The sequence below is a fragment of the Tachysurus vachellii genome, chromosome 13 (assembly GCF_030014155.1).
Source record: "Tachysurus vachellii isolate PV-2020 chromosome 13, HZAU_Pvac_v1, whole genome shotgun sequence".
NCBI classification, from domain to species: Eukaryota; Metazoa; Chordata; class Actinopteri; order Siluriformes; family Bagridae; genus Tachysurus; species Tachysurus vachellii.
The window spans coordinates 16,855,229-16,927,317 of record NC_083472.1 but is presented as its reverse complement, the minus strand read 5'-3'; the positions used below and the strand labels follow the sequence as shown (position 1 = coordinate 16,927,317).

Sequence of the window (72,089 nt, the reverse complement as noted above, 5' to 3'; positions counted from 1 at the left end):
GAAACAAACTGGAAATAAAACACAAGCTACTTCTGGGTTCTCCCTGCAATATTTCCCTGCAATACTTCCCACTCATAACAATCTCACAACAGACCCAGTGTAAGAGTATACACTGCCCTTGGCATAGTAGATATAAACTAATGTATCAAAATAAATCTCTCTCTCTCTTTCACACACACACACACCACACACAGTTTCAGATTATTGAGTTTATTCAGAGAGAGAAAGAGAGAGAGAGAGAGAGAGAGGGAGAAAATAAGCTGGACACATCTCAGGTATGTTGTATTAGTCACTATGACTCTACTTTCCAGTTCATAGTGTCAGTAAACCACACTTCATCTCCTCCTCACCCCTTCTGGCCATTCTCTTGACACAACTGAAACAGGTGTATTGGCTGTCCTCCAGACAGTTGTTGAACCATTCTACTTCCTTTTATTTCAGACTCCCAGAGCAGTTTCGGTCAGAACTAACTGAGACCGTGTATCAAAGTCATCACAAAGCTTAGCAACATCTTCTGATGGCACTGACGACCTCACCAGTCTCTCCCCCGACAGACTCCCCATAAACTGGGCCAAGACTATATTTTACTGAGACTGAGCTGTAACTCATCACACAAACTGCTCTTGGCATCGCCTACCTGCACTCACAGTAAAGAGTAACTTGTAATTTAAAGCTGATGTGATGGAAGAGGTTAAAAATAGAGCTATCAATAACTGCAGTGTTCAGCTCTGAAGATAATGTGTTAATAAAATCCCATCCATTCTCTACACCATTTATCCTCAGTCACAGAGGACCTGGATCATATCCCAGAAGGCTCAGGGCACAAGTCAAGGTGCACCATGAACAGGATATCAGTCTATCACAGGGCACAATTGCACACACACTAAGGACAATTTAGAGACGCCAATCAGTCTACAACACGTCTTTTGACTTGGGGGAGGAAAGTGGAGGACCCAAAAGAAACCCCTGAGACAAGGGCAGAACACACAAACTCCACACACGGTGGAGGTGGCAATCAAATCCTCCAGGGTTGGGGAGGATTTGATTACTGACGCTTTTTTCAAGTACAAAGTCAGATTTAATCAAACTACATACACCTAGGCCTCAGAATTCCACATCACCTACAGACATTTGTATATATTAGATTATATTTTAGATGTATCCTTAGAAATGATGAAAAGTTCTTCTTAAATACAGTGCAAATTAATCCCTATGGGTATTTAAAAAAATCCCTGCTATCAAATTCTTTGATTTTGCACAACTACAGAAATCAGACTGAAAAGATTTAATTTGTCATTATACACACACACACACACACACACACACACACACACACACACACACACACACACACATATATATATATATATATATATATATATATATATATATATATATATATATATATATATATATATATATATATATGAGATCTATATAAACACACAGTGAAATCCTTTTCTTTGCATAGGAGTTAGGAGTTTTTAGGTTAAGGTCCTTGCTGTTTAGCTGTCACTGCCTAGTGCCTAACACCTAATTCCTCCATCAACTATAATACACAAACAATACCTTTTACAACAATACCTTGAGTTTCTGCCATACAAGTCCCTGTGTATTAGATGTTACTGTAAAAACAATTTGTGTTTAAACTTGTTGTGTTTAATGAGTTATATTTTAAAAGACATTTAATGGAAGGAAAAAGCTCTTTATCTAAAATCTATTTTGAAATGATACGTTTGCAGAATTGCATCTGAATATATAAAGCACCATGTATATTTGCATTAAAATATGGCACAAGGTACTGCCATGTGTTACTGCCATAATTGTTACCATAATTACTATTACTTAATTTCCTTAATCACTAGTTTTATCCAAAGCATCAACTTCATAATTTGTGCAGTTAGTATTAAAACATGCATGCATAATGGTTTAATGCTTTTTATGAACTACATGCATTTGAAATATAAGTTTAAATTTTTTTTTTTTTACATGTTTAACAACCTCCTAGTTTAGAAAGTTTTAGACACACAGCTAGTTGCTAAAAAAGAACTATAATGAAAGTCATTAATTTTGGAATGATTGTACTATGGAGATATAAAGGGCTAACGCACAATTTTTTGGCAACAATTTCTGTTTCAGAAGGCCATAAATTGGCAAATGTGCAACTGTGGACCTTCTTTTTTAGAATTTAAAGGCATCTTATACAAGACAGTATATATAATTACTTATAATGTGTCAGCTATGAGCTACAATCAGAAAAGTCTAACGAAGTTGTCTGTACGTTGAAAGTACATTACTGTTTTGTAATCAAGTGTAATCAATCTTATTATGGTTAGTGTAGCCTGTGTTCCCTGTGCATTCATCCAGTATCCTCATCACCTCTGCTACAGACTGTGGATAGTTAATTTTCCCAACCTGGGTACCCAGTGCATAAGTAATTAAAATGATGTTGTTCTTCGGCTGCATCTTCTTTGGAGTTGTACTGTGGATCTTAATAGCATAGTTTTATTTCCCACAGGATTTACGCCAGATGCCCTCCCAGGTGCAACCCTCCCATTTACAATGAATACAATAATAACACAGACTAATCTGGTATTTAGATTTAAAAATGGGCCATTTTATCGCTAGTATTTAAAAGTATAATTCAAAAGCCCATATTCATGTGCCTGATTTTCATCAGATAGGAAATAAAATCTTTAGAAACATGGATTCCTAATCATATAGAGGATTAGGAATATAATATATTAGTGCAGTGCTCTAAGACCATGCATTTAAACATCAAGCCAAACTGCACAGTAACCTTTTCCTTGCTGTAAGAGCTCACAACTTACTGAAAAGGAAGGATACTGTTAATTTGCTTAGCACTGACTGCAGTCAGTTGACAGCGAAGTAACAAAATAACACAGAGGTAGGTACACTCTGTCTGTTTAGGATCTCAGAAGCCCTTCATTTTCCGTTTGACAGCTCATACTGGAAAATGTGACAACATGAGGAGTAGTTCCTAATTGGGCTAAGAAGCTGAGAAAGATGAAGAAAACGTTCAGACCTGTCATGAAGAAGCCTCGCTTAACAAACAGTGGATGCCAGGCCTAGATAAGTTTTATTGCTGGGTCACTGTATTGCATTACAGAGATGAACAGAGATGGATACACAATGTTAGTAGTCTGTTGAGGTGTATAGATAAATCTACTTACTCATCCATTTTTTATACAGAATAATATTAAATCTGTAAACACAAAATTAGTGCAGGACCCTCTTTACACAGATGACAGCTCTCAGCACACCAGCTCAATTAACAGCTAAGTGATTGTAGAGCAAAAGGCTGCAAAGATCCACCTGCTCATGACAGTGAATGGCTCTGGGGGATATAACTGGTTCCCTTCACTGATTGATATATAAATTTAAAAATAATTTGATCATAGACTGTGTTGGTGAATATTGGGTGCAATAATACTACAGTTTCAACAGCAACACTTCAAAATAATAGAAATAAGTATGGGGTAATCTCATATATACACTCTGAAAACACTGATTGAAATATGTGAGCCTCTATAAAACCAAACCTTGTGCTGTCATACATTACTGACTCTAATATCATGGTTTGGACCCAGTTAATGTTTTGTCCAGCAAAATATTGCCTTAAACAGATATCATAGAAAGTCAAACTCAGAAATTGCTGTTAAAGTTCACAACTGGATCCATTGAATGTACAGTGTTACTTGAAAGTTTGTCAACCTTTTTGAAATTTCTACATTTCTGCATAAATATGACCCAAAACATCATCAGATTTTCATACAGGTCATAAAAGTAAACAATGTGAACCCAATCAAACAAATCAGCCAAATATATTATACATGGAGGTTTTTTATTTTGGAAAATATTATATTTGAGCACAACTATTCATTTATTTCTATAAATCAATACAACTAATTAACTAAAACATTGTTGCACAGTAGGTACCATTGCTGCCTTAAAGCTCTAGGGTCCCCAGTTTGAATGAAATTCCTTTTGGGCTGAAAATAAATGTACAAATAAACATTTCATTTAAGGTTTTGATGGCTGCTGTCTGATCCAAATAGCAATGTAGGGCACAAACTGTAAAAGGTATAAAATTTCTCTTTGAATGCAGCATGGTTAACAGACTAAATTCCAAAATCCAGAGCATACAACTATCCAACTTCTTTAACTGAACAGACTGCTAGGAAAAAAGGCTAGTTTTCAGAGACACATCAAATCATCTTCATGCACAGACTTATAAGGACAACCATTAAGGAACTCTAGCACAAGGGGGAGGTCACACACCAGGCACCTAGCAAAACATGTGCATGAAAGAATCTTGCCACCTTTATAAATGTAGCAATAACTCAATGGGATCCTAGATCATTGGAATCCATGGTGCTGTGGTGCAATTAGACTAGAATGGGAAGTGCTGCTTTCAGCCTTCTCAGAGGGCATCTCAAAATCCTAGGAAAAATACAAGGGGTCCAGTCAATATGGTGAACACCATTCACAGAAGAACCTCCTTAATGGAGTACAAGACACATATGCTAGTGACTATTGCATTTAAATGTGTGTCATGGGCATGTAGTCTGCAGTCCCCAGTTGGCGATTCAATCCAAATGATCTGAGCTTAAAGATTTAGCAAGCCTAATGGGATCACTGATGTTGATGCTATAATTAGTCCTTACATCCTCTACAGATGCCTATACTGCATTTGGCAGCCTAAGTGGCAAGCAAGATTTACATGATCACTCAGGGTTATTTGTGTGAAAGTATGTCTTTATATTTGTGTTACCTTTTGGCTCTCTTTTCTAGTTCTATAGTTCATCGCTAGATCTGGCAGAATCTCTAATTACAATCAAAATGTGCAACCATTTCAGCAACATTTTGTTCCTTATGATCCATTCCTGTTTGATTCCTCCTGCATCTTCATGTGGGGTTTTCTGCATGTGTGAGTCACCTCATGTAGTCAAAGGTAATCTCATGATGACAACCTAAAGACTGAAACTTCACAAAAACTGTGTATGCCAATGACTCACTTGCTTTGGCTATTGTACCCTTGAACCGGTAGACCTACTGTAGACATGCTGTGATCAATGTGGTTGTATCAAGAAAGTTGTTACATGCTTGTTTCTGGATTCTCATTTCCAATATGTTTATTCAAAAACTGTATAATATCAATACTTATAGGGATCTAGATCTGTATTTTTTATAGCTGCTTGTTAACACTACTATAAAATAATCTTGGACCGAATAGTCCATGGGGGGGAGGCCACATTTAAGCTATGGTAGATGGAACGATAAGGTCAATCTAAATGTGATATGATGGTGAAGTCCTGAAACCTGCTTTCTCCTGTCCAGGGCTTCTTTGGACACAAAGGTCCTGTACATCATTCAGAGCTGCTTCATTACTTCTTAACCAGAAGTAATGTGCCAGTCAGCGCCCAAGTGCATATTGGAGGCAGAAGACTGCAGGTGAATAGTGCATATATTGAGTGAATTATCAGTGTGTCTGTACTCAGCCCTTGGGCAATGCAGTTCTGGATGTAGTGCTCTGTCTGGTGTGAAAAAGGATAGGAAAAAAATCACTGCTAATGATTCATCATATTAACCAGATCATGCAGGTGTGGGTGAGCTGGGACATGCTTGAATCTTCATTAAATCTGTCATTGAAGTCCTGGCACTGTGGTATCTTGTTGTCATTGGTGTCATGCAGCGGACTATGTTCAATGGACTGCAACCTGCAATCCTAATTGAGCCACAAATATCTTTTGGGATGACTGTCACAGCTAGCTTACAGCCTGCCACAGTGCTGGCAGAATTGGAACCAGACCCTTCCCTATACATTTCCTGCAGTGAAAGTAAAAGTTGCAAGTCGACTGGTAGGTCTTTTCAACCTGAAATTCACTGCTGTAGACAAAGCATCTGTGCATTCACCTGGAGAAGGATGATTGACCTTTAAACTATATACAGTATAGGAAGGGACTTTCTTTTTATATGCAGCCCAATGGCTAAATGGCACCAGAAGCTCTGCAATCCTCAACATTCCCCAAAATAGCATATCCTGGTGGCTCACCATTACACAATACCAATAGGATGTGAGCTAAGATATAGATGGACACAACTGATACAACCAACGGACTTGTGGACCTTGCAGACATATTTAAAATGCACAGGCAGCAGACCATATTTCTTGTGCTTCTTGCTATACTTGCTTGTCCTGGCCAGATTTAATTCTGTCAAGACACTGCCAGCTGAAAATGCTATTTCAGCATTTCACCACAATCGGCACAGGGGCTGTCTGAGTTAGACACAGCTTTCTTCAGATGATCAATTACATACACTGACCTTTACATACACTGAAAAATATTGATTCCCCAATGTATTAGCAATAAGTAAAATAATCATAATCAAAAATTCATATAATTCACCACAAACACAACAAAATATGCATAGGAATTAATATTCAAATACACAGCAAATAAGACAACAGTAATTATCATTTCTTAGGACAAGAAGCAATTTAGGGCTCTATTTGGCTCTTCTCTGTGTTAAATATTAATTAGACCAAGTACAAGAGAACAAGAACAATGGAGAATTAAGAGTAAATACTCTCAGCCTGAATGTGTATTATATATTATATTCTATATTATTCTAGATTAATGATTTATCGCAGTCCAGAAGTTGCTTGGAACTGCTTTGGTATTATGCTGTAAATGCAGAGGTCTAAATCCTTAACAAAAACAAAAGAATGCATAATTAATACAAGCAATATTATCTCTATTCCTAACATCAAGATTTTTGCAGTATAAAATAAACCTTAAGTGTGTTATTACCTTTCAACGCCTGGCATAATTACAGCATCATTATATAAACGGTTTACAAAGTACAATTCTGTGTGTCAGTATTAAGTTTTCTTCTGGGATGATTCAAAACCTTTTGTTTCTTGCATTCATGTTTATATTATTATTGTGATTTGCTATGCAAATTATTCCTTTCTCACTTACGATGGTATCATTTCTAGTTTATCTGCTCTGTCTCCAGTATTTGTATCAACTATATGAATTCAGAATCCAACCCTCTTTTTAGTTTTTTAGTCTCAGATCTCTGTGCATTATAAAATTTGTCTTACACTACTTTTTTAATGGCTGCTCCTTTAAAAGACCTTTGCAGAGCATGCAGTCTGCAAGTCATTTGAAATAAAGCAGAACAACTTCTTAATTTAAAGTCCTTCCTTTGCTCTTTAGGCACGACTCTTGTTTCTTTACCTTGTTTGGTCTCCAGTAGTGATCACATCCTCTTAGCCCAAAGGCAATCTTTCATTATGCTTACATAAAATCTCAGTAATCAAAGCAATAATTAAAGTGCGCCTTTTGAACTGGTCTGAAGTAGAGCCTGGACAATTGCAATACTTTGTCTCACATAAATTTCATGAATATATGAATATTTTAGGCCTTTTCATGCTGCATGCATAAAAATCACTTGCTCATAATACTCAAGAGCAGTGCTCTTTAGGATGACACATTTTCCAATATTTGTAATGACTTCGGGATTGATAGCATGTCTGTCTTTCTTTCTGATTGATGACAAGAGGAGAAAACATTGTTGTTAGAAAAGGTATACTGGCTACATATACTGTACAGTGGTATGAAATAGTGTTGGCCTAATTCCTGATTTTTTCTTTTTTTTTTTGCACGTTTGATTACAGTTCTTGCTGCTAACGGTGGCCCAACCAGTTATTAGGTTTAGGGGGCAAACACTTTTTCACAGCGGGCCATGTGGGTTTGGATTTTGTTTTCCCTTAATAATAAAAACCTTCATTTAAAAACTGCACGATGTGTTTCCTTGTGTTATCTTTTACTAATATTTAAGTTTGTTTGATGATCGGAAACATTAAAGTGTGACAACCATGCAAAATAAATAAAAAATCAGGAAGGGGGCCAACACTTTTTTAACACCACTTTACATTTGCCATGCAGTGCATATGTTTCCAAGCAGCTTTCTAAGCAGAGACCAAAAAATCAAATAAATCAATCTGAGGTTTCTGATGTTCAGTGTCAGGTTTTGGGTTAACTGTATGGTCATGATGGTTCTGACTTCATGTGGGTTTGCAGGAGATTTTGGACTCAACTGTGTGTTTTTCTCATTACGATAAAGTGCTTTATTGCCATCTAGTGGACTTGGTTCTGTGAGCTACCTTCAAATATGATACACAAATGCTCCAGAATATGTTATATACTGTATGTTTGTAAACATGTGTTGGTGGTAAATAAATGATTCGTTATTTTTGTTTTCACCTTTCCGGTCGCTTAAAGTGATAAACACTCTCAATTTCAAAGTCTTTTGCATTGTGTCATGGTTTTTTAATTATGCACTCTATAGCCAAATGTACATGGACAGCCGAGCAATCATGATCACGTTTTTTTTAACACCTCCCACTTCCTGTGCTGTTATAATAACCTCCACCTTTCTGGGAAGGCTACCTAATAGGTTTGGCATGTGGGCTCAAGGAGGCATTTGAATTCATCTCTAAGGTGTTGAGGTCAGGTGTTGAGTCTGTCCTCCTTTGCCTGGCAAGGTTTTTCCCAGATCTGAGTGCAAAGGTTAGTCCACTGGGAATGTGCACCGCCTCTAGCATGTGCTCGAGGCCCAGATATGGCCCAGATATCACCAGTCTCTCAAACCACCAAGCATTGGTGACTGTGAGGGAAACGGAGTGAATTACACACATGATCCTATCCTTTGATCCTTTAATGATAATTAAAAAAGAAATAAATAAAGAATAAAGAAACTACACTAGAAAGGCAGCAGTAGTTCCAGTACCAATAGCAAGAATCTGGTCATATTTCTGTGCACATAGTAAGTAGAGAAAATGAGAAGCAGTGATGGGGTGTGAAGGTATTTACTTGACTTTATTTGCTCAAGGTCTTGGCATGCATGTGCACACCCACAAGAGGTTAGAAGGGGTGAAATACATTCTTCCTTTCTCTCTCTCTCTCTCTCTCTCTCTCTCTCTCTCTCTCTCTCTCTCTCCCCTCTACCATTCTACTCCTGATATACCAGTGTTCTTGACCCATCCATCCTGATGCTCTACTTCTGGTTGGTGTTCTTATCTGCTGAAAATGACTCCACATGTACAGCCTGGAGATACATGAGATTACTGTGGAATAGTATCACTTGGAGACCATTGAGATGGCTTTGGACTGCACATGCCGCAAACAGTTTTGTCTCCTTCACTGAACAGTTGAAACTTCAACAAAATAGAATTCATATTAAAACTAGAATGAGACTCCTTGTTACGTGATTGCACTTTTTGTTCATAAAGACAGTTTTAGAAGGGAAATTATTTATAATCACATCCAGATGAGGATGAGTTCCCTTTTGAGCCTGGTTCCTCTCAACGTTTCTTCCTCGTATTGTCTTTTTTTTTTTTTTTTTTAAATTGATATCCCAAATGTATATGTTTATTTATATAATTACTTTACGTCAATGTCCACTGTTAAACATACTATACAAATAAAAAAAATGTAATACAGCTTGTCTATTCTCAGTTCCAGAAAGAAAAATGAACAGATAACTAAAAGCTTTCTACATCTGAAAAAAATGTTTTCATTGCTTAAAATCAGACATTTAACTAGAAATTCAGGAGCTTAGATGAACTTGCCGCTCTTATGCAGGGCAGGAAGAAGATGCTACTGAGCATGTGCAGAGTACGTGTGAGCACTGTAGCTTGTTGCTGACTGAAACAGCTGTCAGTGCTACAACTGACACTGATACAACTGCCCATACTTTCCTCTTGAGAGAATATGAACCACAGTTCTGCATCTCTGTGCTGCCATTTTGGCAACGGTTTGAAACACTACAGTGGTCTTTGCACCTTGGAAGGACTTGGTTAATATTATAATATATAACTATTAGCAATGTGTCCATAGTTAAATATTAATGATAAAATGCTCCACTACTAACAGCACTTGTAGAGGGTTCATTTAAAATATTACCAGCAGATTTGAGGTGGTTACATCTATATGTCTACTATATTTCTTCTATATTTGCACATTGGTAGAAAACAAATTATTTATTTATAATACAAATTTTGGCTCATGATACCAAAACCACTGTAGCTTTTGTTGCTGAATAGAACAATTGTCAGTCAATGCCACAAGTGCCCCTTATTATAACTAACCATATTTTCCTCTTGAGAGAATAAGAACCGCAGTTCTCAGTGCTGACATTTTTACAGATACCCTGATACAGCTTTTCTCAAACACAGTGCCTCATTTTCTGAAAGTCTTAGCATTCTCTAAACTTTTACAACTTCTAACTGTTTTATAGGATATCACAACTCATGACACTTTGAGCTACTGTTGCGTCAGTCAGCTTTGTGGTCGGGTCTTCATCATCCTTCAGCAGGAAGGAATCTGACTAGCACAATTGTGCTCAGGAGCTCTTGGTTGCTTAATTCCACTCAATTATAAGCCATTGTAAAAAAAAGACATTATTTACATTTACATTATCTACTGTCCAATGTTGCCTAAATGAGGATGGGTTCCCTTCTGAGCCTGGTTCCTCTCAAGAAAAGTTTTCTTGCCACCTTTGTTGATGCTGAGAAGCTAGTTCATGCATTTGTGACTTCTAGACTGAACTATTGTAATGCATTACTAGGTTGTTGTCCTGCATCTTTAATAAATAGGCTACAGTTAGTCCAAAATGCAGCTGTGTTCCCACTAGGACAAGAAAATATGATCATATAATCCCAATTTTATAATATTAAGTTTATAATTGATTTCAAACTGATGCTACTTATGTACAAGGCTCAAGATGATTTAGCTCCCATGTATCTAACCAGTCTTCTAACACGTTACAATCCTCAAGGCTCTCTGAGATCACAAAACTAAGGATTTCTGGCAGTTCCTAGAACAACAAAATCTACTAAAGGCGGTAGAGCATTTTCATATATAGCTCCTAAACTCTGTAAAAGTCTTCCTGATAGTGTTCAGGGCTCAGACACACTTTCCCAGTTTAAATGTAGATTAAAGACATATCTCTTTAGTCATGCATACACATAACGCTTCCCATAATCTTGTGCTCTAATACTGTACATCTGATCAAATGCATATTATCATCTAGTCTTGTTAATATTATGAACAGCAGCTACGCTAATTCCTCTCCACTGCTTCTCTTTTTCTACCCATCCTGAGGCATCCAGAGCTTGTACCAGCTCCAGTTGTGTTCTGTGTCATTAAGATTTTGAACCTTCACTGATAATAGGCCAACCCTGTGAGAATCCTGAGGCATCTAGAGATGTACCAGCTCCAGTTGGATTCTGCTTCATGAAGTATTCTACACATTCTAAGAGGAGATTCCAACTACATGTGGTCTCTGAGAACAACAACCTCTTCATCGATACACAATTGTCAGACTGTATATTTATAATCACACCCTCTAGTGTCACCCAAATGATGTTGGGTTCCCTTTTGAGTTTGGTTCCTCTCAAGGTTTCTTCCTCTTCTATCTAAGGGAGTTTTTCCTTGTTACAGTCGCCTCAGTCACCTCAGGCTTGATCACTAGGGATAAATACAAACACATTTAAATATAAGTCTAATATTAATCTTAAATTTTTATAATATATCGATTTTTGTATATTAAATTTTTTGTATTGTTTCTTATGTTCTGTAAAGCTGCTTTGAGACAACATCCATTGTCAAAAGAGCAATACAAATAAATTGAAATTGAAATGATTTATATTATACTATACAAGAACGTCAGTTTTGTGTAGCTGAATGCTATTGTGTGAGGGCAATACTGTTAACAATAGTTAAAAGTATAAAAATATACACATTTGTATATGAAACATGTCTATATTCACACATCTCTTACATGTAATGTCATATATACTGAAAAGAAACAGCCACAAGCTCATCGGGGGTTTAGAAGACATCATAATCATTCCATATCATAAATATTTATGAAATATTCATGTACGTCTGACAGATCAGTTTGCCTCTGATTGCTCACACAATGAAAGAATGTTTCAAAGTTTGAAGAGTGAGAACTTTTCTCTAAGAATCAACTAATCCGTTTTGATCAGCAAGCCATGTGAGAAAACTTCAAGACGGTGTACTGTAATAAGCTTTTACGAGGAATCTGATCATGGCTACATTGCAAATTAGTGTGGTAAAAGAGGAATAAAACTCTTGTCAGCATGCTGCTTCAGAAAATAGACCAATAACAGGGTTGGCTGAGGAGACCCTATGTGAATTAGAGCTATTGTTATTTTTCTTATATCATCACATCCTGAAGTGTTTTATTCCTTGTATAATCAGTAGCGAGGCTAGAACATGGTGGCTAAGAGTTTGAAAAGAAATCTGAGTCATTCAAAAGAACTTAAATGATTGTAGAAAATGGAAAGTGAGTCAAAGGCTATCACTTTATTTTATTAATAACCATAATGACTTACTGCCTCATCAGATTTTTATGACAGCATTTCATACACACAACCACAGCAAAAGCCTCAGATTTTGACTCCAACAACAGAAACCAGACCTCCTCAAATTCCTTACTAAAAATAATGTGTAAAGTGCAACATCAACATTTTGTTAAACAGTTAAAAACGACTGTGTTTTAGTGTTGCTATGTATTCCTCATAAACTGCGGCTCTGTCTGACGGCTCTCGGATTCTGCTCTCCACTCTGAAGAAGAAGCATTTATTCGTCTCGTATACATTACAGTAGGGGGAAATTCTTTTCTTTGCATATCCCAAGCTGGAGTTAGAGCACAGGTCACTGCACCCTGGAGCAGATATCATTAACGGCCCTTGCTCAATGGTTCAACATTGGCAGCACTCAGCATGTCCTAGAGTTACAAAAACCCCAAATCCACATGTTCACATAAATATTTATTATATCATGTGATTACAGCATAGGAGAGGCAGATGGAAAAGGCATGATGTGGCATGTATTTCTCTTTATTGCACTGAGTCGCTACACGACTTTCACATCACACCTATACATTTTACACTGGCTGCTAAATGCGTCACGGTGCGTAGCTTCTTCAAGCAGCAGCACCTAGGAAAGGAAAACTGTTAAGTTTTTCTTTGTTGGGTGATCCAGGTCAATCTGTAGTATCACCACTGCTTATAATGCAATGGCCTTTTTTCATTTATTAAAGAAGACATGTCATACGATTTGATCCATTTATAGACACATTTAATATTGTTTTTATCATCTGCAAAACAATTGTTTAGAACAAGTTTTTTTCACTCACTTGCCCCATTTTTGCTCTGCAATCAAGACAGTAAAAAAAACTCAGAGCTGCTGTTATTGAAAATTACTTCATGAATAAAAGAACGCTTTGGTAGTACAGAGAAAATCAAAACATCTACAGAGAAAGTTTTTTTTACAAACGTGTGAAAAATGCGGCAACACCTTTTCCGTCATAACCTAGTTAAACTATTTCATTCTTTAGGTTTCACATTCATCACTAGAACATTATATCAGATGATTATCAGAAAATTTTGCATTGTCAGTTTTTATTTATGCATTTTTCATTATTACATTATCATTCCAGTTGGAGTCACAGTAACGTAAGTAAAGCACAGAAACCAGATTGTTTCCTTTGACACAGAAGTCTGCAGTGATGTCTATGAGCGAGTGAGGTGTTGATATTGTTTGCTGCAGCAGCTGATGCACGTCAGCACCTTTTCATGTGGCTTTTTTGCATGAGAGCAGCGGAAACCTGATTAAATAACGACAAGCTTGTGCACTTAGTCACAGCGAGCAAAAAAAAAAAAAAAAAAAAAAAAATCATGCAACATGCCACCCAGCTTACTGATCAGTTTCCTCTTTGCATTTCCTTTTCGTAGGCATTCATATCCATTCTGACTCCTGAATAATTGTCATTCGTCCTGTGAGCTCTACAGAAACAGAACCATAAGGGGAAAAATCCACAATGAACTGTAAATTATAGTTTTATTTAGCATAATTTAAAGTCATTACACTGTTAGTTCATTTATACAAATGTTTGTTATAAAAATGACAATTTTGTCAACAAAAAAAAAATCAAGTTCCCAGTGTATAAATGCAGTACCAAATACACCAAAGCAGACAGACCAACAAAGACGTGATGCATCCACGGTTTTCTGAGGGCTTTTTCTCACTGACAAAACCAGAACCGTTCAATAGTCTTAGCACAGTGGAATTTGTTTTAATAAAGACTAGATTAAAGGCAACAATAAGAAAAGACTTGGATGTTTATTACGCTTAGAGTAAAATAGAACAGGTCCGCTGTCTCAATGTGCTCTCAGTCTGATATCTTTGTATCCAAAGGCACTCTTTGGCTGAGTATTGTAGTCAAAAATCTAAATTAAAAAAATATATAAAATTATAAACTATTAGCATTCGAGAAGCCTGACTAACACGGAGACACAGCAAGTAAGCCTTGATACGTAGAGAAATGTGCAACATTTTCAGCACGCACAAAACAAACAAAAAATAATCCAAGTACCACTTCACTTTTGAAACCACGCTACTGTTCAGCGATGTCAGTTCTTTGCATGAGCCACAAACCCAAGATGGCGATTACATGTGCAGGTGCTGTAACGTGATAAAGTTGCAACCACATGGTATTTATAATAAATGCTGCTGAGATACATCAAAAGAAAGGAATAAAGCTTCACTCATGCATAGGCTTATGTAATGCAATTTGTCAAAAAAAAAAAAAAAAAAAGTCAACCTCTAATTTAACTTTTTTTTAGCACAACATATTCGGAAGAAAAAAAAATTATTTCACAAGTACAGATGATCAATTGGTGATTTTTGGCTTTTAATGGCAGTCTTAGTGAAGCTGCTCTTTACAGAGCACACAATGAAAACTTCAGAGTGTAAAACCCTCTGCATCCATACGCTCATATTCTTTTCCTAAGCAAAAGCTGAATCTTGGTGTTTGTATTGTATTCTAAAACACACCTAGCTTTACACAAACACAGCAGCAAGCGCTCGCCATCATTTGCAGGAAAGTGAAACTTTAACGCGAATATGGACTGAAATGGCAATTATCAATCAGGAAAAAAAAAGTGAAACAATGATACTTAATGTGCCAAAAATCATTCTAGTTGTGACTGCTTTTGTAAGCTCTACAGGCATTTGGAGACATTCCTGTTTCTCCAAATTTAAGCATGTATGAAATGAGTTTGGTGTATTTGAATAATGCCTATGGAAAGAAATGCATGCTGTCATTGATACCTGCTGGGGCTAAACACTGACTCACTGTGACAAGCTGTGATTCAGAATGAATCATTACTAAGGGTTAAGAATGAAGCAGTCACAAACGCCTGGCACTAAACCTTTAAATAGAGAGGACAAACGCTCTATTTTCTTTTAGCGCTTTGCTTGTCTCTCTGTACAGGGGACTGAAATGTGTGCTCACTTGTTCACAGGATTCAAGGACTCAATTCCTAGATGAAGTGACTCGGAGTCAATTCCGTTGTGAGGCTTCTGACGATTCACAGGAAAAAGCGGGATTACGGATCAAATCCAAAAACAAGTCAGGCACTTGGAATTAAAGTAGTGAGGCAGCGCTAGACACAAACGTGTCAGTAAGGCATGTAAGAGATCGACATTGTTTTTTTGTGATGGAGGGAAGACAAAATAGGAAGTGTGAGCTTCAGGCGTACAAGGATCTGATAACACTAGTCATTTTTACAAGACAAGACTTGTGAAAAATCTTAAACTGTTTGTTATGTACGTTCATGTAGCCACTGTATTGGGTTGCAGGCTTTTGTTTCATTCAAAGATGGTGTGACCATGTGTATAAGGCAGATATGTCTCAATATAATGTCACACCTTTCTAATGCCTCATTTCACAGAAGCAAAAAAAAAAAAAAAAAAGGATTTTACATTTTGGGTAATAGTAAAATACAATGTCTAAAGAGGTTTTTGCTTTATCATTCTCAGTTGTTAGGATCCCTGTATGTGTATAAATATTACATATAATGACTCACATTGTTTTTTTTTTGTGTGTGTGTCAGGATCTGAGCTAACCTGTGAGGCACAAAAAGGACAAAAACTTCAGGCAGTAGAAAAAAAGTTGTTTCTCTCCTCAGACACTGCTCGAGTCAGAAGGTTAGGTAACTTTGTTTCTGTATTGCTTTGATTCATTCTAAAAAATATTGCCATGTATCTTGAAATTCCATTTTTAACCATGAGGTAAGTGCGAGAGATCTTGACAACCACAGCGTTCCAAGGAGACAAAGGAGGCCAAAAGGGAAAGTGGTTCTGAAATCAACAGCTGTTTTTTCAGTTCCAGTAAAGAGTGCATACTTTGGTGAATGTTGAAGAAAAATAATTCAGGGAGCCAAAAACAATACCTAGAGTGGTTAAAAACAGAGAAATGGAGAAATGGCTATCAACATCAGGATCATTTGTCTGTCCTCTGAGCTCTCCAAGTCCATTTCCGCTAGTCCCCTAGGCCAAACTACAAGAGGACACATTTTTTGGAATTCTTTTTGGTGACAGGATAGAGAACGGCACGCACAGCCTCAGCAAAAACTTCCCTGACGCCTTCCTGTAGCAGAGCGGAGCACTCCAAATACTTCACGGCGTTGATCTGCTTTGCCAGCGTCGTGCCCTGCTGCTGTGTTGTGGGTGCAAGGTTCTGCTTCTTTAGCTTCTTGATGGTTTCGGTGTCGTTGCGCAGATCGCGCTTGGTTCCCACAAGCAGCACAGGCACGCTGGGGCAGTGGTGCGACACCTCTGGGAACCACTTGTGTCGGACATTGGCATATGATGACGGGCTGCCGATAGAAAAGCAGATAATGAACACGTTGGTCTGAGGATAGGAGAGCGTGCGCAGCCTGTCGTACTCCTCCTGACCCGCTGTGTCCCACAGGTTCAGGCTCACAGTGCGTCCATCAACACTCATCTGGGCACTGTAGTTGTCGAACACGGTGGGGATGTATTCTTCAGGAAAGGCATTGGTGGTGTACGAGATGAGAAGGCACGTTTTCCCCACCGCCCCATCGCCAACAACGACGCACTTTATTGTCTGCATCCTTCTTTAGGCCACACAGGCAGGGACACCTAGAGTGCAGAAAAACAGTCAGTCAAGGTCACTCATGAATTAACACAACTTTTAATTTTTCTTAAAGTTTGAATTTTGAACATGTTTATGCGAGAAAATAACACTGCATACAAATGTAAACGATATCTGCACCCGAAATGTAAACACACACACAGTCATGTGTATAATAAATACTCCATTGATGTGACCAGTTTTGGGAAGCTGACTAAATTTACTGTGAAATACAGGTTCGGAAACAAAAACGTGAATTTAATCGCTTTAAAAAAGATTTTGACAAGTTCGCCTAAGTAACTACACATGAAAAAGGCACTTGGACTGTTAACGTTGACGGAAGGAAGTTCAGTCAGCAAGCAGCTACACAGTACAGTATTTCCGAAACAAGGCTAACTTTCAACCGGCTAACAGCAGCAACAACGAACAGCCTGCTAACAACTAGTTAAATCGGACGAGTGGCTAACAAGTGGAAGATGTAAAAACAATAACAACAGCTACATTAACCTGGTAGTCTGTACAGTACCACTGCCACTATCGGCGTTTATATACATCACTAATAATTACCCAAGCCTGGGCCAGAGTTAGCTAACAGCGTTAGCGCGGCTGCTAACCCTACCCAGCTAATTCATTTCCGCTTCCTTTGCAATTCAAAGCTGTTTAGCTAGCTAATAATAACAATATACACAACTACTAAACAGGAACCACATTACTTTCGCCTCTTATAACAGAAATGTCCATCAAAACATGCACACTAACAGCTCACTAGACCTAACCTACATCCAAACCTGCTCATAATAACAGGCTTAAGGTTTTTCCCAGCTACAGCTACATTAGCCAGCTAAGGTTAGCTCTTAGGCTAATTACCGAGCTATTTTGCTGTTTTTTCGAAATTTAAAGTCGGTTTTAAACAGTGTCACAAGTTGTCTATATAAATAAACAATCACTTTATTTAACAACCAGAAGTCTAGTGAACCTGGTAGAACGTCCGCAAAACTGTTTTATAGTTTCCGTAAAAGGTTAAATGAAATATCTCACCGCCTCAGAGATCCTCCCGCGCCCAGATGTAACGCCGCTCCAAACTGAACACAGGCGCACAGCGACACACAGACTAGCGTCGGCGTAGCTCCTTCATAATAAAAGTCCAGCTTTCACGTCAGTGTAGGGCTCAAAGGTTCACTGTTTTTATGTTGTCTAGTAACCGGGTGTGGCAGAATGCAATTTAGATAACCGTTTGTGTAATTTAGTTCATCAGGATCTTATTTGATCATATTAGAATCTTATTGGAGCTTTAATTGGGTTTGAAAATACCAATTTGAAAATACGTATGATGCTTTGGCTGTTTTTATTTCATTATTATCTCACCAATATTTAGAATTTAATGACAATAAAACACTTAGAACAATATGCATTTGTTGATTTGTATATATATATATATATATATATATATATATATATATATATATATATATATATATATATATTAAAATATTCCTGCAGATCTTGTCAGATCTTGTCTTGACCTATGAGACAATTCCTACAATTCCCAATTAGAATCCTATACAGGTTTCTTATTGAAAGTAACCCATTGTTTTCTTCTTAAGAATCAAACAGTGAGTCAGGTCAGAAGTCCTCTGCTTTCATTACATTTCACTTTCATCACTACACTGAACTTGGGCTAAACTGGAACGCAATCAAATCAATCCCTAAACAGTATTTGGTGCATGGTTGTAATTTGAAAAGGAGAGAAGTGTCATAATTTTTTTTTCCAGAAAGTGTTGATGTCTATAATACTTACCAAAATAATTACAGGTCACTATAGAGCCTAGGATTCAAGATTTTTATGCGTCATGTACAAATACGTGATTCGATACAGTATACAAGTTTCAGTGAAATTATAATCTGCTCTGTCCTCTAAGACTGTGCATATAAATCATTTTAATTCAAGAACCAGTTCTTATCCCTTGTATCTCTGCCACAGCTCAATGCAACAAAGACGTGTCATTAATATTATTTAACACAAGTGTGTGACACATACCACTCCCAAATGTTGCTCTGCCCACCATTCCCAAACAGGCCCCAATTCCAAATAGTTAAAAAAAATTAAAATAAGTAAAAAAAAGAATGAATATTACGGATGAGAAAGAAAATAAGGTGATTGAATGTATAGTCAATATGTTTGCATGTTAAATGTAGTAGCATGATACACAATTATGTAGCAGTGAGGAGCATTTTGCAGTGAGTGTTTAAAATTACAGAATATAAACTGATATATTACCATACAGATGAGTTACATGCAGTAACAGGTAGATCATTATATTATACAGCTGAAGAAGTGTAAAGTGCAACAGAACTAAGTGTGGTGAAAGGATGGTCAGTATGAGCATCATAGTGTTATGCAGTAATGATTACTACAGCTGTCTACAATATCCAGCTAATAAAAATGGATTAATACTATATGCTATTATTCAATATTTTCTATTTTTGGCTTGCTGTGTGTGGAAAGTTAAGAGGAATGTATTGTGGGAGAGGAATTAAATAAATAAAGCAGCATGGCATTTACACATATTCAATTGATGCTTTTATTCAAAATGACAAAAAGGGATCAGCAATCAAAGAAAAAGGCTGACCAGAAACTTCATAATAGCTGGATCAAGAATAGAGAGAGAGAGCCACAGTGAAGCCAACACACCCAAACCTACACACTTACATGCAGAAAGAAAGAAAGAAAGAAAGAAAGAAAGAAAGAAAGAAAGAACCCAGTTGGTTTCTCTGTAGGAAAAAAAAAAAACACTAAATATACAGTGCATTTACATAGATAGGACAATAACTATACATGAGCCTGAGCCTGGATAAGAGGAACATCTAAAGGCCATAAAGCCATATAATAATTAACACTGGTCATGATGTTGCCAAATGTAACTCTAACATAGCCAAAGTAACTACCAAATATAAACCACTATTTAACAAGTAATTTTAAAAATTTGAGAATTAATAAACTTATATATCTCATGGGAGCCACAATGTATTTCATTTATTGTTTTCTATCTTTTTCAGCAGGATAAATGATAGCTAAAATGTTATCTAATCTGAAATTGTTTTCAAAGCATTAGTTACTAAGTTGATAACATCTGTAACATTAAAAGCATATAATATTTTCAATTATGTAGTAGCTCTCAGGATCTAGCTAATTTAAGTTAGCTACAAACAAATTTTATTAACTTACCTTTTCAAACCAAGTAGCCTACCACATGCTAATGTGTTGTGACCTGCTGTTATTGCTGTATGTATGATATAGAAACCTAGCTGCAATTTTAGTTGCTGTTGCTAACTATGCTGTTTGCTCAATGCCATATAGTAACAGGTGAGATCAGAACCACTTGTAATCCAGTTAAATGTAGCTTTGTTACAGAGATCATACATTTCTGCATATCATAGTAATGTAAATGTATTATAAATATGCTTTATTAATAATTTGATTGGTAAACAGCTGGAAATGATCCTATATTATAATAAAAGTAATCTCTCAGACTCTATGAGAGATCTTTGAGCAATCTCTCTGACAGTCTTCACCAAGTCAAAACTATACTTATTTAAAAATAACTATATAAATTATAACCTAACAATAAAGTAGCAATACGTATGTTACAATAAAAGCTTACCAGCATTAATATATTTGGATTAAGTTTAAGTTTTATATAAAATATATATCGTTTACATAAGCAAATTTACTTTTTAATCTTTGAGATTGAGGACAGCACTCTTACTGTCTAGTAATGGACCTGGGTTAACATGTGGCAGGTCACAGATACAGCTGACAGGCTTCAAAATAGGACTGACAGCCACAGTTGAAATTGTTGGTGACTCATTTCAGGTTGGACATAGCAACATAACTCACAACTCTGAAGGTCTTGTACTCACCTGTCCTCATAGAGCTCTTTAAACCTCAGTGAAGGACGGAAAGTTATGTGACAGGTTTATCTGCCGCCTTTAGTAGTCTGAAGTTCAATCAGAGCATTAGTTAATAAGTGTTAGGGCTGTAAGATCTATAAAATTATTGTGGGGTCTCCTTACATACACCAACAGAACAATACAAACAATCCATAAGGTCCTAATGGAGCATACCAGATCCATACTGTGTGTTGAACCCCAACCCTCTGCCACATAGATCTAGTTCCACCATTGGGACCCAACCTTCTCTGGACATAAGGGTTTATTTTTGTGTTTGTTCCTGGTAGTGTTTTTTCCTCTGGGACAGAGGTGCGATCAAAAAAGTAGACCCCAACATTCAGAACAAAAGGTGTCACAAACCCAGAGAGTCCAATGCAAGTGCAGAAGTCTTTATTGAGTAAACCGGTAAAAACAAATAAAGAAAGGGTAAGAACCACAACATAAAACTGAAATGAAAATGAAACGACTAAGGCACTCACCACATTACATTATTTTGCTATTAATAGTTACATTTAATGTTAACATCAATGAGACTCAAGTGCTCAGGCAGAGGAGTTTTCTGTAATGTGACATCCTTTGTTTTTGGCTCATTAACTTAACATAGGCGATAACAGGAACTAACCCCTTTGCCTTGAAACCTTGACGGTTACTGATACAAAGCACTGACACTCCTTCCGTAATGTTAAATAAATGTCTCCTAACGCAAATCTTACACACCACACCAATCAATTATATGCTTTCCTTTGTTATTTAAAAACATCTTTATTGGGCTTATTATTAGACATAGATCATGTGGAGCAGCCACCATACAAGTCTCTGTGAACAAGCTGTTATAGGAGCATATTTTTGTATTAGAACAAGCACACATATATAAATCATTTATATTACAGACATAAATATTTAGATCCACACTGCTATAAAAAATTAATGAATACATTCTAACCAATGTGCTGCCCAGTGCCTATTGATTTAGCCTTTTTGCAGGGAATGCTAAATAACAAATCCCTTATGCTAATGTAGCCCTTTTCAGTTCATCATGCCACAACAGATGGATCCTTCTTTAGAGCTCATAAGCTCAATTTTGAAAGAATTTATATGATCTGCCATGCTCCCCCATGAGTCTGGCATGAATTGAAGTCCCTCATGTTCTCTCTCTGAACTCATGTTAATCTAAATGGTGTATCATTAAAAACAGCATCTCTGCTGGCAGGCAACCCAATAAGAAAGATAGTTGAAATTATTTACATTTAAAGCACTTTTGTACGTCACTCTGGATAAGAGAGTACAAAAGTGCATAAGTCTCTAAAAAAAGTGCTTAAGCCTCTAGTCTTGCTTTGGTGACTGGATGATTTTAGTTCAATCTCTGCAAGGTAAATGAACTTGTAGCATTTTTCAGTGCATGGCCATTTCATTGGACCAATTATTCAACTGACATGTTGCACATGTAATGCTCAACTGGGTGACAGGAGTAAAAACAGGCTAGATTCTCAGCCCTTTCTGTACCATTCCATTCCACAATGACTATGATCATTGCCTTTCCTAAACAGTGTGAGTGTGATGATCATCTCTGAAATCCTTTCCAGTTTGCCATAAGTGATCCAGTTCCTAACAGCCTTATGGTAGCGGGGTATCTGGGTGTTCAGCACTGCCCCATATAGTTATTTTAGGTGAAATAGAACGCTAGTTACAATTTCCCTTTGTTTTTACACCAAATTTCCCTAGTATTCTTAATTTTTAGCTGAAAATAACTTTACAAACTATATTAATTTTTCCCACCACTTCACTGTTAATGGTTATTCTGCATAGATAGATAGATAGATAAAGAACAAAAAATTTTAGTCTATTCAGTGTCACTTGTAAGTTTGTGAACCCTTTAGAAATTTCTATATTTCTACATAAATTAGACCAAAATGTCATCAGATTTCATCATCAGAAGTCCTGAAAGCAGACAAAGTGAACGAAATCAAAAATCATGGCAAAAACAAGGGAGAATTCCTCAGAAAAATAGTTATTGTTAGTCATCGGGTTGGAAAAGGTTACAAAATCATCTCTAAAGACTTTGGACTTCACAAATCTAACTTTTTTGGTTTAAATGAGAAGTGTTATATTTGGAGAAAAGAAAATGTTGCATTCCAGCATAATAACCTAATACCATCTGTGAAACATGACCAATCATGCTTTTCTAAGACAATACACTAAGTCAATGATCACAAGCACAAGTATGTGTACCAAAGAATGTTTAAAGTGGATAATGTTTATATAATGGCCAAGTCAAAGTCCTGACTTTAAACTGAAAGAAATATAGGACCTGCAGCAAGCAGTTCATGTGAGGACACCAACCACAATCCCAGTGTTGAAGCTGTTCTGTACTGAGGAATAGGATAATAGGACTGATCAACCTTGCAGTTATTGTGGTAAAAGGTGTCACAAGAGATACTGAAAGCAAAGGTTCACATACTTTTGCAAGTCACCGATATGTAATGCTGGATCATATCAATAATTAAATAAAGAACTATAATATTGTTGGCTCATTTGTTTGATTGCATTCACTTTGTTTACTATTTCTGTTTACTGTTCATGATACTGTTTACTAATCTGATGATGTTTTTGTCATATTTATGAAGAAATATAGAAATTTCTTCTTCTGAGCACTGACAGGCTGACCCCCACCCCTTTAACCACTGCAGCAATGCTGGCAGCATTCATACGTCTATTTCCCAAACACAACCTCTGGATATGACGCTGACCACGTGCACACAACGTCTTTGGTCGACCATGCTGAGGCCTGTTCTGAGTGGAACCTGTCCTTTTAAACCGCTGTATGGTCTTGGCCACCGTGCTGCAGCTCAGTTTCCGGGCCCTGGCAATCTTCTTATAGCCTATGTCATTTTTATGTAGAGCAACAATTCTTCAGATCCTCAGAGAGTTCTTTGCCATGAGGTGTTGAACTTCCAGTGACCAGTATGATAGCGATAACACCAAATCTAACACCCCTGCTCCCCATTCACACCTGAGACCTTGTAACACTAACGAGTCACATGACACAGAGTCACAAAAAATAGCTAATTGGGCCCAATTTGGACATTTTCACTTAAGGGTGTCTTCACTTTTGTGGCCAGAGGTTTAGACATTAATGGCTGTGTGTTGAGTTATTTTGAGGGGACAGCAAATTTACATTGTTATACAAGCTGTACACTCACTACTTTACATTGAAGCAAAGTGTCATTTCTTCAGTGTTGTCACATAAAAAGTTATAAATAAAATATTTACAAAAATGTGACGGGTGTACTCACTTCTGTGAGATACTGTATATACACACCTGTACCCACTGAACACTGTACAGGGAGATGTTTTGTGGACGGGTCTGTAAATGGTTTAACGCTGATCAAAGTCCACCCTAGATAACTGGCAGCGTCAGGAAACTGCATAGTGACAGAGACCTCATTCACGTTCATCGCTTTTCATTTGGCTCTCACTTAGGAAAAAGAACAAAGGGATTATTGGAATTTGGGATTATATTACAGTATACCAAACGTTTGATCATGCTCATCAGGCAGGGGGCGCTCATTGCTTTCTGTTTCTGTTCGACTGTTATTGTGAGCGGGGAGGAGCAGGTCAGTTTACCCTGTTTTTATTATTATTATTATTATTATTATTATTATTATTATTATGTAAACAGTTAATTGGTAATTATTTTTATTTTTTTTGTTGCTTTTTTCAGTAAAAAACACTCACCATCCATTTCAATAAGAACAATTGTTATGCATCTCACCGATCAGCCAATCATGAGGCAGCAGCACGACGCATTAGTGTAAATCATGCAGATATACGTCATTAACTGCAAACATCAGAACGAAGAAAACTTTTGATCTTCATGATTTAACCCTGACAACCATTGCTGCTGTTTGAGTATATCAGAAACTGCTGATCTCCTGGGATTTTCACACAGAATAGACTTTTCTTTAGAGTTCACACACACACACACACACACACACACACACAAAACATCCTGTGTGTGGAGGAACTGCAGACTGAAACTCTGAGAATGACAGGAAGCCTAATAACTTAAATTAGTAACCAGCTATGCTACGTCAACCATGGTGAGCAGAAAAGAATCTTAGCATGCACAACACATTGACCCTGAGGTGGATGAGCAACAGGTCATCTGATTTTCTAGTCCTCAGCTGTCCAGTCTGTGCCTTGTTCTTGGCTGACAGTATCTGATGTGGCCTTCTGCTGTTGTAGCTCATTCTCCTCAAGGTTTGATGTGTTGTGTATTTCAAAATGTTTTCCTGCTCAGCCTGGTTGTAAAGAGTGATTATATTCATTAATATATCCCACCTGGGGGCACGATGGCTTAGTGGTTAGCACGTTCGCCTCACACCTCCAGGGTTGGGGGTTCGATTCCCGCCTCCGCCTTGTGTGTGTGGAGTTTGCATGTTCTCCCCATGCCTCAGGGGTTTCCTCCAGGTACTCCGGTTTCCTCCCCCGGTCCAAAGACATGCATGGTAGGTTTAATGGCATCTCTGGAAAATTGTCCGTAGTGTGTGATTGCGTGAGTGAATGAGAGTGTGTGTGTGTGTGCTCTGCGATGGGTTGGCACTCCGTCCATGGTGTATCCTGCCTTGATGTCCAATGATGCCTGAGATAGGCACAGGCTCCCCGTGACCAGAGAATATTTCGGATAAGTGGTAGAAAATAAATGAATGAATGAATATCCCTCCTGTTAGCTCAACCAAATCTGGTCATTTTCATCTGACATCTTTGTCATTCACACACCATTCTCTGTAAACTCTAGTGGCTATTGTGTGTAAAAATCCCAGAGATCAACAGCAATGGGAACAACAACAACAACAACAACAATAATAATAATAATAATAATAATAATAATAATTCCTTCTTTTTCCAACCAGGCATATTTTGCAGAAACATTTGACACAAGCCCATTGGATAGGTAATGTTCCTTTACCTAACGATTTTAAAAGCATGCATGTTTTTTGGTAATCAATCATTTTTGTTGTCAGAGCTGAATAATAGTTACATCTCATCTGTCTCACCTTTGTTTGTGCTGAAGAAAATGGGTTATTTCCCAGTCACTGAAAGAAGGAGACTTGGACATTCATAAATATGATGGTAAGATTACATACACTTCTGAGATTAATCAGAATATTTATTTATATATTTATTGTTTGTTTTTTATTTTGTTTTTCCTATTTTTTTAACCTTTTTATTTAGGAAAGTGGCTTTTAGAAGAAGCAATGAATCAAGCCTCAACGGGAAATAAGGGCCTTGTCCTTAAGTCTCCTGGCCGTCACCATGCTATTTCTGCATACCTACGGACGGTGTACCACTTCAGAGACAGTCCTCTGTGTCTACAGTAAGACTTTTCCTTCATTCAGATTCATTAATCACACCTTTAATTTATTCTTACAAATGACTGATCCACATTGTTTTGCTGCAACTGTGATCTAATCATGTTTATAATCACGTTCTAATACATTATCATCTTTAGATTAACAACTTATTTACAGTGACTAGTTTGGAGGACAGTACGGAATAAAAGCATTAAAAAACGTGTTGTTATGTTGAGGATGGTGAACTGTTCATATATTGCTGCAACAAAAAAAATCGTACAATAAAGGAAATGTTATGTAACTCTATGATATCAGTACATATAAAACCACTGAGCCTGTTTTGAGAGATGTTTACTGATTTCAAGCTTTAAATTGGTTTATTCTTTTGGCGGATGTTTGCTTCTGTCAAGAAATAAGTGCTTGAGAAAAATATAGAATAAATCCAGTTCAAACCTGAAATGAAAAATGTAGAAATAGGCCTTATAATTTTGTAATTTTCTAATAAAGAGAAATATTAGTTAGATTTGCATGTGGAAGATAATACTTTGTGCACTATAAAACATTTACATTACACAATTTATATAATACACTAATCAAATATTTTAATAATCACCCTATCTAGTGTCACCCAGATGAGGATGGCTTCCCTATTGTGTTAACTACTTCTTAAGATTTCTTCCTCATATCATCTCAGGAACTTTGCCTTTCTCGCTGTTGCCTCTGGTTGCGCATGGAGGATATTTCAAATGTTAAATTTATCAATAATATCCTGAATTTATATTTTTCTGTAGAGCTAATTTGTGACATTGTCCATTGTTAATAGTGCTATAGAAATAAATCTGAATTGAATTGAATGTTTAGTTATGATAAGTGACAGCAGAAACTATCCTGTCTTGCACATATTACACAACACTATAAACAACACATAATAATATATTCTAAATTGTAATAACCGGCAAATTGTTGTAGTATATAAGGAATAAGACACTTGTGGATGTAACGGTGTTGAAAAATTCATAACTCCATGCTCCTCAGCACACGTTCTGTTATTGACTATTTTCCTTTAACTGCATGTCCAATCATTATTCATTTACTTGATTACGTGTTTAACTGATCTACACAGGTATGAAGTTTTCTTCCAAAATGGCATTGACTGTGGAGGAGGCTAGATAAAGTTGCTGTCTGATTCAGACGACCTGCGATTGGTGCAAGCATCACTTACATCACTAGCACAGTTTATCACAAACATTTCATCATCACATAGACTAAATGTGTTTTTTTTATATATCCATTTAGAGTCAGTTTAATGATGCTACACCGTACACCATCATGTTTGGTCCAGACAAATGTGGAAGTATATACAAAGTACATTTCATCATCCGCCATCAGAACCCACTGACAGGCATGTATGAGGAAAAACACGCCCGGCAGCCTGACGCTGACCTGAGTGACTATTTCACTGACCACAACCCTCATCTCTACACTCTTAGTGAGTATTAATAAGAGAACAACATTTGGTTTGTCACTGAGCTGGTAAAATCACAAGCTGGATTGAGATTGCTTTATGCTAAGGCAGCAGCAACAATTTCACCATAAAATAGTCCAAATAACTTTAGGAAAAATTTTTAGCTTTTAACTAATCTTTATAAAATTAGCATTTTATTATATCATTATTTTAACATGCTACATATATGTGAGGACCAATTGTATATTTAATATATAAAATACAGTATATACATATATAAAAGGACCAATTTTATATAAAACACGCTTGTTTTTCAGATTTGTATCCTAACAACACATTTGAAATTCTAATTGACCAAACACTAATCAATAACGGCAGTCTCCTAGAGGACATGGATCCCCCAGTGATGCCTCCACGTGAGATAGAGGACCCGGAAGATACTAAACCCTCTAACTGGGATGACAGGCGTCATATTCCAGATCCCACCATAACCAAACCTGATGACTGGTATGCTTATTCTTTTTTGTTTTTTGTAATTGCCTACTGACTACAATAGCAATATAATTATTGAATATTAAATTACTCATTTACAATACTCAGTACATCATAAAAGAATGATGAATGATGAAATAAATATTTTTTTCAGATTTACAATTTGTAGATTCATGCATTCATTCATTCATTCATCCATTCATTCATTCATTCATTCATTCATCTCTAACCAAATTATCCTAAACTAATTTTAAATCATCAGTTTTACTCATATCTTATTACTTACAGGTCAAAATGGCCTGAACCTTCCATAATATAACAATATGAATTTTAATGATTTTTCATTTTCATCAAACTACAAGCCTGTCAGATTTTGTCTTAATGTTGCTTAACTATTAGTAAAACACATAAAATGTCTGTTGCTAAAGATAATACTGTACATGATCTGGATCTAATAAAGCTAATCTATAACAGTTTAATCAAAATGTTTTGCATATTTCTGAAAGGGCAGTGCAAAAGAAAGGGCTGATGTTCTCCAAAGATGATGACAAAATTTGAATCTTTAAACACACAGACTGAAATACACACTTACTTAACAAAGTGAGCTTCAACAGCGTAACAGGCAATACTTTAAAAAAATGGCAGATTTAGTCACTCTACATTGTGTGTGAAGGGATGAAGAAGCACCTCGGCTTATTGCTGACCCCACAGCGCAGAGACCTCATAGCTGGATAGAAGAGCAAGAGCCCTTTGTCCCTGATCCTGAGGCTCAAGCTCCACATGACTGGTGTGTAAGGCAATTCCACCATACATGAATGTGTTCACGAGTCACACTTTACACACACTCCTCCTTTTTTCTCTGTGACTAAACAATACACTTTACACACACTCCCTCTTTTTACCCTGTGACTATACTATAGACTTTACACACACTCCCTCTCTTTACCCTGTGACTATGCTATAGACTTTACACACTCTCTCTCTTCATGACTATACCTTACACTTTACACACACTCCCTTTCTTTATGACTATACCTTAAACTTTATACATACTGTACTCCCTCTCTTCATGACTATACCTTAAACTTTACACACACTCTCTTTCTTTATTATTATACCTTACACTTTACACACACACCCTTTCTTTATGACAATACCTTAAACTTTACACACACTCCCTCTTTTTACCCTATGACTATACTACACACTGCACACTTCCCTCTCTTTACCCTGTGACTATATGATACACTTTACAGTCTTAAAATTTCACAGCAATACATTTACCAACCAGTGTTCTGGTTTGGTCCTGAGTGTAGATTTCTGTCTGTGAGGAGTTCTGCATGTTCTCCCCATGTCACAAAGGATTTCTTCCAGGTTTTAGGGTTTTTCCCACCTATTAAAAACATGCATGTGGTTGGACTGACTACTTAGAGTGCACTTAGATGTGAAGGCCTGTGTGAGTGTGCCTGGTGAAAGGGCTGTAAAAGACTGGAACCTGATATAGGATGTATTGTCCAAAGTCCCTTGGTTAAGCAGCAGATACACCAGGACCCTGGCCGGGATAAAGTGCTTACTGAAGATGAATGATTTATGGCTTTTTTCTTTTTTTTGATTGTCTTTACTATACATTTTCACTTAATCAACCTCAAACGAAATTAAAATATTAATCAGCGACTGTTGTTATGTTATGTAAATGTGATTTGTGAAACCTATTTATGTTTGTCCCTTTAAACAAATGTTAGTCCAACACTGAAGTTCATTCCTTTGGCTAAACAGGTCAGTGGAGATGGATGGAGAGTGGGAAGCTCCACTCATTGATAACCCTGCCTGCTCCCATGCTGCAGGCTGTGGGCCGTGGAAGCCTCCCATGGTGCCCAACACGGCATATAAGGGGAAATGGAAACCACCTATGATTGACAACCCAAATTATCAGGTAGGACTGTGCTGCAAGTGCTCTCCAGTGTATAGAGCCTTGATATTATGCAATGGTATACTGAGACTCTGAGACTGAGGCTCAAGTGAAATGTCATGTTCTTTTCTCTATTTCACTAACTGCACAATGCTTATGATGTTGCTTGCTAGTTGTGTCCATCTCAAGAACACCTCAGGGATGCCATGTGATCATAGTGTGTGCCAAATTACTTCTTGCATAATCCTATCAAATGCCTTTTCCAAATCTGAATTTATATATTCCAATTAGAAACTTTTACAGGATTCCACTATAATTATTTTTAATAAACAAACAGGACTTGTGTTCCATGAGAAAATACTCTCTAAAGAAAATCTTTTAGGATGTTTAAAGTTACCCTCTGTAATTTCCAATAACTTTCCAATAATATACAAGTGGAGTCCCAATAAGAGCATAAAAGAATAGGATAGGATCAGAACACTCCGAGTTTCTCTGGAGTAAGACGTAGGATTTGGAAAGAGTGTTTAAATTTCAGGCTCTTTTGTGTGTGTGTGTGTGTGTGTGTGTGTGTGTGTGTGTGTGTGTGTGTGTGTGTGTGTGTGTGTGTGGTTATTAAAAAGCCTGCAGCTCAGAGAGACAGGTTTAATAGAAGAGAGATCAGGAACCCCAGATAAATAGGATACTACAGGACAAACTGAAATTTCAATAGGATTTTTGTAAAGGGATGAAAATAACAGATGACCAATTCTGAAATAAAATGGAAACAAAAGATTCTGGTTCATTTTCTACATGCTGAAAATTTCAGATCCTAACACAAACCTAGCAGTCACACATGCACACATGATGAAACACAGGTGTTTCTGAATTAAAATATCTTACAGTTTAAATGCAAATGGTATTATGAGTGTTAATTTGAAATGGGGGGGCACGGTGGCTTAGTGGTTAGCATGTTCGCCTCACACCTCTAGGGTTGGTGGTTCGATTCCCGCCTCCGCCTTGTGTTTGTGGAGTTTACATGTTCTCCCCGTGCCTCGGGGGTTTCCTCTGGGTACTCCAGTTTCCTACCCAGTCCAAAGACATGCATGGTAGGTTCACTGGCATCTCTGAAAAATGCGATGGGTTGGCACTCCGTCCAGGGTGTATCCTGCCTTGATGCCCGATGATGCCTGAGATAGGCACAGGCTCCCCGTTACCCGAGGTAGTTCGGATAAGCGGTAAAAAATGAATGAATGAATGAATGAATTTGAAATGGATGTACAGGAGGCACTGAGAATATTTTAAACAGCAAAAACTGAAATGCCCGAATACCTATTTCGTCACTGTAAATATTGCAATCTCTATGTTTAAACTGTATTTTAATTTGCTATTAAATTGTTAAAAGGTTATAGGGAATAATGAATGTCAATGGGAAATCAAAGTAGAGAAATGAACATGAACCCAGTTTGCTGCTATATGTATTAGGGAAAATGGCAGCCACGAATGATCCCTAACCCAGCTTACTTTGAGGACACTCAGCCATTCAGAATGAGTCCTGTGTCTGCAGTAGGCTTTGAGCTGTGGTCCCTAACCGGAGATGTGCTGTTTGACAACATCCTGTTGTGTGATGACCTCATGATCGCCAGACACTGGACAGAGGACACATGGGGACAAAGTCAGAGAGTAAGCTGTTTTAAGATCCTAGAACATTGTTGCATCCAATAATAGCAGAGACTTACTGTAAAATATAGAAACCTGAATGAACTATTGACATATTGGTGTGAAATGGATTAAAATAATGACATCAAGCATTTGTTATGTGTCAGGTAAGTAGTGCTGTAACAGTCTTATTAAGAAACTGGCAGACAAATGCAAAACATTATTCAAAACTTTAATCCATAACAGGCAGAGGTCAGGTGATCAGCAAACATTAGCAATGGGGCCAAATCCAGAATCACAAACAAAAAGCTAATAGAGTTAATAGCGTTAATACCAGAACATACACAAAATATGACTTGGTAAATTCATAGGCACACTGAGAGTTACATTGCAGTGAGAATCTGCCTATATACAGAGTGTCGTCATTGTGTACAGGAGTGTGTGATCAATAATCAGGTGACTGTGAACGTTACATGGTGCAGGGTTGGTGGTGGGTTCAGGAGTTAACCTGACAGTATGAAAAAAGACAATCATTTTATCCTGTTTACGGTTGCAGTGGATCTGAGCCTATCTTGGGAACACACTCATTCATATCTACTGGTAATTTTGTGGAACCAGTCCAACTACCAACATGTTTATATATAGGGGGAAGGAAACATGGGAACAAAGAGAAAATAGTTGGAATGATAAAATAGAAACTCCACACACAGTAACCCAAGTTCAGGATCAAACTTCAGGAAGTTATTGAAGCTATTGTGTAGCAATGGGTCTATAAACACCCGAGCTAACAGTGGGCTAAAATGGGAAGTGACTGGAGAGTTGGCACCTAACTGCATCCATGGCACATGCAATTTTTTGTCTGTGGAGCTTGAGATATTGTAAATAAAGTCAATATCTAGGCTCAAGATTCTGAAACAATGTTCATGTAGCTACTGTAATCACACTGCAAATCCACAACATACTGACAAGTGCAAGCATCTTGAATTAGTGCAAATGTACAGTACCTAATATATCATCTAAGATTATTATTAATTAATTTTAAGATTATTCAGATTGTTTTTACTTTGTTTCCAGCTTAACATTTTAATAGTCCATTGACAGGTCATTTTGCTTTTTTTTTTTTTTTAGAAATAAATATTTTACATGAAAAAAATAGAACAAAATGATTTCAAGCATGAGATTAGGTTTAGAAAGAGGAGTAATAATCTTATATTTGGTGTACTGTAAACTTATAACAGGAAATACTAGATAACTCTGACTATATTCAAGATATTTGAACTTGCTATGGTGCAATTTCTTTCGCAGTACATCTGCATGTAGTCTTTAGTAGATCAGTAGAAAACTCGGTTTCATGACATAATCATAGACCTTTATGCTTCTTGTAGCCTGGAGTTGTGGAGAGGCTACTGTTTGCCACAGTAAAGCGTCCCTGGCTCTGGGGTGTGTACGTGTTCACCGTGGGCCTTCCCATCATCCTCTTTATTAGTTTCATGTGGCCTGATAAGGTAAAACCTGTTAGAGATTTTGTATGTGATTTGATTGGTCTGATGATACGGTTGAACGACTTCAGCTAATAATTCTTTAAGAAATGTCAGAAAAAGTTCATACGTGACAACTTTTTTGTTTGTCAGCGATTTGGTCCCTCGGATCAGGATTATTACTACAAAAAATGTGATGAGCCTCAGCCAGACAGTCCACAGGATCCAGAGGGCAACACCACAAATTTCACAAATAATGGTAGTAACATTCGATTTGAAACATGTTTGATTTGTAGTGATTAATTACGTAATTTTTTTGAATTGTGTGTTTATTTATTTTACACTGATCAAGGACCCAACAACTCTACTGGCCTGAGGAAACGGGAAGCCAACAAAGCACAGAAAAAATCAGACTTGGAGTTAAAGGTTATTATTTATTTATGGATAACTTACATTTTCAAGTGTTTGAAAAAATTATACATTTTTTAAGGTTCTTCTTTGTTCATTCCTGTCTACAGGTCTTCAAATAATGCAAGTCAAAGTAAACCAATAGAAGACAAAACATTTACAATATTTAGACTTACAATATCCTAAACTTGAACGATTCACTGGACACTCCAGAGGGAAAAATATAATTTTTCCCCTTTACTTCTTAAAAAAAAGTAATCATGTGATCATGTCAGATAAAGTGATGGGACCGAGAGTTCATTTTGTAAGCTGGGATTTTGTGAACTGTAACAAAAGTATGGCTTGTTTTCCAATAAATCTGTGTTTCGAATTAAGGTAACTTTCTCTTTCACATCAAAAATAATGCTGGAATTTTCTAAATAAAAACTGTTTCTTTTTTCCTATTTACTATTAAATACTAAATGTAGCAGATTAAACTATCTGATAAATGATAGAATTTAATGGTGTTATCCTATTGCACTTGATTTGAGAAGAATGGTCACACTGTTAGCATTCAGGCCTGACAAAATCACTCAGAAGAAACTGAGAAACTGTGCTGCTTTTTTTGCCAAGTTGTTTTATATATATATATATATATATATATATATATATATATATATATATATATATATATATATATATATACATACTATACTGTTTGGACATGTAGAACATAAATGTTGAATTTTTATTTATGTACATATTCCATCAATATTCATAGTGCCACCTTTGGCTTTGAACATCTGGATCCTGATGTCATCTGGAGCTCTGTCAGAACGGTGTGTGTATAATTATTCAAGGAAATGTACATGTTAAAAAGTTGTTCACATCTGATCAGATCTATCAGTAAGATCCTAAATCATGTTCAAATGTCCATGCTTTTAAGCCTTTTAAGTAAAAAAAAACAATTACAGAAGGCTCTGGTATGCATCCATTCCTTTATTTTTCATGCTCCTTTTCCTACACATGGTTGCAGTGAGCCAGTAGTCTATAGAGATCTGACTCAGAGTACAATGCATGTCTTTGGACTGGGGAGGAATCTGGAGTATCCTGAGGAAACCCCTGAAGCACAGGGAGAACTCACGCTCACTCTTGCTCACTCACCCACTCACTCACACACTCGCTCTCAAGCACACTCACTCACAAACTCTCACACACCCCAGAAATGTGAGACATGCTTACTACTAAGCCCCTGATGATTCAGATGTGTCTAATCTGTCTCCTGCAACTACAAGCAGGAGGAATTCAATCCTAGCTAAACTGGTCACATTGTTTATTTTATTTTTATTTTGTAAGCGTTTATAACCTCATTGTTATATCTACATATATCTATGGTAACCATTTATCCAAAAAAGAAGCAGATCCTGTTCTGTTAATGTATTGTGACGGATGTCTATTATCAGCCTCCAAGTGAATACAGTACAAGTATTTCAGATAGAACTTTATTCTCTTCAATTTGATGAATAATTAAATAATTCCACAATTCATGGCATAATAATAATCACATCATTATGGTGAAAAGCAAACAAAAAAGTGCATTCTGGGTGAAAAACAATCACTTGACACATATGTAACGATCAACCAGGGAGACTGAACTCTCCTCCCAGTTACCAGTGCACTAGTCCTTAATGTCTCTTGTGAAATACTCCTCTTGTGTATCAACTGTACATCTGCGTTTGAGCTCAATATGAGTCGAGGCATTTACATAATCAAAATGTGGCATTTACATAATCAAAACTCGTGAACTTTGACCTGAAGAGCAGTTGTATTACTGTGGCATAATATACATCACTTCTGTCAGAAATAAAAAATAGAAAGCAGGATATTATAAATTATCTCTAGATCATGTTTGGGCAAAAGTGAAACTAGAAACTCTGAGATAAAGTTTTGTTAAACTTAGTATAGAGCAATCATTCCTGCAGATCAGTATGGAATAGATATCTATGTACACGTTAAAAAAAAGCATATGGCCTGTACAACTGTTACAGTATTTAAGGTTTGAACACCTGTATAGGTCTGGATTATAATTTTCTCTTAAAACATGAAGATGTGGTACTTATACCACGAACCATGTTAGAAGCGTGCATTAGTTATTTATCTTCTAAGAGGGAAAGAACTGTAAATCTGTATCTTTAAGTTTTATACACTTTATACACACTTATACTGATTCTTCTTGTTTGGTTTTCAAATATTTACTAACTCAAACTAACAGGGGCATTTTTACATTTCCCAAATCAGCACATATATCATAGCGATCATAATACAGTGTATTTATTGTCATCTACACATACATAACATACCAAACATCATTTATTTTTATTGTGTGAGTTGAATTTTGAACACTGGTATATGCAATAGGCTACTGAGTAGGACTACCGGTACGTTGTGTGTGTGTGTGCATAAAATTGTGCCTTGCTAGCAAAGGTTACATGTTAGAACTTGACATACATATTCGTCAGAAACAGAACTGCTTCACAACATGGGATAAAAGAAAATGTTCTGGGGAAGAAATCACAGTCACAAACATTCGCTGACTCGATCGGAACACTCTGAGTTACTCTGGAGTAAGACGGGGAATTTTAAAGAGTGTTTAATTTCCAGGCTCTCCTGACTCTTTTGTGTGAGTTTGTGTGTGTGTGTGTGTGTGTGTATGTGTGTGTGTGTGTGTGTGGTTGTTAAAGCCTGCAGCTGAGAGAGACAGGCTTAACAGAAGAGAGATCAGGAATACCAGATAAATGTAAAGATGGCGTACTGGTCTTGAGCGAGTGGTTTAGTTTCCTTCCAGGTCGGTCAGCATGACAGCAGAAGCTCCAGCTCTGCTTCCTACTTGCTCCGACAGTTGGGCCAAGTCACACCTCCACATGCTGCTGTTACTATGATGTACAGCACCACCTGAAAATGCAGACATTATATATTCCCATATCAGCAAACTATATGGCCAAAAGGACATGAACACACCCATACAGTATGTAGCTCTTCTCCAAACTCTATACATCTATACAGAATGACTTTATATTCTGCAGCATTAAGATTTCCCTTCACTAGAACTAAGAGACCCAAACCTGTTCCAGCATGAACAGCATGCACAAAACAAGCGCCATGAAGACAAGCTTGCACGTCAAAGAACTCGAGTGTCCTGCACAGATGCTGTTTTGCACACTGTTTTTGCTCTTTGCACATGCTGTCTCATATTTCAGTTGAATGCTGTTTTGCACAATACTTTACAACACCTCATGCAACTGCTGCTATAATACTGTGTTTATTCCAGTATTTCTTGTGTTTATTCCAGTATTTATTCCAGTATTTCTTGAACACACAGTATTTACACTGTTTGGTGCTGTTTTTGTTTGTTGTATTTTGTGTGATGTCTTTTGTGTGATGTCTTTTGTGTGATGTCTTTTGTGTGATGTCTTTTGTGTGATGTCTTTTGTGTGATGTCTTGTATTTTTTGTTTGCACTGTCTTTCTGTCTTTGTGTCTTGTCTTGCACTGTTTGCACCAGGTTGCACAGATGCACTTTATCTTTAATATAGTTTGTCCATAGCTCTGTCTTTATGTAGCACCAGGTTCCTGGAGAAATGTCTCATTTCACTGTCTCATTTCTCATTTCACTGCATTTCAACAGCTATATATGGTTGAAAGGACAATAAAAGCTTCTTGACTTGACTTGAGATTCCTGACCTCAACTCTACTGAACAACTTTGGGATGAACAGAAACATCGACGGCACCACAAACTTCTTCACCCAAAGTCCCTGTGTGCAATGTGCTCACCCTGTGCTCACCGATATTCTGATTAATCTTGCAAATCCCCACAGTCATGCTACAAAATCTGGTGAAAAGCCTTCACAGAACAGTGATGATTATTATTATAACAGCAAAATGAGATTAAATATGTTATGGGATGCTTTAGCAAGCACATGTTTGTGTGAGATGGTTGTGTGTGCACAGACCTTTAGCCATATAGTGTACAAGTGTCATAGACACATTTTCACTTTTGAAAATAGCTAAAATCTAAATCTACTCTAAAATTGTACACAATCTGCCGGCCCATTATTCATAATAGTCATTTTAGTCTAATAGACTTTTCTACCTTAATTTCATATTGTTTAACAAAGAAATCTTGATCGTTTTAGCATTTACGTAAGGAGCAGTGATAATGGGCTAACTTTTTATCATTCAGATGTAAGCCTGTAACTGTTTTGCTGAGCTTTTAGCGTAGGACATTTTGCATTTTCAGGATGAAGAAACAGGATTAATGCTTCCATGTTTCTCATGAACATAACAATCTGCGTACTAACTGCAGAGTAAAAGTCTGGTGATAACTAAGCAACTGACTTCTTTTGTGGATTTTGCACAAATGAAATGCATTTATAGTGAATTATTGTAATCTGTGGCAAACTGCAATGGTAAATATATTTTTTGTAAAATGGACTCAAAACACAGGCATCATCATTGAACAGAATTCTGCAAACCCTCTTGATTCATCAGCACACTGATAAGTATCTTATAAGATGTTCCTGCAAGACATCAAAAAACGCTGAATGTTTTACTCACGAGTGATACAATTACGATGATGATGGTCATCTTCAGGTTCTTCATACACATGGCACGAGCTAGGTTGCGACTCGTTGTTTTGAAAGTGACAGACTGTTATAAAAGGAAGAAGAAACAAAAGTAAAACATTGTCACGATCACTTTCAGCAACATTTAAGATTCAAGAACACACACTCACTGAGTCCACCAAATTCTCAGTCTTGTCAATGAGAAGTTCCAGCTTCTCTCCTCTCTGCGCCACAAGATCTAAAATGAGAAGATTCAGCATTGTGAGATACTTTTCTGCTCACCATGAGTGTAAAGAGTGCTTATGTGTTACTGTAGCCTTCCTGTCAGCTTAATCTAGTCTGACTATTCTCCTCTGAGCTCTTTCATCACAAAGGCTTTTTCCACCTACACAACTGCCTCTCAGTGGATGTCTGCTGTATTTTTAGCACATTTCTGTGTGAACATTATAAACTGGTGTTTGTGAAAATCCCAAACAGATCTGCAGTTTCTAAAACATTAAAACTATCCCATCTGACACCAACAACCATGTCATGATCAATATCACTGAGATCATGTAGCAAGGGATGATCAAGGTTGTATACACAGTTTCTTCTGAAGGCACATGAATGACAAGGCCATTTAATTTTGCATTTGATTAAACACAGAAGACATTCAGATTTGAAATTAAGAGATGAATAAGAATTTCAGCTTCCATTTAATGCTAAATGCTGTAAATGTAATGTAAACATTTAATGCAAAAGACATTTTGTTTGAACCGAACTAGTGTTTAAATTATCAAAACTATTGGAACACGTGACTGATGTGTTTACAGCTGCCTTGTTAGGTCGATCATTTAAATCCTAAAGCACTTTGCATGTCTATTCTTAGCGTGTGTCAAATCACCTACAGTGCCAGTGCCAGTGTGTTCGATTTAGTAGTTACTGCTCTGCCTTTGACAGAGTACGTACTGATCAGTAAATGTGTGTGGTACTTCTTGTACTACTCTTATGGCACTGTGCTATACAATAATAATCACCAAACCTATTTCTTCTTCAAAAACCCTAACAGTTTTTTCTTGTTTAAACCGTCAACAAGTTACACAGCTTTGGTATAATGGCATTCGTTAAAGAAGTTTAAGCTGGTTTAAGCATGAAGAACAGAGGGCTGTCTGATTCTCTGAGATCTGTCTGAAACTCACCAATATTCCGGACCATAATGCCTCTCAGGTCATCCACCTGCATCTGTGTCTCTGTCAACCGATCCGAACTTTTTGGATCTGAGTGGTGTTTCTGTGATGGGATCATAATAGAAATGAAGACAGATCAATGCATATGGGATTGCTGTGTAGAACAATATAATTCTGATGATATGAAACTTCATTATAATTGTATAGAAGTATTCTGGGTATAAATCAGAGCTCCTATCGTATGGGCTGCCTCCACTGTACCTGACTAGACATTACAATTTCCATTTTATTAATGTTTCATTTTTCTTCAGCTTCTATGCTCATTTTCTTGTATGTATATAGAATTGTTCTGGAATGTAAGTAAATATTAGTTTTTTTACTTGCAAAAAACTGATCTAACTATTATTATTATTATTATTATTATTATTATTATGCATGTTCTTGTCACACTCATTCTGTGATACTGGTAATCATGGGATTGTACCAGATTAACCGTCAGCTCCCTGATTAACCCACTTCTCAGCTCTTACCAGTCCCAAGGCCTGATCCCAAAACATCTTTACTTCATTAATCTGTAACTGTTCTACCAGTTTATCAGCTAAACGTCCCACTTTCACAAAAATGGTACATTCCAGCAGGTCACATGACTGCAGCACGTGGTCCTCACATGTCCTCAGACGACTAATGCCTGGGGTTTTCAAGCACAATTTCAAGTCTTTATTAAGACTGATTCAATCCTCTGGGTCACACAAAAGATGTGCAACATCAACTAGTGTGAATTTCATATTTATGACCAATTGCTCAGCAGAGTTTCACTGCATTTGATTCAGTAGCTACTGCTCAGCTCTGCTTGATACAGTACATACTGATCAGTGTAATATATATATATATATATATATATATATATATATATATATATATATATATATATATATATATATATATATATATATATATATATATATATATATCTCGTCGCTGTCGGGCGGAAACCTCGTATGTCCAAATTTGGTTCTGTGAAAATTTTTTCACATATCGATGCTATTGGTCAGTCCCCACGTGGGTCTGTTATTTTTACAAGTTATTAACCAATCTAAAGTCTTGAAAATAGCTTGAACGCAAATCTCTTAACTCCATTGGACACTTCAACTGTCTGAGAAATCTCGTAACTCCACCTCTTCTTCACTCCGCGGGAGAGCTGCGCGGCATATTTCTCCTCAAGATTAACAACACGTCTTAAAGTGATATCTAAAGTGATTTTCGTGGGGCTCAAAGAAAAAGAAATCTTGACCCCTGCTAGTTCTGGTGCTCGTCTGAGGACAGGAATTTAGCGCAAGACAATCTACTGCAACGCGGACTAAACCCTGTGCATTGCAGATAAGATAGGATTGTATCTTACAATGTCAAGGCAAACCGTTATGTTCTACCGTCATGCACATCACTTTAAGCAAGCTGGCTGGCTTTTTGCCTCGTTATTATACGTAAACATGCCGTATAACGTAGTGAAACGATAATTTGAACTTTATTAATTTTATTTTGGGGGGCACGGTGGCTTAGTGGTTAGCACGTTCGCCTCACACCTCCAGGGTCGGGGTTCGATTCCCGCCTCCACCTTGTGTGTGTGGAGTTTGCATGTTCTCCCCGTGCCTCGGGGGTTTCCTCCGGGTACTCCGGTTTCCTCCCCCGGTCCAAAGACATGCATGGTAGGTTGATTGGCATCTCTGGAAAAATTGTCCCTAGTGTGTGATTGCGTGAGTGAATGAGAGTGTGTGTGTGCCCTGCGATGGGTTGGCACTCCGTCCAGGGTGTATCCTGCCTTGATGCCCAATGACGCTTGAGATAGGCACAGGCTCCCCGTGACCCGAGGTAGTTCGGATAAGCGGTAGAAGATGAATGAATGAATAATTTTATTTTTTGGGTGAACTATCCATTTAACTATGATTTTATCGATGTTTATCTGTGTTATTGATGTATTTTAAATATCTATTTATTACTGCTTATTATACATGTTCATTGACGTTTTAAAATGTTTTTTTATAATATAATATTTGAATTAAATTGAATGTTTTGGATACCACTATTAAATTATTGTTTTTATTTAATTATTTACAGTGTTTTTTTATTTAAAACACTGTTTTTTGGACACTAACAAGTGAAAATAGTTAGGGTAGATACATTTGAGTAGGTCTGTTTTGTTAAAAATCGATAGTTGTAATGCTTCTGTGCAGAAAGAAACCCGTGAGCCACGAAGGTAAGTTTGTGAGCAGATTAGACTAATTTCCACCTATAGACAGCCTAATCAGCTTATCGTGTTTTGTATTGCATCACTTATAGCTCTTAAACCTTTAAAATAGAGTTTAGGAAGATGTATGTAACTACAGTCATTAGCTTTGGTTAACTATTGAAACCGTTCTTATCAATGACAGCATACTCTCGTATCTCCCTGCTCCCAAGTCAAAGCTTGTATCTCCGATAAAACGTGACTTTGGGAAAATGTTGTGTTAATGTTGCTACACAACAGTATATGATAGCAATATAAGGTATAATAACAACTTTAACGATACAATGTTTAATAACTCAAAAAAATACGGCGTTTTTTTAATTTCCTGAAAAATAATGGTTTGGGAGGTACGAGGATTCCGCCCGACAGCGACGATATATATGTGTGTGTGTGTGTGTGTGTGTGTGTGCGCGTGTGTGTGTGCGCGTGTGTGTGTGTGTGTGGTATAAACACAATCCAGACATATTTACATCCACCATGTTGGCATCGTCATGTGACCCAAGAGGTCATTATAACAGCAAAATTGTTTAACAATTTTCTCAGTTGTTGTTAAACAAGTACAATTTAACCACGAGGAACAGCATTTAATACCTATAGCACTAAAAAAACTACACAAAGCCTTCCAATATGTTTGATTCTTCTACGCCGGTCCTGTTGCCCTATGGAACAGTGCAGTGTCTGGATCTCAGAAGCTTTTCCCTACTCTAACAGTAGAATCTCTCTAACTGCTCTAATATGGTCAAATTCTCTTCATTTCTGCTTTATCATCTCTACTGCCTATTATTTTTATTTGATCTTAATTAACTGCTGCTTAGATATAATGCTGTTCAATGTAGCTTTTCAAAAGGTGACAATATTGATATGTGCCATAGCAGCATCTCTGACACCAACAGAACATGTTTCTTTTTTCTACTTGAGTTAATTCAGTCATCGTGTCTTACAATACAAGGCCAGAGATCTTAACTCACGATGAAGGAATTTATTCAGGATTTGTGATTTGATTTTTTTGTGCATGTGTAACACACACCCTACAGGACTGCCTGCAGTAAACATGATGTGTGTGTATGTGTGTGTGCATTAACAGTGCTGCGGCAGTGATGTGCACAGGACAGGAAGCTGGAGTGGGGAAATATCGAGTTAAACGTCACGCACCATTTGTGCAGCAAGAGTGCTGGAGAACTCGCTGTTCATGGCGTAGGGTAAAGCCGTCTGCGCCCGAGAGCCGTAGGTGGTCTGGAAACGTTTCTTGACTTCGTTCAGGAAACTGAATGCACGTGACCTCTCAAATCCCTGCACACAATCCACAGAACTGTCATCTGTCTCATCTTTAAAAGGCTCAACATGTAAAAGACAGTTACAGTAATAGTTAATAATTTAACACATGATGCCATTTTTACACTGAACATTTCAACTAGAGCTTTTCATTTCCAATCAACTTTAAAACACAGTTAGAACAGAATTCACCTACAAGTGTGTGCTGTGCCCTTATGATTACAACAATCAACACGCAGATCATTTGATATGATTAAACAACCACATTATAGCAGCTTTTAAATGACGACAGCTCTGAGCCTCTGCGATCTACAGTGCTCAAGAAAGAGGCAGCAGACAACAACCATTCGAGCAGACTTTATTACTCGATAATAGTTCATTACTCTTGCTTTAAATGACACTTAATGAGCTCCAAAAAAATGCTTGATTTTCCCCAACACAGAGACGTAATAGTCCAAATGTAATTTTTGTATTTAGTATTTACAAAAGTATATATTTTTAAAATATGCCAAACATCTAAAACATTGTTTCCAAAAATGTTAAACTTTTGTTCATAGCAAGTTTAAATGTATTTATTTATAGCAAGTTTTTTATGTATTTGATACAGACAAAAATGAGCATTGCTTTTCATTGTTGTCATTCAGAAATAAAATAAATTGCTTTGTATTAGTCTCCTTTGTAGGAGTCTTTAATTAAAACACATCCTCATGCTAGTTCACCAGGTCAGGGACTAAGAATACCACTGAGAAACCTTTGTAAATCTATGTGCTTAGTACTACTAGCAAGAATATAAAGGAAAATACAATAAAAGTCTATCAAATAAAAGGAATCATTCAATAAGAGCAGAGGATGAGCTGGTCTGTCTGTGCACAGCAGTAAACTATGATCAAACTCCTCGACTGATATGAAGTTTAGCGCACATCATACTTTAAGATTTTTGTGAGCGTCACTGATCACAAATAAGCTGTGCCTGGGTTACACTTTGTGCACTTTGTGAGAGATCATGTGAGTAAATCTGGAGGAACGTTTTAGTTCAGTGTAGCTTACACAAACATTTACACAAAACACACATAAAATGACAGACAAGACAGACCCACTGCTTGATACAGTTGTTCTGTACGGGTCAACATAAAGGGCATCAGCAAACCGGTTTGCTACTGTTGTGCAGTGGGGAAAAAAGCCTGAGCGACCACGGAAATTCCACAAATCTCATACTCACCTCATCTGTGATGCATAAATAGATAATTCGGTCGTGACAGATGTAGTGGAAGAGATACCTGAAATCAAGAGAGATTACATCAGGCATTATATTTAAAAAGCTGTTCAGATTCAACAGCAATGTAGGAGCTTCCACGGTTCCTACCTGTCATGTGAGTAGGTTAGTTTGTTGTTTTCAGATGGAATCTTTGCCAGAATTTGCTCCATCACCTCAAGAAAGTTTCCTACAAACCAGGCATGTTTGGCGAGTATTGTGTTTCCACGAGCTACCACAGCGAAAAGGATCGCCATAGCACAGAGCTGGAGAGTGCAAAAACAACGTCGGTGGTCATTAACTAGTGAGCAATTACAAGGACAACATGTATCAGTTTAGTGTATACACACACACACACACACACACACACACACACACACACAGGAAAATCATTGCTAAACCAGTGGGGATTACAACACTAACATCAGTTCCAATCTTACACCATCTGTCACACCAGTGATCGAAAATATTCTCGTCCTGTAAAGTTTATAAATCTTTAAAAGTATTGTCACTGCATTTGAACTAAAAAAGAAATCTTGTTTACATGTGAATATTAATGTAGGTAATGACAATGTCGGTAATGTAGGTATAGAACAGAATAGAATAGAATAGAATAGAATAGAATAGAATAGAAGCCCATATTATTGCCACATATACACATTACAGCACAGTGGAATTCTTTTCTTCACATACCCCAACTGAGGAGGTTGGGGTCAGAGTGCAGGGGCAGCTATGATACAGCGCCCCTGGAGCAGGGAGGGTTAAGGGCCGTGCCCAGCAGTGGCAGCTTGGCTGTGCTGGGCCTTGAACCCAAATCCTCCGATCAACAACCCAGAGCCTTAACCACCACTGCCCACTGTATTGCATGAAAGTGCACAATATGGCGTAAAAAAAAAAAAAACAGAAGTAAAATGTTACCACTTGGATACAAGAAACTTTTTACTGCTGATATTTGAATTGAAGGTTGGAGGCCCGTGACTGGCTGTTGAGAATCCCTGCTCTCCATATTATACATAAGGGAAGGTACTGCATATAAACATATTGATCAAAATGGACAGAAAATGTGTTCTAACTTATGATGCATATACAGACGCTCTTTAGTTCAATGGGTCTTTGTGCCCATTGGTAGTCGCTGCTCCATGTCGGTCTGTATATTATTCATAATGTTCACACCTTCAAAAAATTTGCAGCCACAAATTGACTCAAAGAAATTCAGTTTTCAATGGAAAATGGTGCGTGGCTTTGTGCTGCGACTACCAGTGGGATTGAATTTTTTTCTATTATTGCAGTGGTGGCTCAAGTGGTTCAAGGCCCAGCACAGCCAAGCTGTATCATATCTGCACTCTGACCCCAACCTCCTTAGTTGGGGTATGTGAAGAAAAGAATTCCACTGTTCTGTAATGTATATGTGGCGATAATAAAGGCTTCTATGCCCCCATTCTTCTATTTTCCCTCCAGAATAGTTCAATTTAGGGTCAAGAAAATGCTAGATAAAATGCTACATTTGAAATGCTAGTTTATCAGCGCAACCCAATGACAGACGGTATTATGATGAGGGATGTGGTAACCTAGTATTTAAGGCATTGGACTACTGACTGGAAGGTCATGAGTTTGAATCCCAAGTCCACCAAGCTGCCACTGCTGGGCCCCTGAGCAAGGCCCTTAACCCCTCAATCGCTCTGTATAAAGGTGTCTGCTATAGACCCTAAATGTAAATGTATTATAGAAAGCGGTAGTTTTACTCTGTGGTTCTCCGATTTCTCACAGTGATGTGATCAAAAATGTCAACTCATATTTCCAACAAACCCCTTTAAGCAATTTTAAAATGTTTATAGTACAAAATGTATATAGTACAATGTTTGGATGGCATTTGGCAGACGCTCTTATCCAAAGCGACTTGTTTTTGTGTTAAACGGTAAAGAGATATGGCAATAAAATCCCCTGATTACTCAATCAGCTTGACTAGCAGTGTTATCTACTGACAATAAAACCTGGAAGATTGCTAAAATAACTTTCATTCCTCTCTGTTTTAGTAGAACTAACTCTAAACCCATCCCCTGATCGATCATTCACCAAATACATCACATGAGTAAACCACCAAGCTTTCAAACTGACACATAAACACGACTTATTTGTCGCACCAATATTCTGACAAAACACGCCCCATGTATAGCGATTGGCTATCAGCATCCAGCCTGGATTGGCTAATACGCCTGTAACTCACGAAATGGTCCAATCGGCTAAGAAATATCAGCTAACCCTATCAAACGAGGCGGGGTTTAATGGAATACGGGTGGGGAAAATAACCCTACTGACATAGCTATTTAGCCACTAGCATAATAAGAAACATTTTTGTAGATAAAACAGCTGAGGCAAACAAACCGACGGAAATCTCTCCTTCTAGAAGTACATGCATTTTACAATTATAACCCTGGATGGGTGATAAATGATTATAAACATACCTGATACCGTTTTAATCAAGACTTCTAGGCTTTACTTGCGTTGTAAACATTAAAAGCTTAAACGCTGCTGAAAGTTCCTTCCGCAAGTTCCAGTAACTTCCGCCCCATTGCATCCCGGAAATGACGTTTTCTCTAGCGTTTCCCATGAGGTCTAGTAATAAATAATTGACAGTGAATATTAACTGTATTAATAAACAGTGTTATCTGAAGTTTGTAGAAAGCCTAAGGCATAAATCACTGAAAAACACCTTGGGTTGAATACGTTTATTTTGTAAAACCTACAACACACAGTAACTAAAACTAATCACGATAAACTGTATTTTACTTTAATCAGCTTTCCCTTAAAATATTCACGATTTTATTCATATCGTTATTTAGATGTCCATGTATGAGTAAGTTATGAAAATGTTTATTGTTATAAGTATTGTTATATTTATGTCCGATTTTCTACTAAAAAAAACAATAAAGTTAAGCAAACAAACAAACAAATAAAGAAATAAATAGTGTCTGTGACACCGGTTTGTATCAATGACCCAAACACTTTATCATCACTGTCACTACTATTAGAGAAAGTCTTTTCTTCACATATTCTATGTTGTTTGAGTAGTTGAGAATTAAGAAACTTACTCCATCATTATAATACTGTCATTTAATAAGATATATTTTGTTTTGGGGCAAACAAGGCTGCTTTTTTTTTTTTAAATGTTACTATGATAAACAGGCGAAACATTTTCTGTCATTTCTTTACGCTTCATCGAAAAAAGCACAAGATTTGTCATATAGTGTATAGGGAGTAAATATACCCCATGGAGCACACTGAGAAATACGAGGTCGTTTGGGATTCGTTCAGTGTTTTGGTGGCCTGGTAAAGAATAACAAATGACGTCATGTGCGTGCGTCGGTATTGCAACGTCATCTTTAAGCGACATCTTCGGCGTTACAAGCATGGCTGGTACTGATACGGAAAAGAAACCGGTTTTGGAGATGGTGAGTTTAATAAAGTTACCCGTTTAACCTTAAAATGATTTAGTGTATTCTTTATTCTTTCTAGCAACAAGGAGATCAAGATACAATATCACAGCAATTTCAGCAGACAGTAAAGAGCCCACTGCACAGTAGCTGATTAGTTTTTTCTTTACGTTATATACTAGTTTGGATAGTATGTTAAGCTCTGTGAAATATTGCAAATAAAACGCCCTAATGGTTAAGGTGTCGGACTACTGACCGGAAGGTCATGAGTTCGAATCCCAGGTCCACCAAGCTGCCCCTGCTGGGCCCCTGAGCAAGGCCCTTAACCCTCAGTTGTATAAGGGTAAATGTACCTAAATGCAAGAAATGTAAATGTAGATAATCAATGCTATTCACTTTACCTGGCAGTGGATTTCCTGTTAAGGCTGTTTGTTACAACAAAGTACAAACAATATCATCTGATTCTGAAATAAGCTTGAATCAGAATCAGGTCTATTGGCCAAGTGTGCTGACACACACAAGAAATTTGGTTCCAGCTGTTTGTGACTCTCAAAAGTACAGACATAAATAACACTATACTATACAAGATAATACAGACTATACAAGACAATGCAGATGTGATACAACAGACATTATGAGTACTAAATATGAATACAGAATATGTTTGATCAGTTATGTACATAAAGTGTGGGAAGTGCAAATAACAATATTGTACAATATTATGCTTTTTGTACAATATACAGCAGCAGTAGTGTGTGTAATATATACAGATGATGTGTTGACTGACAGTTCTGATAATGCAGTACTTATAGATATGAAGCAGGGAATATAATTATGGTGAGTTGTTGATCAGGGTGATTGCCTAGGGAAAGAAACTGTACCTGTGTCTGGCAGTCTTAGTAAGCAAAGCTCTGTAGCGCCTGTCAGAAGGGAGGAGCTAAAAGAGGTTGTATCCAGGGTGCGAAGGGTCAGTGGTGATTTTTCCTGCCTGATTTCTGGTTCTTGTATCGTACAAGTCCTGGGGAGTGGGCAGGGGGAACCAATTATTTTTTCTGCTGTTTTAACCGTGCGTAGCAGTCTGTTCCTGTCCTCTTTTGTTGCTGCACCAAACCAGATGGTGATGGATGTGCACAGGACAGTTTCAATGACTGCAGTGTAGAACGGCATCAACAGCTCCTGTGGCAGACCATACTTCCTTAATTGGCATAGAAAGTACATCCTCTGCTGGGCCTTTTTGATGATGGAGTTTATGTTGCACTCCCATTTGAGGTCTTGGGAAATGGTAGTGCCCAGAAACTTATAGGCCTCCACAGATGACACGGGGCTGTTGGATATTGTGAGGGGGAGTAGTGTTGAGGGGTCTTTCCTAAAGTCCACTATCATCTCCATCGTTTTAAGGGTGTTTAGCTCTAGACTGTTCTGACTGCACCATAACACCAGCCGCTTCACCTCCTGCCGGTATGCAGACTCATCGCCATCTTGGATGAGACTGATGAGCGTAGTATCATCTGCAAATTTCAGGAATTTAACAGTTTGGTCACTTGAAGTGCAGTCATTAGTGTAGAGGGAGAATAGAAGTGGGGAGAGGACACATCCCTGAGGAGCACCAGTGTTTATTGTCTGAATGCTGGAGGTTACACCTCCCAGTCTCACCTGTTGTTTCATGCCTGTCAGGTAGATGGTGATCCACTGACAGATGGAATGGGGGATAGTGAGCCTTAGGAGTTTGGAGTGGAGAATTTCCGGAATTATAGTATAAAAAGCTGAACTGAAGTCGACAAACAGAATCCGGGCATGTGTCCCTGGGCAGTCCAGGTGTTGCAGAATGTAATGTAGTCCAATGTTGACTGCGTTGTCCACTGATCTGTTTGCACACTATGCAGATCCAGCTGTAGGGGATCCAGCATCTGTTCTGTTTCAGTCTTTAGGTGGGGAAATACCAGCTATTCAAAGGTCTTTATGACAACAGATGTCAGAGTGATAGGCCTGTAGTCATTCAGCCCAGTGATGGAGGGTTTCTTGGGGACCGGGATGATGGTGGAGAGTTTAAAGTAGGAGGGGACTTCAGTGAACTGTTGAAGATATGGGTGAAGACAGGAGCCAGTTGGTCAGCACATGCTTTGAGACAAGAGGGGGAGACCCCATCTGGGCTGGGAGCTTTCCTTGTCTTCTGTCTCTGAAAGAGCCGATTCACATCCTCTTCACAAATCGTGAGTCCAACTTGAGTGCTGGGAGGAGTTGTTAATGGGGTTCCCAGAGGGTGATGTCAGTCAGTGGGCTGGGTTGGATGGGAGGTGTGAAGATGTTGTTCTCAAATCTAGTAGACGTTGTTGAGGTCGTCATCCAGGAGCGGGGGGCGACTCTTGTAGTTCGTGATGTCTTGCAGGCCTTTCCACACTGATGCAGGGTTGTTATCTCAAAACCTGCTTTTCAGCTTTTTAGAGTAGCTTCTTTTGGCTATTCTGATCTCCTTTGTCAGTAGGTTCCTGGCCTGCTTATACAGAGTTTTGTCCTCCCCTCTGTAGGCATCTTCCTTGGCATGTCGCAGTTTTTTCAGTTTGGCTGTGAACCATGGATTGTTGTTACTGTATTTGCAGAAGGTTTTGGTTGGCACACACACATCTTCACAAAAACTGATGTACAATGTCACGGTGTCAGTCAGTTTATCCAGGCTGTCAGTTCCAGCCTCAAAGATACTCCAGTCAGTGCAGTCAAAGCAGTCTTGTAGTTCCTGCTTTGCCTCACTGGTTCATCTCTTCACTGTTTTTACTACAGGCTTAGTAGATTTTAGTTTCTGCCTGTTTGTTGGAATAAGATGGACCAAGCAGTGATCAGAGTTCCCCAAGGCTTCCTTATGTGTCCTTAAAGGGGTGGTAAAACACGATTTCACTTTTCTAACTTTAGCTAGTGTGTAATGTTCCTGTTTGAGCATAAACAACATCTTCAAAATTACAACATTCAAAGTTTTAAGCAAAGGGAGATATTTGCTTTTAAAGAAATCCATTTCTAAGGACTACAGCAAACGGCCGGTAGGGACTACACGACATTCCTCCAGGGTTGCTGATGTCACTAAGCCCAATATTTACATAAACCCCTCCTCCGAGAATATTAAATAAGACTACTGGTAAAGGTAAGGGGCGTGACGTTTCCGAAAAATGTGTACTAGGCGGTTAGCGAATCACAACACACTGGGCCACAGCTAACCAATCTAAGCCCATTGCTATTTTTGAGGGACTGGCTTCATAGAACCCGGAAACCATCAGACCATTTTACAAGGAGGGACAGAGCAGTGTAGAATAAAGGTAAAATATATGAAAAATAATGCAGTTTTTTAAAAAAACGAAGCATGAACACATGTTACAGTGCACCCCACAAACACAATCAAGCCTTCGAAAAAACATGTTTTACCACCCCTTTAAGAATTGTGTAGCACTGATCCAGTATATTTTTCTCCCTTGTGGGACAATTTATATGCTGTCTGTATTTTGGAAGTTCAAGTGTAAGTTTTGCTTTGTTGAGAAGAAACAGTTTGTCCATTTTGTTCAGCAATGAGCAGAGGTTCGCCAGGTAAATAGATGGGAGCGCAGTTCTAAATCCTCTCTGTCGTAGCTGTAAGTGGTGAGACAGAGCAAATTAAAGCCAGGCGTCCTTTAATAGAGACGTCCTTGTTTTTACTTGCAATTTTAAGCTTGGATTTCCCACTTCCATGTTCAGTGAAATATAGTATGATTTATAAAAGTAAGTGTAAGGCAAGCAAAGGAAGAGTAATTCAAATACTTGCAATTTAAACGTTTTCTCACTAGAGGGCGCTGATAGTGTACAACTGCATACTGTATACTGAAGCTTTCTAGGTTTGACTTATTCAGTTTGACTAGTTTTAAGCTTTATATTAAAAGCATGTTAAAGTAAATAAAGTTACAATGCAGAACAGCTGATGTTTTACTCATTTTCATGGAATTCATCTTTATTTTGGTTCAGTCTCAGCAAATCTAACTAGTACTTAAATGTTCATTATATCCTGTAATGTTTTTATTTATCATTCATTAGATTATGGTCTTATATGAATATGGACTTATTTGAGGCTCTCTGTACAAGAGCATCTGCCACATTGTGTTACTAACAAATGTCAGGTCATATATGATTGATATATTGATGCTGTTTGGACAGTGACACAACTTTCTGTTTTAATTTAAGCAGTTTAACTAAAAATATTGCATTAACTATATAAGAATTGATGCCTTTTTTACACTCACTCCATTTTTGCAGACTGAAAAGTAGACAAACTTACATAATTCTAATATAATGAAATATAATAATTCTATTAATAATACTCTAAAAATAAGAATTATGTTTAATTCTTCACTGCAAATCCTTTGCATTCAATGACCTTGTGAAGTCTAGAACTCATGAACAGCAGCAGATGTTTTGCCTTAAGTCTTTACTACATATATCCGCCTTCAGTTGCTGCTTGTTTGAGTCTTTCTGCCTTCTGTATTTTTGTCTTCAGTAAGTGAAAGCATGCTCAGTTGGATTCAGGTCAGGTGACTAGCTCAGCCATTATCGAACATTTCATTTCCTTTCATTACCAATGTTTACTGTGAAGTGTTGTCCGATTAATTGGGCAGCATTAGACTGAATCTGAGCAGAATATAAAGCTCTCTACACTTCATAATTAATCCTGTCAGCGCACACATTATCAATAACTACGTTACCCAGTTCCATTGGCTGTCATACATGCCTATGTAAAACAGCCTCTGCCATGTTTGTCAGATGATGTCATGTTTGTATCATGAACCCTTCCTTTCCTTCATTCAATCTCCTCTCCTCCTGTCAATCTGATACAGGATTATCTTGATTTATTATGACTGAAGAATCTTGTTCCAGAACTAGGCAGGCTTTTTTTTAGATGTTTCCTAGCCAACTCTAATCTCAAGATTTTTGTTAAATCCGTTAAAAGCCTGAAATTGAAAGTCACGTCTTGATTTCTTCATTTCAGATCTATTGTGGTGGTGTATAGAGGCAAAATGTTGAAAATTCTGTCACTCATTAAAAACATAATGCAACTGAATGTATGCATGAGACATACAAATCCTGTTAAAATTGTGTAGATAAGATGATTTGTGTGTATATAAGAGAGAGAGAGATAACAATCAGAAAGGACACTGCGTGGTGGTAAATCTTTCAGCGATGAAATTTCTACTAATCATCTGAATTTCCTTTGGTCTGCTGTTTATCTGATAAGCAGAAATTAAAGTTGACCACCATGTACAGTAAATGTAGCTTTCATCTGTCACCGCTTTATTCTTTATCTTCTTCCAGTTTTGAGTTAGTCTGCCCCTCCTGTCCTGTGTCAACAGATACTTCCGTCCCAAAAGAGAAACCTCTGATCAGTGCATTTTCCTGACTTTTCTGATCTCTCCACCTTTCCTGTCATCTGTTAACAGCTGATTCTCCTCAGTGATTTGGAGCCAACATTAGCTTTTATTAGTTATTAATTATCAGGTGTTTTGGCTTGCAGTTTCCCAAAGTGTTGTCCTTTAGATCTTTAGAAACACTGGAGAGCATGTGGTGATATTCAGTTATTCCTATAGTTATATAGCTTCATCCTGGATTACAATATTTTCATGATGTTTCTGTGACGAGTCTTTCGACATGATTCCTTTGAGATTTATTTTATTATAGTTACATGATTGTGGTCTGTTTTATAGTTCTGAATGTCATTTTGGTTTGTTGGTATTTTGTCTCTTGTGAGCAGCAGTAGTAGCTACAGTCAGGTCTATCAGTATTTACACATTGGCATAATTTTTGTAATGTTGCCTCTGTAAACCAACACAATTGATTTTTAAATGAACATCTGGAGTCGGTCTCCTTAACATTCATACTTGGCATCATCATTAGTTAAAACAAAAAACCACAGACTTATCTGACAGATAGAAACCCAAATCAACAATTTGGTAATTGCTAAAAAGAAGCAATGAACTGGTGAGCTCAGAAACACCAAAAGGCCTGGAAGATAATGAAAGACAACTAAAGTGGGTGATGGCAGGATTCTTTCCTTGGTGAAGAAAAATTGCTTCACAATGTCTAGCCAAATCAGGAATACTCTTGAGGAGTTTCAATGTCTAGAATCAAAAGAGAACTTCATGAATATAAACACAAAAGGTTTATATCAAGATGCAAACCACTGGTAATATTCAAGAACAGAAAGGCAAGATTAGACTTTGCTAGAAAGCATCTACAAAAGCCTGCCAAGTTAATGAAATCTTCTGAGAAATTAAACAAAGATTAACTTGTACCAGAATGATAGGAAAAGACAAGTATGGAGAGGAAAAGGAAGGGTTCTTGATAAAAAGCATACCACATCATCTGCCAAACATGGAAGAGGCTTATTTACATGGCCATGTATGACTGCCAGTGGAACTAGGTGTGCTAATATGCTGACCCCTGTCTACCAATGAAAGCTCCAAAAATAGGCACATAAGCATCAGAACTGGACCACATGGCACCAAGATGTACTATCGGAAGAAGGCAAACTGGCAGAGGCAGTGTGATACTTTGAGCAATGTTCTGCTGGGAAACCTTGGGTCCTGCCATTTATGCGAATGTTACTTTGACACGTACCACCTACATAAGCATTGTTGCAGACCATGTATACTCTTTCATGGAAACAGTATTCCCTGATGGCTGCGGCCTCTTTCAACAAGATAATGTGCCCTGCCACATAGCAAAATTGGTTCAGGGATGGTTTTAGGAGCACAACAATGAGTTTGAGGTGTTGATTTGGCCTCCAAATTCCCCAGATCTTAATTCAGCCAAGCATCTGTGGGATGTGCTGAAAAAACAAAGTCTCGTCTATGGAGGCTCCACCTCACAACTTACAGGACTTAAATATGTTGATAACTCAAACCAAATGAGCATGCATTTCACTTACTGAAGGTGACACTGTATACAGTAAAGACATGGTAAAGGAAACTTGGGTGATGTCCATGGGATCTAAACTTCCGGCAGTCACTGACTGAAAAGGATTCACCTCCAACAATGGAAAGAAAAACTGAGTCATGAAAAATGGAGGGACTATAAAAATAAATGGTTGTGGTTTCTAAACCGGTTAATGCAATGGTTTTCTTAAAACAAAGTTGAAATTCTACACTTCTCTTGATGGCTTCATTTTTTTAATACTTTGTGGCTGTGTACAGAGGCAAAAATGACAAATTGTGTCACTGTCTAAGTAACATTTTTTTGAACATCCCATTCCATATTTAGACCCTTTTGCTGCTATTATAACCTCCACTCTTCTGGGAAGGATTTCCATTAGATTTTGTAGTGCGGTTATGGGGATTTGCACTGTTACAACAACCTTACTGAACTCAGGCAACAGTGTTGTGTGAGGAGGTCTGGGGTGCAGTTAGGGATGAGCTTGAGGTTAGGGACTTACTGCTGGCAGTTGTTCCACAGCAGCTTTGGCAAACTGTGTCTTCTTGGACATTGTAATGGAAATTGTAACGCTACAGCATGCATACAAAAGACATCTGAGGCGATTGTGTGCGTCAGGCCAGGTGTCCACAAATGTCTGGCTATGTAGTGTATCTTAACTAGTTAAACACAAATACACACAAAATGCACTAATCAGTGTAATCAGTTGTGTGATTTACACACAAGGTTCATACACAGGGTGTGTTGGCAGATTAGCAAAGCAAGCTAATGCTAATATCTAGATACAAAGGACCTCTGTGAACATTGCAGATTGTTATGATGTAAAAAAATCCAAAATAAATCACATCAGATTTTTTTTTATAATGTAAAAAAAGTTCAAAACAACAGCTGGTGCTTTAAAAGTATTCCTGTGTAGCTCTAGGTACCGCATGTCTTCTTCCAGAGGGAATCTAAACTGACTCCAAGCTGCCATTACTGTGTTCTGTATTGTAAATAGGTCCAAGCAGATGGCGCTGATGAAAGCTGTGTGACGTTCGTCCTGCATGAAGAGGACCACACACTGGGAAATTCGCTCAGATACATGATCATGAAAAAGTTAGTAGATTGTTCTCATTTGTACAAGCATGCCTTGTTTTCAGGAATGCCATTTATATTTAGACATGTGGAGATAGAAGCAGTAACAATTTGTGGAAAGATAAACTGGTTAATGCTTCACAACTTTTTTTTTCTTTTGAAAATCACATGGTTTGAGGCAGAATAGTATATTAGAGATAACCAAGTCTTCATTTAGACACATAACTGACTAACATTATCAATCAAATCTGTGGCAAAAAATTAAACACAAATTTGTGCCCCAGTGAAAAGGGTCTCTGGACCTCATCAGCCTTTGATTGACCCCAAAGGAGTGGGCCATAAACATTATCTACCAGTTCACTTGGCACATATTTGGTGGGTGGCTTTTTTTTCCTGATCTTAAGACTGCTTGACAAACTTCATCAACACTTGAATGGAGGTCAAAAGTGACCCGCTGGAGACCTTTTATAGTCTGAGGTCACAATAGGACTGCCTTGTTATTTGAACTTGGCAAAGAAACAAGAACACTGGGAAAACTGCTCTAGTTCCAAAAGTATGATGATAGGGTGGAGAACGAAAAGAAGTTTGGAACAATATCTCCTCATGTTTTGTAGAGAACCTGGCCATCAACTCAAAATTTGTTAATTCTTTGTGCTCAAAGAAAAAAATTATCATTAAGACAATCAACTCACTCTGTCTGTCTATCTATCTATCTATCTATCTATCTATCTATCTATCTATCTATCTATCTATCTATCTATCTATCTATGTGGTTTTATTGGGTTATATAACATTTGTAATCACTATAAACTGCACATTTCTATACACCTGTATACTATATTTGTATAGACTGCAGTAAACTTTCTGAACAAACAGACTGATAGACCTAACAACTGGATGAACATAAGCAGTGCAGAATGTTTATAGAGCATACAGTCTACACACATTAGCTATACAACATGTACATGAAAGTCTGAATTCAGACTCCTGTAGATCATTCCAGGTTGTTGTGACTTTCCAGTGACCTCTTACTGTTTTCACAGTCCTGATGTTGAGTTCTGTGGCTACAGCATCACACACCCATCCGAGAGCAAGATCAACTTCCGCATACAGACACGAGGTGAGGTTTAGACCCTTGGAAATACTCTCAAAACTGAAAAAGATTGCCTAGGTTTACTTTTACATCAGTTCTACTACAGTAGTGTTTATAGTAATTATCTTTAGCTGCTCTTTAGATTATAATGCTCTCTTCACACCAGCTTTCATTTGTAGCATTTTATGTAGATGCACTTGGACATTAAAGCACATCTTTCCTTAAGTCTAGGTGTCTTGGCTTGAGATGAGTTTTTCATGTTAATTAGATTTTGTTGTTTTGAAGCAGGCTAGACCCAGAACAATAGAATTACTTCAGTGGCATTGGAGCAGGCTCCCAGAAAAGAAGACACCCCCACCCCACCGCAGACATCGGTGTGTGGTGTCTCCCAGTCCAAGGCATTATAGCCTGATATAAACACAAACAAAAACACCTAAAATTCCGCTTGTAAATGCCATGAACGGCACTTAATGCAATTAATCACAAACAGAATTCAATAATCATCAGCAGGGTCAGTTAATGCATTATTAATCCTCTTGGAACGCATGATAAGAGTTTTTGACTTTTCTGGAATTTTTGGACCAGAAGCTAATTGGAGTCTCGTGGTTTGTGCGAGTGTGTGTGCGTGTGTGTATACAGCTTGTGGAGGAGCTCTGCCACTTCAATCCAAATGCTTCATGCCTTCGTATAACTGATCAACAGCGTACACAGAATGTTTCACTTTGTGGACAGAAAAGAATGGATATGATGGATACAAGTCATAAAACTATATTGCTCATTCAATCCAAGTGCAAACAACAGACACGCAATCAGATCAGATCATTTGGATGGCACTTTGGATCTGATGATCTGTGACTATCTTTTGTTAAAGTTTTTTGTTTTACAAGATGACAGGAATAGATTTTTTTCCGGAAAGAAAGGGAATAATGATGATACTACTACTACTACTACTACTACTACTACTAATAGGCTGCACAGGATCCTCCCATATCAATTATGTTTAAGAACTTCAGAAACACCTTTGACACGAAAGTTTCACACCTTTTACTTACTTCACTATCAAGGCAGACTAAAGAGCAGTGTCCATGGCCGTATGTAGGATTCTTTATTTTATAGTTTCTAATACAATACACTTTTAGTAGTCACAGATTAGACCACGTGCAATTAAGGTCAAATCTTTAAGCTAATTACTAATCTTTTATCTAGTTATATTTAAACAAAAACCACTTTTGGAGCTACAGAAAGCCCAATTTTGCCTTTTTGACCAAAGATATTATCCTGGCTGTGAAGTGCAGAAGTAGTAACCTGTGCTGTGACCTTCATGTAAACACATGTATTCTTTCAATAAAAGAGTGCCACTTTGACTAAACTTTGATTGAGCTTTATCTGAGTGAGATTTTACAGAATTTCCTCATGTAATGGAAAAGATTCATTTCAGTTTTATTTGTGTAGCACTTTTAACATTAACCTTTGTCACAAAACTTGGAGACTCTTAGTTTAAAATTTGCATTTACAGTCGAATGCCATTTTTCCTGTGGTTTCTAAGTGGTACTATCCACAACAAGCCCAGGTATCTCCAGGCTGTCCATGTGGTGCCATCCTCAGCAATAACCTTCTGCCCATGACCTCTCTAGATGTGCTCCTTTAATTAAATAAAAAAAAGAAAAGAAAAAGAAAAAATATATTAAGCTTGCACTTAAACACAGAGACTTCTGTCTGAGTCTGCCTCCTGTTTATTTAAAATGTATCTGTATAGCACTTTTAAATAAAAGCAACTTTATAGAAGTATAGAAACAGAAGAAAAATTGTAAAGTTTGAGATTAGTTTATTGTTTATATCTAAACTATATTCCAAATGAGAGCCTGATGGAAAATCTTCCTGAAATCATGAGGCAGAAACCTTGAGAGGAACCAGACTCAGAAGGGAACATCATCCTCATTTGTGTGATAATGAACAGTAAATAATGTAAATGTAAATAATGTCCTTTTTACATCAGTTTATATTCGAGTGGAATTGTGCAGCCAAGAGTGTGATCGTGTCCAAGTGCTTCTATCCACAGCAATCCCATGGGTCATGGGCTGTCCATCCAAAGCTATCCCCAGTGAAGTGTAAAATGCATAGCATTTTTTTCACTGTCTACAATTTTCTTAATATTTCCAGGCGGTCTTCCAGCAACCGAACCTCTGCGCAAGGGCTTGAACGACCTCACCGATGTCTGTAAACATGTCCTGCACACATTTGAGGTAAGGCTGAACCCAAACACACAATCACAGCTAACACAGCTGCTCAATCACAATCACAGCAAACACAGCTGCTCCTTTAGTTGCTTTTTCCCTCATTCCCTGTTGAATCTGTGGTGTGTAGATTTCGGTGTGACCCAAAGCTTCCCTTTGTGCAGGATATCCAGGGTGGTGGTGGATTGTTTTTGGGGGAAGAGGGTTTACATTTTAGATGAGTGTTCAGTCTGCAGTGTTCTGAGAATTCCCACAAGTCCCTATATTGATAAGGATATTATCAACATGACAGTTGTACCACTTATATAGAAATATATACAGATATGATGTACATATATTCATCAATAATTTTGAATGAAAGAATTTTCCATAATTCGATTTGACTGTATGCGACTTTGATGACTACAGTTCTGTGTGTGTGTTTAAAAAATGAGTTGATCTCATAAATGTGCTTAGTGTCACAATTAAATCAGTTCTAACTAAGCTAACTGCTGAATACATTATTCTACAGGCACAAGTGAAAGACTTCAGAGAACGGCAGGGAGAGGCAATGGAATAATCCGGAACAAAGAGGATTGTCATATGAGTTGCATCTGTTGCTGGACTGATATAAAGCCAGAGAAACTACTCAAACCTTTTGTCTTTCTCGTATAAAGATATTCTGTATATTAACTGTGCTGAAGAGTCTGTCAGTTCCTGTGGAAAAGATGCAGATGAAACGCTGCCTTTGTGACAGTCTAAACCACTGCATTGGTCAAGCTCATGATATGGATCTGATTTGGAGGATTTGTGCACAAAAAGTCAAACCATGCCAGTGATGTTTAGTTTGACAACTATCTCTACTCAACAAACTACAGCACTTCAAGCACCAGAAACATCGATGTGATAAAATAGCATTTATTGCAGCATATTTGCCAATTAGTAGGTACAATATAAAAGCATTGTTAATAATGGAAAATAAAACCCTTTTAGAAGGAATGAAAATTTACACAATAGGAAAAAGTAAATATATCAAATATCTGAAAATAATATAGAACAGTTTAGAAAAATTAAGACATGTTAATTCAGACTAGTATTAGAGTTGGAAATAGCAAAAATGTGGTATGTATGGAATAAAAAATATAATCCTTATTAAGTTTTAAAATGAAATTAAAATTATAATGAATATTATAGCCTACATAATAAAAGAATTTATTAAATGCAATACAAATCAAGCTGTTTCTTCTGTTCATACAGAAGTGCGAAAGCACAGTTCCACCTTTTGACGTACATTTGACATGATTTTATTTTAATTTCCTTTTGGTAGGACGAATGATCACATAATATTGTCAAGTCCCATGCAGTAGTACAAGGTAGGTGTGCATCTCAACGTTTCTGTTCTGGCATCGAGGTGGTGGAAGGAACGTTTCATAGATGTCAAAACATCCGAGTCACTGGCTGCCTTTAAACGATAGGTGAAAGCTCTACCTCCTCAGGAAATACTTGAACTTGTATTCTTAGTCTGAGAACCTATGAACCAGTATGAATGTATTCATTGAGTTACGCTTTGACAGATCAATGTGGGTGATTTTGGACAGACAGCAGGGATAGCATTAGCTAGCTAACTAACTTTTTCCATATGTGCGGTAAGAGACTAGTCGGCTCAATGTTCAGTATGACTCTTGTGTAATAAAAAGCAGCTCTGCCATTTTTATGTGAGACCAAAAAAGACCTCAGTCCTGATTACTTTTTTCTTTCTCACTACACAGACGTTCATGAATTTGTAGGACAACGTTCACCTAGATAATGTAGGCAAGAGCGAAAGTAACCGCTACAAGAAGCAAATGATCCACCATCCTGCATCAGTTCCTATTCACTGATGGCTTTTCTGCTGGGAGGTTATTTTTTCGCCTTTGGTCTGACTGATGCTTTTGCTTAAAAAAAGTTGTCGTCTTGTCGTCAGTGTCCCATATCACTGTAGCAATGATTCACAAATTGTAAAAGCCATGGCTTAACCAGAGGTTAGCATCTCTTGGACAAAAAAAAAGTATTAAAACAGTGCATTTTCAATTTGACATGAGTTGTGAACATGTACATAAACTACATACAAATACAGAAATACGAATATGGATGTCATTTATCTTTTAACTTAGGAGGTGTCAGTGTTTTACTCTAAATCAAAGTAATAATAGCATGGTGGTTTCATTAGTGATGATTTCACTGGAATCCCACGATTGAAAGAAGTCAGAAAGATGTACCATTTTTATAATCAGTAGTTTAAACATTTCCTTTAAAATTAGGCAAATCAATTACACAGTAGATGAGATGATGCAGATGATCAATGCAGAGTCCTGTTCATCACACTATAGAGTCCTAAAATATGTTAATATTACAGCTTGTGCCATTTATCGCACTGTTACAAATAGCATTTTAACATTGCTTTCTTTTATTACTGATTATGGCACACCATCTGTACTGTTCCACCAGCAACACTTCATTAGATTTATAAAAGTTCCTAAGCTTTAACTAATGTAAAGATGGACACCAGCAACGAATAGAGCTTTACTCTCACTTCAGTGCAATCTCAGTATTTCACTCATCATGAGCTGCTAAAGTCCCCTAAAGTGTAGCCATCCGGTGGCAATACTATTTTCAGAGCTCCAGGATCCAGCCTGCATGGGCCATAAGTGACGGATAGCTTACAATGTTTAGCCAGTCTGTGATTTAACCTGTAAATTTGTACATTGTGCTGGAAATCTTATTGAAGAGAAGTGATTTGGTGACTCGTCTCAGCTGTTCTGGTCCACACTGTAGTTTTGGAGTGGAAGTTTGATGAGATTTTGAGTCAGCAGGAATGATGGGAATCAATGATGTGGTACAGAGGGCAAACCTGATTGCTGCTAAGAAACCTCAGGTTTCATGGAGTAATTAGGAGGAACTGTACTTCTGACTAGACCTCGAGCTGGACCGATCCAGACCATTACCAAGACTTGACCCTTTCCAGCGGAATCCTGAGCCATGTTCGATGCCTGGAGAGATTCTCTGGCACCAGCAACAGAGGCATGACTAAGAGATTAGTAGGAACAGACACAATTAGAGCATAATCAACTGTTCAGCCATGTCAAATGCAATGAAAGATTTAATTTCATACCTTGAAACAATTTTTGAACTTTTGGCTGACAAAGTATAGAGCCACAGGGTTGATGCATGAGTTGAGGGAGGCCATATTGATTCCAATGTAGTCCATCACAAGAAGGAAGCTAGCAATGCAGACAGGGGTTAACAGAAGAAAGGAGAGGGAGAAGTAAACAGGAAGTAAGCTGTGGGACTGCATTGAACTTTATTGAACTGTACTGCAAATGGCCTTTTGGGAAGATCTGCTGATGGTACACTATTTATCCGAAGTCACTACTGATAAGTGTTCAGCTATGTCTTTCACAACTTCATTTGGGCTGTCAACTGGTAGAAGGTAATAGAGAAAGTAAAGAAGACTGTTACTACCTTAGGAGCTCACAGCGGTTGGGGTCATTCGGATTGTAGATTGTCTTTTTCAGGATGCGGCTGAGGTGCAGGGGCAGCCAGCAGAGAGCGAAGACTACCACGAGGCAGAATACAGTTTTAGCCACTTCCCGTCGCTTGAAGAAGAGGCAATACAAACCATAAAAAATCATAGGAAAATGTGACAAGGGTGCCTAAATTTAGCATTTCTAATTACATTCCAAAAGACTCAAAGGGTGCCAGTACCTGCTTCATATGATCATTGAGAGCAATGCGCATTCCTTTTTTCCTTTTCAGCATCTCACATGACATGAGGGTGTAGAAGACACCAGTGCAGGCCAGCGGTAAACAGAAGTAAAAGGCAAACAGCCACCAGTCCTTTATATCCTGATAAAACTTTGGGGTAGAGATTCAAAACATTCAGTACATTTGAAGACTTGAGTAAAATCCACATTCATGTTTCAGAAAGTTTTGAATGACAGAAATCAGATATTCTGTAAAGTAGTAAGATAACTAGTAAGATAATCAAGATAATTATGGCTCCATTGAACATGAACAAAAAAGGATACCCTTAGAATCCATGTATGCATAACCTTATGGTTAAAGATATAAAATCTTATTTGTGATTGAATGCAGGGGGAATGTGGTAATACCTGCAGGAACTGTGTGGTCTGTACAGGATGGAGCAAGCACACCCGCAGTTTCTGGCCTCTGTAAAATGTCTCCATTATGTCAAAGGCCAAAGCCTCGGGCACTGCTAGGATCACCGCTAGCAGCCAGATTAGGGTTACTTCCACAGCTTTCCATAATGGAATCCCCATTCCCTTCACCCGGCTCCATGAGGTCACAGCATGATATCTAAATGGATAGCAACATATGCTTTAATACAAATCATTCATCAAATTATTTGTGGAAAGAATTCATTCATTCGTTTTTTTATATACTCTGTATACACTTATAGAATTATAGCCTTTCATACAGTTAATTTTCAAATTCAACATCATGATGATGAAGAAGTGACTTTGACCATGGCATTTGTTCTGTTTTTTTTCAATGGCTGATTTGAGTACTTCAGAAACTGATGATCTCCTGGGATTTTCCATGCACAAGTGTCTCTATAGATTAAACAAAATTGTGCAAAAAAAATAAATATAAATTATTTGCAGAAACACCCTGTTGGTGAGAAAGGTCAGACGAGAATGTCTAAACTGGTTGGAGCTGAGAGGAAGGCTTTGGTAACTCAAACAGTCTTAGTGTGCAAACATAGCGTGCAGAAAAGCATCTCAAATGCACAACATGCCAAAACTTAAGGCAGATGGATTACAAAAGCAGAAGACAATATTGGGTTCCACTTCTATCAGCCAAGAACAGTAATCTGATGCTACAGTATCTTCAATTCTCCAATATTGGTAAACTGACAGGATACCAATATATGTGAAAATCATAGATCATAATATTATGGATGCAAAATGATTGGATATTTGCTTGAATTAATATTTGAATACTTAAGATTGTTCTCTTTATCCCATTGTTCTAAATGAAATCCTGTGTTCCTTCATTTATGTTTCAGGTACATAACTGATGTTTTGTACATATGATTAATCACTTAATTACTTGGAATGACCTACAGAAATCACTAAAGTTAGTGTCTAATTTCCTTAAATGATTTTAAACATTATGTTAAATCTATAGAACATGAGTCCATTCACACTTGCAAATGTTTTAATTAATGGCACTTTTATTTAAATTGAAATGCACTTGAGTTGTCTTTTGCCTTTTTGTTTGTTTTGTGATTGTGTGATTTAATTTGTTCTGCTATTTTGGCCAGGTCTCTCTTGAAAAAGAGATTCTATATCTCAATGAGACTAATTTGGTTAAATAAAGGTTAAATAAATAAATAAATAAATCAGTTAACATATTTCAAAATAATACAGTACTAATACCCTCTACATACATATGCTTTGGCTTTTCATACTAACCTGTCAATACTGAGTGCGCACAAGCTAAGAACTGTGATGCCCACTGAGGCTTTTTGGATGAATGGCATGAGCTTGCAGATGCACACACCAAAAGGCCAGTCTTCTGCAAGCAGCTGGAGAGAAAAATAATATTATATTATTTATTATGGAGATCAGTACAAGCAAATTGGACAGTAAAGGCATTTAAACTCTGACAGGTTATAAAATGTAATATATAAAATGTAAAAAAAAAAAAGATATATATTCATATATTTATAATAATTATTATTATATTAATAAATTATCATTATAAATAATTTATACAACTAAAGTTGTTAGATTCTTAGTATGGAGATAAAAAGCACTAGCTTCATGTTTCTTTTAAGTTGTTTGAAACAACTCTGTTCTGGTGTGTGTTAAACCAATCATATGAATTCCAAATATTCAAATGTTCTTGCTTTCATGTGCAAAGAGCTTAACTTGATTTGTAGAGAAAAAAAAATCTATAAATTAATGCAGTCATTCTAACATGTTGTTATCTCTATAGTATTAGCTCATTCACAGTGATTTATGGTATTAATGGTGGAAAGTAATTAACAGGTTTTTAAAAATAATAGAAAAATTCAGAATCTTACTTGTTTCTTATAACATTACATGTAACCTTAAATTGATACAAATGATGACCTGTTATGGGATGCTAAAAAATCACATCACCCTGTAATAACAACCCTCTTATAACATCATGTGCTTTTGTCTTTATTCATTATAAATGATACTTTACTTATCATGTCTATCAAGTTTAAATACATATGTGATATTTTGGGTTTTTCTGACATTGTACTAGGTTGCGTAAAATGCCGTAATTAGTGTAACGTTTTCCAAATGATGTCAGAGATATATGGTTCCCATTTCCTCTTAAAGCTCACTACTTGGCTGAGCTCTGCATTCAACCGCTGTCCAAGTTTCCTATACACAACGAAACAATTCATCATTCCAGAGGTAAAACTTGAAGATCTGCCCATATTTATATCCACCCATCCTTAAGCCAGAAGCCAAAAAATGCCTCTGTGAACTGCCTTACAATAAGCTGTAACTTAAACTCTTTTATATATTACAAATAACATTTTTTTAAGCCTGTGGTCTAACCAAACTTTCATTTCGAGACTGTAATTGATATTTACAAAGTGGATGCCACTAGTATAAGTCAGACATAACTTTTTTGATTTCATTGCTTGCATCATGTGTATCCTACCTTAAACACATTGATAGGGATGGCAATGAGTATGTAGAGAAGATCTCCTAAAGCTAAGCTGCCAATGAGCACATTCGGTCCATTCCTCATGCACTTGTTCTTGTAGATGATACGCAGCAGTGTTGAGTTTCCGATGATGCCTACCACAAAAATTATGCAGGATATGACGGTGTTGATGTATTTAAATGTGTGCTTGATCTCACTGGGCCTGACACACATAGGTGGGAATGGGATACTGGGCGAGTTCCTTGACCCAGCCTGCTCTGCACTGGAGCCATTCCAGGCTGTGCTCTCTACCTCCTGATTGGGAACACTGCCGAGCCCAACTTTGGTTGAGTCGCGACTGAAACGGGAAGCCCAGCTGCAGCCTGTCAGGAGCAGAATCACCAGCCACACAAGTTTCATTCTCTGCTCTCTGTTGAAACACTGGAATGGATGAGGTTGTGGATTTATAAGGTTCCTTTGCAACTTTGTGATGCACCTGTAACAAAAAACCATGTGTTTTTAATAATCCAACAGAACAACACATGTAGTGCATTATACATTAAAATCAAGACAAGATCTTTGCTGAAGGAAGTCATTTTATTTGTGTGCTAAAGAGTGTTTCCGTAAAGAGGATATGACTGTGTTTCAGTTGGATTAGTCTATGGTACATCCTAACTTACACAAAGCAAAACAACAGCATGCAATGGATCTGTTTTCTGAACTAAAGTCTTAAAACTTATCAGAATGGACCACCACCTTTTACACTGTCCTTTACTTTTGTATCTTATCTGTAAACATACGCAGAGGACAGATTCAAGACTTGTGTCATTCAGTTCAGTAGAGTGTTCAGAGTAATATCAAGGCTTCTCTGAGAATACTGAAAATTATATAATTTTTTATAGTTCTTGTTACCATTCTTGTTGCTTGTACACAAAGATATCCAAAGTCCTATTAAGTGGTTGTACTGTGACATACTTTGTGACTGTTTTGCATACTCTTTCCCATTTCCCATAAAAGTTCCCCCTTCAGCCACTATATATTATTATATTAGTTGCTGAGAGTTGGGAAAGCTGGGTGGGACTATAGACAGAAAGGTCCTTTCTCTTTCTAGTCTTAGGGGCATAGAAGTCATGTGCTCCCCCTCAGTATGAATAGCTGAATTGATCGACCACTAAGGCATACGTGAGACGATTTGACAAGTGGTACGTCAAATTAGTAATTGTTAAATAAAGCTAAAAATATGGCAAATGTAAGAATGTGGATGTGCTTCTGGGGTTATCACCATATGATATTTCATGATAATGTAACATCAAAAAAGCACATATCATGATTCTCTCTAGCATTATTCTAAAATGCACACAAAAACGGTTAAAAATAAAATGAACAATAAAACCATTTCTGCTATATGAAGAAACAAATTCAATGGAAGACACTGAACTCAGCAGCAGTTGCATAAAAGTAAGTGAATATCTCTAAAATTATGGTAAGTGTCACCACTGAGTATTATAAAACTGCTACTAATTTCATAACCGGGCAAAAACAGAAACATAACAACACAACAAAGGAGTCAATGTAATGGTCCCACAATGGGTAGTATGTATGAAGTGTATGAAGCTCAGAAACAGAGGTGGAGGGCAAGGGGCATAACCTTCAGCAGACATCACACAGATTAGTATAGACATCAAAATTTAAGATGTTTCGGGAACGAAACATAATACAACAGCTGCATTGCTCACATGTAACATTTCAAGTCATCCCATAGTACCCTCAGGGAAATATTGGGTTTATAAATCCTTCTTTTGTATAACCACGTGAACTTTCAGAGACAGTGTGCTCACACATGACTAGAACAGCCCAGTGAAAGTCATCATTAAAAAAAAGTGCATCAATCTTACAGCAAATCAAACCATGCAAAGTTTGATCTCATATATTACAGTGATAGAAATGAATTATTCTTCATTTCTCATTTCAGCTAATTATTTCAAAAGCTGTACAAGTCTAATAATTGAATCATGAATAAAAAAATCTTGAATTCATTGAAGAAATGATTCGCAGAATTGTTGTTTTGGAGAATTTATGCTGAATTATTTTATTTTCCTTTTTCCCCAAATTATTTATTATTATCATTAATTATTGGCTATTTTGGCATATAAGAAGGTATTTTACAGTTAAGGGTGCCTTCTTATCTTGTATGCCTACCTTTAAAACCATCAAAAAAGCAATTCTTTTTAAATTCTCAGTGTTATATTGTTTTTTATATATGTTAAAATCATTATTTTTAATATTACTGTTTAAACAGATCAGAGCAATCTTACAGCACGTCTAAACAGAATAAACTGAAGATTGCAGCAATTTGCAGATGAAAATCTTTTCTGAACAAAAATCTCCACTTATATAAAAGCGAATATTAATGTGTGGAGGAACAATGCATGATAAAATGGGTCATACAAGTCCAGAAATGCCATGTAACGAACTGACCATTTCAAGAAGCATTTCATACGACTGAAAACATTTTGATAGCAACCTTTTTTCTAAGAAAACACGTCATACAAACAGTGCGTCGCTCTTCTTTGTTGTTCTTGTCTAATTTATTCAATCAGTCATAAACAAAAGAAATTCTGAACATAAGAACACATATTTTCGAATCTTACCTTTGTTCTAAGTTACTTCTGATCTCTGTTCCTGTAGCAGTGTCCTTTTCTGTTGTGTGAATGTTTCCGATCAGTCGCTGTGTTCACACTTTACTCCTGCACCGACGGATACTGACGCGCACTAGTCACTGTGCGTTTCTGGGGCTCAGTGCGTGTGTGTGTTTCAGTGTGTGTGTGTGTGTGTGTGTGTGTGTGTGTGTTGGTGCTGCTGTTATACAGTATACGCGCTCAGTCCATGTGAAGAGCCGATGAGCTTCATGCCCCCCAGGCGCACTCATCTGTTCACATCTTCACCCTCATTTCCATATCCATCCCTCCAGACCACGGGTTCTCACGCAGCTAGGAGTCAATTACAGAGTAAAAGAGTTTTATTCCTTATATGATTACAGGCCAAAGATTTGGAATACAGATTTCATATATCAATGTTTGTTATTTCTATACATTCCACTCATTCTGAAGGATTAATAGAATAACTATATAATAACCAATACCTCTAATGATAATTAATAATAATTTCTACCACTGACATGTTATTAAAATAACAACAACACCACAATCTGGGAATGCATACATATACATCATATCACTTAAAACTAGGGTTCTAACATGGTAGGGGATGCTATGGAAAAATGTTGCCCTTTTTATGGATGGTATCTGATTTTTTTCCCAATTTTACAGATCTCTTATGCAAACAGTTATGAAAAGCATTGCCTGAGAGTTAAATATGCTCATTAAATATGAGCAACCCTTTTGCATGTTTTGTAAGACTGCATGCAACTCTGGAGCACTCATTTCTCTGATAAATAAAAATTAAGAATGCATATACATACTCACATATTAAATATTAGATTGAAATACTTATTTTTTTAGTGGAACTGATCACTAGGATCAAATTCAAGCTACAATTCACCTTTTGTTATCCAGATGACTCTTAAAAATCTGGTTAAAAATTAGAACCATGGAGGAAGAAACAGCTGGTCTTGTTCACATCTTTATTATCAGTATCTATTAAAGGTAAAGCTTTCTTAATTATACACTGAGGTATGCAAACATCACACACAACCATACACCCACCCACACACACACACACACACACACACACACACACACACACACACACACACACACACACACACACACACACACACACACACACACACACACACACAGAGCTAATACGCTTAGTAAACATTATAGACAAACAGCAAAAACTTCCTTTGCTGATCTTACTCTCGATTGCGCTTTTGGTTCACAGAGACCTAGATGCAAAACATTTCATATTTAAATTTTTACAACCTAAAAAATATTCTTACTTTTTTTTTTTTAATGTTTTAAATTCAAATGTAAACATTTTCTTCATATGCCTTCACTTGGTCTGAGATTATTGCTGACAGTGACACTGCTGACTGCTTTGGATGTAACAACTCTATGACAATTTAGGAAAAGAAAACAGCACCCAATGACAGCACATGACTCCTAAATAGCTTTAAAATGAGCATGGGCTGTTTCCAACAAAGGCAGCCTGTCTTTGGCCCCGAGTGCGGGTGTAAAATTCACAGAAAGTGCCTCAAAATAGCTTGACGACTTGCTAAATATAGTGAGATGAAGCCTTAGGCAAGACAGGCATTAGGGTTTATCTTTAATTCTGCATGTGGACAGCTGGGAGAAAGGAACCCAGGTTACATCTATGTCCGGTGCTACTTTAACCTCAACGTGATCACCATGACACAACAATGTGCATTGTTGGAAACAGAGGTACGCTATTAATAGTAAGCACACATCAGAACTGTGGTCCAAACTGTCTGTTTAAGTCCCATGCCCAGTGTTCACAGGATAGACTCCAGAGCCACAACAATCCAGACTATTATAAATCAGATATTGAAGGTGAAAGAATGAATAAATCAAGCGTTAAAATACAGTGCCTTCCAAAATTACTGGAATGGAAAGGCCAATTATTTTGTTTTTGCTACACACTAAAGACATTTGTGTTTCAGACTAACAGATGAATATGAGACAATAAATAAGAATTTCAGCTTTCATTTCATATTTATAATAATTTGTTGGCAGACCACCTAAAATTTAGGTGAGCAAAAATATAACTTGTACACTTAAACTAAATTATAGTACAGATTTAAATTAAAGCACAGACACAAAGTCAATTAAAGGAAATAATGTTAAATATTTGGTTGCCTACTTTTTTTTGCATCAAGCCAGCAGCTCACTGATACAGCAAACTGCTGACTTTTTTCATTTATAATGGTTTCCCAAGTTTCTACCCCTGCTTCATTCAGTTGTTTGTTTTGGGGGTTTCTCCATTCAGCCTCCTCTTTAGTAGGTGAAATGCTGCTCAGTTGGGTTAAAGTCTGGTAATTGACTTGGCCAGTCTAAAACCTTCTACTTCTTTCCCTGATGAAGTCTGTTGAGTTGTCAATGTTGTTACAGACAGAATGTTTCTATAGACTTCTGAATTTATTCTACTGCTACCATCATGCATTTTATCATCAATAAAGCTTAGTGAGCCTGTTGCAGAAGCAGCCATGCAAGCCCAAACCATGACACTACCACTAGCATACATGCCTATGAGCTTATGTGTTTTGGATCATGAGCAGATAAGTTATTTCTCCACACTTTGGCCTTTCCAACAATTTAGTAGAGGTTAATCTTGGCTACCAAATGTTTGTGGCTCTCCTCTGTATTTCTTTGTAAATTCCAATCTACAAATATTAATGAGTGGTTCACAGCTTGTGCTCTATAATTTATCAGACTGTTTTTGGTGATGTAATCACACATCAACTGCTCTTTTTTCTTCCTTCACCGACCTGTTCAACGTCTAGTTGTTCGTATACCAGTGGTATCCTTTTTCCCAAATTATAGTATAGGCTCTGCACAATGCACGTGTAATGGCACTGATCACTTTTCCCATCTTTTCTCAGCTTCAAAATGGCTTGCTTTTGTCCCATAAACAGCTCTCCTGACTTCATTTTGGTTCATCCTTTTAAACAAAAACATGTAGTCTTTACAGGCAAAACCCAGGGCTTAAATCAAAAGTAAAATTTTAGGCTATTAGCTATTAGTTTGAGGGGGTCACGGTGGCTTAGTGGTTAGCACGTTCGCCTCACACCTCCAGGGTCGGGATTCGATTCCCGCCTCCACCTTGTGTGTGTGGAGTTTGCATGTTCTCCCCGTGCCTCGGGGTTTCCTCCGGGTACTCCGGTTTCCTCCCCCGGTCCAAAGACATGCATGGTAGGTTGATTGGCATCTCTGGAAAATGGTCCCTAGTGTGTGAGTGCGTGAGTGAATGAGAGTGTGTGTGCCCTGCGATGGGTTGGCACTCCGTCCAGGGTGTATCCTGCCTTGATGCCCAATGACGCCTGAGATAGGCACAGGCTCCCCGTGACCCGAGGTAGTTCGGATAAGCGGTAGAAGATGAATGAATGAAATGAATGAGCTATTAGTTTGGCCCTGTTAGATTGTGATTTAAACAACCAATCTGTAACACCTGTCACTTACTAACTTTCCAATATTTCTGATAATGGAATAAACATGGTTTCAAACAAAAGGTGTCATGCTGTTTAAAACATCTAGATGTAAATGTCTGGAAATGAAAGGTGAAATAAAGATCTTTTGCCTCATCTTTTGATATCAAAACCAAACTATATGCCAAAATCAA

General features: G+C 37.4%; 5 protein-coding genes across 5 annotated transcripts; 2 read left to right on the top strand and 3 right to left on the bottom strand.

The window, feature by feature from the left end:
- Window positions 1-13,950: 13,950 nt before the first annotated feature.
- Window positions 13,951-18,368, bottom strand: rhogd (ras homolog gene family, member Gd). Its single transcript, XM_060884718.1, has 2 exons — window positions 18,106-18,368; window positions 13,951-17,075 (listed from the first exon to the last, which is right to left on the bottom strand). Exon 2 carries the CDS (start codon window positions 17,044-17,046, stop codon window positions 16,471-16,473), a length of 576 nt encoding a protein of 191 aa, XP_060740701.1. The 5' UTR covers window positions 17,047-17,075; window positions 18,106-18,368; the 3' UTR covers window positions 13,951-16,470.
- Window positions 18,369-24,435: 6,067 nt separating this feature from the next.
- Window positions 24,436-34,714, top strand: si:ch211-274f20.2 (calnexin). Its single transcript, XM_060885648.1, is given in 14 exon segments — window positions 24,436-24,632; window positions 25,932-25,972; window positions 26,093-26,151; window positions 26,254-26,395; window positions 27,496-27,577; window positions 27,669-27,861; window positions 28,155-28,344; window positions 29,003-29,116; window positions 30,106-30,262; window positions 31,700-31,897; window positions 33,259-33,378; window positions 33,505-33,610; window positions 33,704-33,777; window positions 33,870-34,714. Coding segments are annotated over 14 exon segments (1,560 nt in total). The 5' UTR covers window positions 24,436-24,560; the 3' UTR covers window positions 33,882-34,714.
- Window positions 34,715-35,226: 512 nt separating this feature from the next.
- sybl1 (synaptobrevin-like 1) lies at window positions 35,227-46,914 on the bottom strand. The gene is made up of 8 exons (XM_060885415.1): window positions 46,794-46,914; window positions 44,443-44,597; window positions 44,299-44,356; window positions 42,960-43,097; window positions 39,539-39,629; window positions 38,531-38,598; window positions 38,353-38,445; window positions 35,227-36,690 (listed from the first exon to the last, which is right to left on the bottom strand). The coding sequence occupies exons 2-8, from the start codon at window positions 44,586-44,588 to the stop codon at window positions 36,622-36,624; spliced, it is 663 nt and encodes a 220-aa protein (XP_060741398.1). The 5' UTR covers window positions 44,589-44,597; window positions 46,794-46,914; the 3' UTR covers window positions 35,227-36,621.
- A 758-nt stretch (window positions 46,915-47,672) lies between these two features.
- Window positions 47,673-59,768, top strand: polr1d (RNA polymerase I and III subunit D). The gene is made up of 5 exons (XM_060885083.1): window positions 47,673-47,780; window positions 55,693-55,790; window positions 56,813-56,889; window positions 59,023-59,105; window positions 59,608-59,768. Exons 1-5 carry the CDS (start codon window positions 47,673-47,675, stop codon window positions 59,653-59,655), a joined length of 414 nt encoding a protein of 137 aa, XP_060741066.1. The 3' UTR covers window positions 59,656-59,768.
- A 211-nt stretch (window positions 59,769-59,979) lies between these two features.
- LOC132855843 (endothelin receptor type B-like) lies at window positions 59,980-68,597 on the bottom strand. The gene is made up of 8 exons (XM_060885082.1): window positions 68,420-68,597; window positions 65,784-66,264; window positions 64,553-64,665; window positions 63,227-63,431; window positions 62,820-62,969; window positions 62,577-62,710; window positions 62,227-62,335; window positions 59,980-62,141 (listed from the first exon to the last, which is right to left on the bottom strand). Exons 2-8 carry the CDS (start codon window positions 66,186-66,188, stop codon window positions 62,004-62,006), a joined length of 1,254 nt encoding a protein of 417 aa, XP_060741065.1. The 5' UTR covers window positions 66,189-66,264; window positions 68,420-68,597; the 3' UTR covers window positions 59,980-62,003.
- Window positions 68,598-72,089: the final 3,492 nt, after the last annotated feature.

Excerpts from the sequence above, each read along its gene's own strand:
- rhogd (XM_060884718.1), bottom strand. The coding sequence starts at position 17,046 with ATGCAGACAATAAAGTGCGTCGTTGTTGGCGATGGGGCGGTGGGGAAA.
- sybl1 (XM_060885415.1), bottom strand. The coding sequence starts at position 44,588 with ATGGCGATCCTTTTCGCTGTGGTAGCTCGTGGAAACACAATACTCGCC. Across the intron at positions 44,357-44,442 it reads CTAACCTACTCACATGACAG|GTATCTCTTCCACTACATCT; the intron begins GTAGGAACCGTG and ends TCTTGATTTCAG. Across the intron at positions 39,630-42,959 it reads GCACTCTTGCTGCACAAATG|AAACACCACTCAGATCCAAA; the intron begins GTGCGTGACGTT and ends ATCCCATCACAG.
- polr1d (XM_060885083.1), top strand. The coding sequence starts at position 47,673 with ATGACGTCATGTGCGTGCGTCGGTATTGCAACGTCATCTTTAAGCGAC. Across the intron at positions 47,781-55,692 it reads AGAAACCGGTTTTGGAGATG|GTCCAAGCAGATGGCGCTGA; the intron begins GTGAGTTTAATA and ends TATTGTAAATAG. Across the intron at positions 59,106-59,607 it reads ATGTCCTGCACACATTTGAG|GCACAAGTGAAAGACTTCAG; the intron begins GTAAGGCTGAAC and ends ATTATTCTACAG.
- LOC132855843 (XM_060885082.1), bottom strand. The coding sequence starts at position 66,188 with ATGAAACTTGTGTGGCTGGTGATTCTGCTCCTGACAGGCTGCAGCTGG. Across the intron at positions 62,970-63,226 it reads AGACCACACAGTTCCTGCAG|TTTTATCAGGATATAAAGGA; the intron begins GTATTACCACAT and ends TCTACCCCAAAG. Across the intron at positions 62,711-62,819 it reads TCAATGATCATATGAAGCAG|CGACGGGAAGTGGCTAAAAC; the intron begins GTACTGGCACCC and ends CTCTTCTTCAAG.